The sequence below is a fragment of the Haemaphysalis longicornis genome, unplaced genomic scaffold (assembly GCF_048455015.1).
Source record: "Haemaphysalis longicornis isolate Haplotype H1 unplaced genomic scaffold, Haemaphysalis longicornis Haplotype H1 scaffold_9, whole genome shotgun sequence".
NCBI classification, from domain to species: Eukaryota; Metazoa; Arthropoda; class Arachnida; order Ixodida; family Ixodidae; genus Haemaphysalis; species Haemaphysalis longicornis.
Window position 1 is genome coordinate 80,159,969 of NW_027526460.1, and position 72,089 is coordinate 80,232,057.

At 48.0% G+C, this 72,089-nt stretch overlaps 1 protein-coding gene across 1 annotated transcript; it reads left to right on the forward strand.

Moving 5' to 3' along the window:
* The first annotated feature begins 5,013 nt into the window (after nucleotides 1-5,013).
* On the forward strand, nucleotides 5,014-20,245 carry LOC144153285 (acetylcholinesterase-1-like). The gene is made up of 2 exons (XM_077684936.1): nucleotides 5,014-5,186; nucleotides 18,718-20,245. Exons 1-2 carry the CDS (start codon nucleotides 5,014-5,016, stop codon nucleotides 20,243-20,245), a joined length of 1,701 nt encoding a protein of 566 aa, XP_077541062.1.
* The last annotated feature ends 51,844 nt before the right edge of the window (nucleotides 20,246-72,089 follow it).

A 72,089-nucleotide genomic window follows, 5' to 3' on the forward strand; every position in this document is an offset into this window, starting at 1 on the left:
AATCCTAGACAACCAGAAAACCTAAGAATAACCAGCCGAACCTTAGCTCACGCTACGTATATCGTGGCATAGCCGAGCTAAGCCACTCCTAATTTTTTCGCACACTAAGTGCAGTTAGCGCATCTACAAACGCTCTAAATGTATACCGATACGTGGTTTATAAGATAAAAGTATACTACTGTAGTACTGTACTCGTTCTTCAAGATCGATGCGTGTATTGTCTTATGTTGAACCGTTTCGTTTTCGCAATTTTTAAGTAAGCGTTTCGACACAAGGAAAGCCCGGTTTCACGCACGTGGCGCGTGTACAGAGATCTTATCAGAGCTTTTCGGTCGGCCAGCCGGTCTATGGAGAAAAGCATGAGTTTTTTTTGACAGGACGTCGTCGGTCCCACTAAGAAAGCTTTCGCTTTAATAAGCACATTTTTCTTGTCTTTTAGCGATATGCCTACTGTCGAGCACTATCTGGCAAACGGTTGAGAAGACGCGTTTGGCCGGTACCGAAGTTGGTGGTACGCACGAGTGCTACAAAGTCATCGTTGATTTTCTATAATACTTTCGATACTTTTTTATTATCGATAAATCAGTTGTGACTCAATCACCAATAGTATTGACAGTGCTTTCGTGTGACATCTTTCTTCTTCTTTTCGGCTTCCGTTACCTTTGCTCTTTGAACGTTCTCTCAAGGTTTTCATGACAGCGATGTCGTGTCCCCTATCTGCTTTTAAATCGAAGCTTTCTATGCCTGGCTGATGGCGTCCGATGTCGCGCCAAAACGCACTGCAGGGAAGCCGCCAAATTTACGCGATAGGTTTCACAAAACGATGACGAGGATGATAAGCGAAGGCACGTCAAGCGCTACAAGAAAAAAAAAATTAAAGCTGTCCCACTCAATGTAAAAGCTGTCGGAAGTGCAGAGCAATGATTCGCCTTAATGCGCTGTAGCGCACCAATGCAATTCAAATTTTCCGCCTTCGCAGTGTTAGCGCGCCCCCTGCTGAAACTGCGCCAGCGGGAGTTCTGTTCTTTTTGTGCTTCCTTCTCCTCCCGCATGTGCCGGCGTTGCAAGTGACGCTTTTTTTCGCTTACTATCCTAAAAACCAAACCAATGAGCGTTCCCAACTAGATGAACGTGGGAGCTGCCGGTTAGTTACGTATATTTTGCCTCAAATGCACCTACAGTTTTCTTTGCGCTAAACAACGGCGAAATGTATAACGAGTGCCAGTGGTTCGCGAGTTTCGAACGCTTAGGACTATATGAAACGCTTGGCTTTCGAAGCCTCTGGGTTACGCCGCGACGACAGTCGCAACAACGGAACGCTGTGTGGCTCTACTTGGGTCAGCGAACAAGCTACGACGACGAAGAGAGCCCCTGGAGTGCTCTGCACTTAAAACGCTTCCTGTGTACGGAATCGAACCTGTGTCCCTCGCGTCGTAAAGCCGACGCCTATCCGATTGGGCCAGTCCGACAGGGTTGAGGCAGCTTCGCGGTTTAATCACCTGTATCTTAAGACGCGGGTTTGGTTTTTGCATTACGGTAGCGGTCCGGTTATGCTACTGGCTGTTTGATTGAGAAGTGATGTGTCACACTACCTCTTAACATATCTGATATAGCGTTTTTTTGTTTCTTCTTGTAAAGTCCCTTTAGGAGTTCTTTGCCAGTTTCTTGGGTGAATCATCAGCGTGAGTAGGTGCAATTTTTTTGGTCACCGGTGAACCCACCAATTAAAAAAATAAAGTTATTTTAAGGAGGCTGAACTCACATCCATACCCCCAATCTTACGCCATTAAGTGTTTATTACTACGACTATAACCAGGAGGCCACAAATAACGGCGCCATCTCATCGACCAGCTGTTTACTTCGGGCGTCATGCCTTATACTGGAAGTTATAGATTTTTTCTTACCCTGTGAAAAGCTAGGAAACTAAATTTTAGTTTCCCTCGCTGTAGCGGCGTCAATCAGCTGTCATTGTTAGCACTAGTCGGTTGGTCATCCCGAAAAATCCTGCAGGACAATGAAATATACAGATGCCGGAAGGAATCGAAATCTCGCTCTCATAGGATATTTTCTTGCCAACTGCACTTCGAGCATTTCATCACCGCAGCGTCTCACCGGAAATTATAGTGCTCACTAAACACCAAATGAGAACCCTCGTACATTTCCAGCCCAGGGTCGAAGCCCCTATTTCGCTGGCCAATCGTCCACAATGTCCGAGCAACAACAAAACGAAGACGAAGTTGACCGTATATTGCTAACTGGTGTGCATTTTCGCGGATGAGTTATGAAACGAAGTACGCGGCCAATACCGGTATATCTGCCCACGCCTGGACACCGGAGCCCCAGAAAGCCCGCCATACCGCCCGTGGCCACCGTGGTCCTCAACCCGACGACCGGATGCTTCGAGCTGGGCTCGCTGTCGCCCTTTCCTCCCGGTACCAACTTCAGCCCAACTCCGGTGGTGGCCAGAACATCCCGCGCTACAACACCGCCTAAAGGATCACGTATTGCCACCGCTGGCGGAAAAGCAACTACAGCGCAAAGCGCAAAGCCAAAACCCTGTTCTGTTCCATCACAGAGGGCCACCGCACCAGGCATCGAGTCGACCAACCGCGCACAAACCGAGAGCGGAGTAAAGCCACACTCTCTTGCTCCCACCGAGTCTAACCTGGTGACGCCCAAGCCGTCCGAGCTACGGGTAACCTACAGGCCAGTGCCGAAAGATGGTCCCCCTTCCATTTGTAGTAGGGCTTCGTCGGTTACTCCTCAAGTGTCGTTGCCCCGGGACGTCGAGTCGAGCATCACTAGCACTACTCCTTCTCGACGCCAGATGCTGGTCAATCCTGGCAGCACCACCGCCCGTCACGGCAGCCAGAACTACCCAATGTCGTCGGCCTGCGCCTTTTTCACTTGCTGTTCGCTTGTCATAGTCGTGGCTCTCGCCGTGAGCCTGTATATGTTCGCTCAGAGTAAGGAGGGACAGGAACTGGTCACGAAGGCCGTGAGGTTGTTCCAGGTGCGCGAGACAACTACAAAGTCCCGCTCAACTGAGTCTCTCTCTACAGAGGCCGGTGTCAGAGTGAAAGTCGAAGTTCTCACGCGTGTCGCGAACGCGGTGGTAACCGAAGTGCCGGTTGAGACAGCGCCCGTCGCCCTGAGTACCACTCTGCCGTGCAAACGAATCTTGTGCGCCTACCAGACGTCGAGGTGGGCGCTAAACCAGGCGGTGCGCCCGTGTGACGACTTTTACGCGTTCGTTTGCGGGAACTGGTCGCAGGCCCGCACCAACGACACGTCTTCGTTCGGCGCAGACCAGCACAAAGAGACGGAAGTCCTGTTGCACACGCTTCTCGAAGGGCAGAGGGCATCGCATCCGATACAGGGCCTAGCGGCTTCGCTGTACGACACGTGTCAAGAGCCAGTGTCGTTCGCAGACTCGAAACTCTTCGCTGGCTCCCTGCTTCAGAGAGTGGGCCTTAACAAGTGGCCTTACAAGGACAACGTCATGAGCAAGAACGAAATGTGGAGCATTCACTCCAGGATATTCAGGACGCTGGGGGTGTCACCCTTGGTGACCGTCGCGCGCGTCCGCGACCCCAGAAATTATTCGAGATCCGCGATAAGCCTCGGAATTCCGCCTTTGTATGCGAAGACCGCCAGCGATGTCCGTTTGCCTCCCTGGTACCTGCCGGCGCTTTATAGGGCTACGAGCATGTTTGACCCTGACTTTTACGAAGATGTCTCTCTGAGAGTGCTTGAGTTCGTCGGAAATCTAGCCCAACTTCACGTCCAGTTCACTGAAAGATCGCGGTCAAGCATGGTGCGGTCGGAGCCCTTTTATACGCCCTTGGTGAAATACACGTTTGAACGTTTAATGGCAGTGAATCTGGACACTCCACTTTTACTGTCGAACCCTGCTTTCTTCAAGGCTCTGAAATCTCTCATAAGTCGGACAAAGAGTTCTACCGTCTACAACTATCTAGGATTCTGCGTGCTCGTGCACGTGTCGCCACTACTGTCCGACGAATTCACGACCATGGCGCGAGCTCAAATGGCTTGGATGTCGGAGCGTTGGGAGACGTCGTGGGCGCTGTGGCAGCGGTGCCTCTGGTTTATGGACGACATGGACCCCACCCTCCTGTCGGGCGTCTTCGCCAAATACGCCAGGTCCCACATGACGTTAGTCAACGTGAGCTTGGTTACCGAAGAGATGCGGTCGGTCTTCCGGTCCAGGCTGTCCGACCTCCAATGGTGCGCGGATGACAGAGAAGCGAGCTGCCTCGATTTCATCAACCGCACTTCCATCAAGATCGCACAGCTGACCGCCATGCAGTTCGCGCCATCTTTGGTGAACCTGACAGCTGGTTTTTTCCTCGAAGAGTATGTCCACTTCAAGCGGCGTCAAGTGGAGACTTCTCTCTCCCAAACACCCGAGCACTGGAAGACCGTAGTGTCAACGTTCAGCTCTGCCCCAGGATTTGACTCAAAAAACAACACTCTATACGTGCCGTTCGTCCCGTTTTTCGACCTGTTCCACAACAAGGATCCCGACCTCTTGATCAAGCATCCTTACTTAGTGCACCGCGTCTACAAAGCCCTTCTAGAGCAGCTTCGGCGTCGCCTGTTCGTGCCTGTAGCGCCGCCACCCAGCTTACCGCCGCACTGCGGTAACCACGGACGAGTAAAAACGTACAGCGAAAGGTCTATCGAAGAAGTGGCTCTGGACGCCACAGCGTGGCAGCTTGCCTCCGATCACTTCGCCAGTAGCAGATGGAAAGGATTCGCCCTGCCCGGCAACCAAAGTAGAGAGCGAAGTTTCTTCATCTTCGCCGCGATGGGGCGATGCCACAACGAGGCCCCGACTGCGTCGTCAGCGCAATTCGTTGGTCCTATCGGGAACGATAACAGGTACGCGGTCAACGAGGCGTTTTCCAACACCAAGATCTTCGGCGGCCTCTGGAGCTGCTCCAACAACACAGTCATGAACCCTTCGACCAGATGCAACTTCTTGAAGCCATGACGCTCCGATGGGTGGAAGATACGGGCCGCGTGCCCGTGTACCCTTCCTGGAAGCCGCGCACTCAGGCTGCTGGAGCTGGAACACGCCCGCAGAGTTCGATCTCCATCAAGCTGACCTGTGAGGCTGAACTGCGAAGAAGGCCGGGCCGGGTGCCTTTGAAGATGTGCTGGCCCGTTTGAAGCTGTGGCTGAAGTGCAGCCTACTGAAATTGCAGCTTGAGCCCGATGATACCAACAGCCTCGTCAGTTCACTCGGGCCGCGCTGTTCGAGAGATGAGTGCGCGACCGTTTCGAGCCAATCGTGCTTTGATGTCGAGGATATCAATACATCATCCTCGCCGGAAGACCCCTTAGAGCGCTGTACAGAGAGATATGTGATACTCGGAGGGAAAGCTAAGAGGGAGGGGGAAACAAACAAATACGCTAATTGCAGTGCTGTGTTCGATTGAATGGACGTTGCCTGTACTGGGTGAAGTTCTGATTAATAAATGACTTGAAAGCTACAAAGGATAGAAAAGCGAGAATAATTTTTATTTTGTAGCTCACCCAGCGTGCTGAGTGATGTGTCCATGAGGCAGTTTTGAGCACGCTACATCTCAGCTATAAGACAAGAGAAATGATAAAAGTGGCCCGTTGCAAATTTGCAGATCTAACTCCGCGAAAATCACGCACTTCACGCCAGTTGCACGCCTCTCTTTTTTTGCTGTTTTCTTTTACAGTAGAATTTTGGAAAAATTTAGCTGTTCCGATTTACCTAGTACTAATATTTTGTGAAGGAACCACCTAGTCTTGTGTTGTGAGAGTTTGTTGGTATTGGTTTTTGTATCGCTACTCCTGCGATGTCTCAAGTGGTGATGCATTAGAATAAATAAATAAATAAATAAATAAATAAATAAATAAGTAAGTAAGTAAGTAAGTAAGTAAGTAAGTAAGTAAGTAAGTAAGTAAGTAAGTAAATAAGTAAATAAATAAATAAATAAATAAATAAATAAATAAATAAATAAATCTGTATTACGGTACACCGTTTGGATAGTTGAGCAGAAGACATCTATAATACTGATAAGGCTGTGGATAGTGTAAGCGCTCTCAAGAAACGAACTTGATCGAACGAATTCATCAGGCAGGCACAACGGTGCTCCATTCCTCTCGCGGCGCCACAACGATGATGATCTGTGTGCGCTATAATAAAATGCACAGCAGATCACTTTGGAGGAGTGGCGAGACGATCCGGCTATGATGATGAAAGTGAAGTTTATCTTCTTCGAAGGATGTACATCCTTCGTCAAAATTTTGTGGGCCAACCCTAAGCCTTCTCAAACACAAAGAATTCAAGGAATCGGCTTTACCTTTAAATGTGACAAAAATATTTTAATGCATTAAGAAAGAAAGGCGTTTTCTCTAGCTTTCCTGCATAAAAGGTTTCAGCCTCGCTCGGGACGTAAGCTTGTACATTGAATTTTTTGCAGCCTGCGCGTTTCCGGCTTGGCCCACAAAATTTCGACAAAGACTGTCCATACCCATTTGGTCAAACGGCCAGCAGTCAATGTTTGCGAATAGGCCGTCAGCTTGAGTGCCGTCGGGTGGCACTCTAGACATGGCGTTGCGAATATCGATTCTCAGCCAGCCACTGTGGACCACTCAAAGCTAAAATTTAATTGTCGTGTACCACGAGAGAGGGCGGAGTGAGCGTAGACATGGCCGATGCCGGACGCACAGCGGCAAACCTTTGAGGCACCTTTATTATCCACGTGAGATTTTACTGTTCTTGAAAATGCCCTGGTGCCCACTGGTAACTAATCTACTCGAAATGCGTACACAGGTAATGACACTTATAAGCTCGACGTTTAAATCGTTTCTCAATATTGAGAATGGTGCATATTGGTAACTTATCTACTCAAAGTGGACATATAAGTAATGAGAGGTGGTAGGCTTGACGTCCAAGTCAATGTTTTAAGACTGTGTCAAGAGGGCTGTCCGGCGGTACTTTAAGCAGTCCACTAAAGCGACGTCCATCGGCATTTCGATGAAGAAATACCGCGTTTGGCAGTACTTAGCCTCCATTAAGGCAACTTAACGTAAACTAACCTAACCGAACATAACCAAACGAAGTGACAAAAAATCAATGAAAACACCAAAAACAAATCTAAGCCATAAAATTTGAATAAAATGGAAGAATGTAAAAAAAAGTAAAGGCAGGGAGAAAGGGCTCGAGCCACCGCCTTCAGGAACAGAAACCTAAGACGGAACCTTTACACCACAACAGCTTTTTTTGTTTGCTTTCCACATGGTATTTAGTGCACTACACATCAATCTAGGAAAGAATATTTACAACATATTTGCAACTATGTACACATACTAATGAGTTGGAATGTCCTCCAAAGAACTCCTAAGAAGGACGTTGAATTGAATCCGCATGGTATACCGTATCTAGTATCACCCGCAGACGGTGATGTGCCATATGGTTGTTTTTTCATAATCGCTGTGCATAGTTTATGGAAAACGCGAATGCTGGATAGGCATGCTGAGACTATGATTTCTTCCAGAGCACACTTCTGCCAAATGATCATTAATCTTAAAGACGTCCATGACCGAAATGGTTCTCGCTCTGATTGGTATCGCCTCCTTATTAGTTGTTCACTGTCGCCCCGCTTTATACTAGGTGTACGCAATTGTTCATTGTGTTTAGTTTTGTTTTTCAGCGTGTACTCATTTGTATGCAGACGCTGTAGCCTGTATCAGCCGAGTCTTAAATATTCGAATGTCGTCGGAAGACACACTAGACACTGCGGCGTTTTAAATGGAGTGAGACTTTGACGGTGAACCTCATGCTAATAGCGCACACACTGGGACGGTCGTTTTCCAGCGCCTCGCCGCGCCCCATAGAAAGCCTCGCGCTTGAAAGCCACGTCTCATGTTTTGTTCGCAGACATGAAAAATACATCGAACCCTTGAAAACGTATTGACGTGGCAGCTGGTGACATTTACATCGTTAGGATCAGAGCTATCTCGCACGCATCACGAATCGCGTTAGCCTTTCGGCGTGGCTGGAGTTTATTGTTTCACCGCTCCCGCGTAGGCAAAGCCCAAGCGTCGCCCCTGGCAGGATTGCCCTTTCATGGTGCATTTCAACGCCACCCCAACAGCCGCGCACACTGTTCCCTCAAAAGCTATGCCCACCGGTTGGAGGACAACAACCCGGCAGCAGCGGGTCTCCTGAAGTTCAACCGCATTGTGTCCGGCGGCATTAATTGAAAACGGGAGAGTATTTGAGTGCAACGCCACGGCGCCTTTTTCAAAAGTCGCGGGCCACGTGTCACCACCAGGCGTCCTTCTACGAAACAATGGGACGTTCAGCATATAATACCGCCTGATCGAAAAAAAAAACGCAGGTACGTTATAAAAACGAGGCTTGTCGTTGAAAGAGTTACAAGTTATATGCTTTACTTTTCTATAACCCCGCAATCACTCAGGCACTAGCGATATCCCTAAACATGATTACTCCCTGCTTCGCGGTTCTTGATCTGTTTGTTTTTGTCGGGCACGCTGCTTTAGCTTACCTCGCAGTACGTTTGAGCACTGCGGTGGAAGAAAGGAATTCACGTCGGTAGAAGAAAGGAATTCGGTAGCTTATGAAGTGGCGTTCCAACGAGGACTTACGCAACGGTCAAGGGCGCGTGCTGCATTGTACGTTGCTCCTAATGGTGTCTAATGAAGCGGGGGCTATACTAATTGCTCGAATGAAGCATGCGTAGGTTGAAGGTTTGGTCGCGGGATTACTTTCATCGGTCGTAAGAAGCACCAGGTTGCAATAACAAGGAGAGTACTTCAAATGTGAGCGGATGAAGGCCCTCAGAGGCGGAAGAACCACGAGAGAGTGCGATGAAAATACAACGTTAGTGGCTGACTATCGACTGCGAGTTCAGTATAAAAAAGAATACTTAGGTTCTTTGCCATGTTTTGCGATAAACTCTTTCTTAATACTGCGCCTTTTTGTCAGGAAATTTTACGACTTTTTACGCACTTTCGGTTTTTCGGACCGCACTCTGGTAGTACGGAATGCGAAAACCCGACATTGCTGTCGTTTTGCGCTTTTCTAGTAATGCTGCCGAACCATTCAAACAGTACGAAAAATACAATGAGATAACAATTACAATTATCGCGAAGAGCCGCGTGTTCAAATAATAGTCAAAGTAAAGCGCTCGAAGTGGAACAAACGCAGCGAGGCATGGTTTCAGATGTATTTATCGTAAAGGCTTCTGCATCGGCAGGGGCAGGAAATGGGATTGGGACATTGAATTTACTTGTTGATTGAACGATTGTTTTAGGGGCGAAAACTCTTAGGGATTCGGGCTGTCGGCGTCTTATGTCGTCGCCGTCATCGTCGTCTCATGAAGTCACTGTACTAAAACACCGGGAAACTCGTTTACGCCTCGCGCTACAACGTAACGCGTACTAAAAAAAATCACGCCATATCCACGGAATGAATGATAATAAGTGGGGCGAAGCTCGAGAGGGGGAGATCATCGGTAACCGTAACTCTCCCGTGAAAGTTCGCCCATTACATCATTAAGAAAGACGTAAGACTGTGTGCGTACATTGTACAAATCAACTTTTAGTTTGTTCTTTTATTTTGTTCTTGTTCGTTTGTTGTTTCGTTTCTTCGTTTGTTCTTTTCATTTCGTCGTTGTCATGACTGGATTGCGAGGTACCTTCATTACGACGGCTTTATGATCTGTGAATTGAAGCGAGAGAGGTTCTTGTACTGGCTGCAATGGGAAGTTTGCAAACACTAAGTCTATACACGTTCCTCGGATCGTGGTAGGGTTCACATGGATACATCTGAGTGCGTATTTGGAAAGCCCGATCAACTTCCCCTCTGTTACCACTGTGGCGAGGCAGGACACATGTACCGTCGGTGTCCCTACAGGGAACTCGGGCTACCGGGCTTCGGAGTCAATGCTCCCAGGCCCAGACCTGGTGAAAGACCCCGCGCCATCGAGGACTACCCCGCACCTCCACCACAATTTGTCACGTAGGATGGGACACAACGGTAAAGAAAGAACTTTTATTTAGGGCGAACTTGTGCCCGAACAAGACGAGAGGAAACGAGCAAAGGTCCTTGCGTCTCGTTCGATCTCCCAGAACGACTGCCTGCGTTCGTGGCGTGATCTCTTGCGTGAGACCTATACCTAAAAACATGCATCCTGATTACAACCAGGGGAGACGAGAAGCCCGCGCCCGTGCTCTCCAAATCAAATTTCAAAAATCCAAAGACATGCGGTACACTGACGCAGCCAGCTACCCAGGGAGGCCAGCTATGGTCATCAGCGTTATTGATGAGGACATGCGAGAACGAACGACCGCGACAGTGCGTACACCACGCCCTTTAGAAGCAGAGGAAACGGTAATAGCACTAGCCATCACGTCAGCCCTGCGAACCAAACACTTAACAGTAGTATCCGACTCGCAAGCAGCCTGTCGCAGCTTTAGCAAAGGCCGAATATCTAAAATCGCCCATCAAATCCTGACTAAACATTCGCCCAGTCAACTACCCACAACTTCAGTAATCTGGACACCAGGACACAGCGCCCTGGGCGGGAACGAACGAGCGCATGCATCAGCCCGAGCTATGATTATCCGGGCCCCGCCACCTCAGGACGACCAGTCCACAGTTCCAGTGCCAATCCCTTTGACATATCATGATATCCTGCAACATCAGCGTTTAAGTCGCCGCTCTCTTCCTCCGCCGCACAAACACCTAACCAAAGAGGAGACAGTAGAATGGCGCCTGTTGCAGACGAACACCAACCCACATCTCAGCCTCCTCCACTCGATGTACCCCGCTGTCCATCCGTCAAATCAATGCCCACTGTGCGGGCGAGAAACAGCTACTCTTTACCACGTCACATGGGCCTGTCCCGAAACTAAGACAGTGCCTGTGAATGACAATCCAACGAGTGAACAGTGGGAAGCCGTGCTGTCCAGCTCGACCCTGGAAGATCAGCGCAGACTGGTCGAGAGGGCCCGGGCGACAGCCAAAGCTACAGGGGCTCTAGAATGAGGGCTCCTCTCACTTGGGAAGACGAAAATCTACTTTTTGCCACCAATAAAGTTTTTTCTCCTCCTCCTCCTCCCCCTCGCAGTGCACGTGCGCTCGCGCCTCCGATGGCGAACACAGACAAGCTCGCGCTCCCGGTGCCGAGTTTGCGCTGCCGGTTGCAGCCGGTTCTTGCGCGTGCAACGCAGCCCACTTTGCGACATCTCCGAAAGCATGCGGCGGTCATGTACCACGAGACACAAGGGATGGACAGACCCATGGCTTTAGGAGCTTCGCCCCTAAAACACCGGGACACTCATTTATGCCTCGCGCTGGAACGTTTCTTAAAGCGTACTAAAAGAACACCGGGACATTCGTTTGCGCCTCGCGCTAGTACGCTTAAGTGCTTCAAATACACGAGACTTTTACAGTAAAGCTCTGTACCTCTAATTTCATCTCCGTTGGCAAAAACACCAAGGCGCCAAGAATACACTTATACACTGCACGGCCCATCCCCAGGATTCATGTTAGTGGAGATGGCCTGGGATTTTTTTTATTCAATCAGGAGGCTCCTAGCCCAAGAGGGGGGTAGAGTGGCACGTCCTCGTGCCTTTAGTCTTGGATGCCATCTTGGGGGGTTCATCAGGCTCGCCTCAGACGGCTTTATAGACCTTTTTATTTCCTTCGTCCTGGGAGCTTCCATTTTATCATTGGGCTGTGCTAGCGGCTGTACAATTGCCGCAGTCGACGGGAAGATGAAACTTCGCATGCGCAACACAATCCAGAACATGCTCTGATCTTATTAAAGATTAACGGATGAAAAGGTTTATAGAAACCACTTTTCAGCGTGTAGCGGCCAATTTCCCTGAGAAAAGATGGTTCACTGCGGAATAATCAGAGGTGGTTTGCCATTTCTCGAGTAAGATAGCCTCACCTATCCTGTAGCTTGTGCACTGCCGGATTAAATGATCAACTTCGCTCACTCTCTTAGGAATTTAACATCAAACTAACAGAGGACTAGTTGAAGGAGTAGAACACTGAATGTAAGAACAAGTGAAAAAAGAAAAAAAGCGAAAGATGGCGGGAAGGAGGTGAATAAGGATCGGAGGATGGGTGAGGAGGTAAAAAATAGGGAATGGTGCATGCCTATTCACAGGAGCGAAACTTCTATGCACTTCGTCACCGAAGGCGTTCCGTAAGGCGCTGTTCTTAGTACTACCCTTTTTAATGTGCCCATACCTCAAATATTTATCTAACCGTATTCCTCAGCCATTCAGATATCAGGTGGGCGGCGACAATATAGGTCTGCGCCTCCGGGAGCGTAGCTTCGGTATCATTCAGGTATCTAATCAAACTGACTTGGATTGAATAGACCGCTTTCCGAAAGGTCGTATCACTTAATATTCATCCCGTTATTCCGTGCACTCTACTTTGTAGAAATCCAGAAGAGGTTCTTCGAAGGTGAGAAGAGAATTTATTAAGGTTGCCTAATAGATCATGCATTAATTAACTCTTAGGGCTCTTTAAGGCCTAATTCTCAAGTCTCCCTTAGCGGTACCTTAAGGCTGAATCACATAGTGGTTACTCGCCTTGAGAAATGGTTATCTGCTTTTTTCGAATGAAGAGTTTGTATAATTGACTACCAGTATTTATTTACGGGGACCTCCCGAGTACCAGTTAATCTCGGAGCATACATCATCATAAAGTAAGCTCAATACGCATACAAAACTTATACAATCAACTACCCAATACTACCGGGGAAATGCAGGAACACTGCATTATGGACAAGTAGCCATCGGGAAACAAGAACAAAGAATAGTATGCAGATTGCAACAAATGAATCTCATTAATCGTGCCGCCTTTAAATATTGCCACAAACCATAGTTTGGGTTTGTTTGTGTAGCGCATGTTCTATTCTTTGAAGCACATGTTCTATTCTTTGAAGCGCATGTTCTATTCTTTGTGCCGCACGCGTTATCTCCTTTGATAGAGAGAGTGTCGCGAACTAACGTCACCAGCCTAGAATAATGTTCTATGATCTACAGTGTTTTGGATGCAATTCGACTGTTCGAGAAGCTCTCGCGTCGAGAGATAAATGACCGCAGAACAGACGCCGCGGCATTCGAATTTCCGACGCTCGCCTGCGCAAGTCACTTGTTTGACTGCTGCATCGCCGCCTGTGTATTATTCGAGTGGTTAGGGGAGCACAAGTTCGCTCCAATAAACTTGTTTTCCTTGACGACAACTGCGTCGTCTTTGGCTTCGTGACAATATCGTCAGTGGCAATGATTTGAAATCCATCGGTAAACGATTCGAAAGTGAAATTGAGGTCGTTTTCTCGCATAGCTAGTGCGAGAAATTGGGAGCACATAATTGAGCCTTTCACTGCATAAAATATTACGGTCAGTGCGATCGTACGATAGCCGATGAGTCATTTGAGAAATGAGATCCCCAAGCTGATGTGAAATGGCATTGGTCGATGGCAGTAGGGCAACTGCAAAGGAGCGATGGGAAATACGTGTTGCTATGTGGATAGATCGATTTTGCATGTATTGAAACGATGAAGCAGAACACGAGTACACGTCGCCTGATGAAATTTATGAATGACTAAAGTGTAAGCCAACAAAAGCGAATCATAAAGCCATAGAGAATGATAAAAACAAAATGCCGTCTCTTTGATAACCCTCGTATGCCGAAAGTGGTTTTAATGCGATTTGATTGGTGAGCAGAAAATAAGGCGTCCTGCGTAAACCAGAGATGACACCACAATGTGGACGAGAGTGTAAAGAGATAGAGCGAAGCAATTTAGTTCCAAAAGAAAAGGAAGTAAATTTGGGTGCGTATGGTATGCGGTATGCGAGACGGGCACGCATACTCAAACATGATCACAGCACGATGTCGTCCGCGACTTATGAATGTGTGTTAGTAACATGCACTGATGCCTGCGTGAGTAGTTTTGGTATGTTAAAGGGGCCCTGCAACACTTTCGATAAGCGCTTTCACTCTTTCCTTCGCGTATGGAGCCACTGCGAAAGCTACAGTTATCGCCAGCACGGAGCGAAACTGCGTGATTTGCTCGTCGCACCAGGTACGCCTTCCATTTCTGCTTTGTTTTTGTGGCTTTTTACAAAATTTGCTATCAAAAAGCGCTCATTGCTGCAACTGAAGGAGAACAGGCCAATAGCCGCTACATGGCCTTAGTGACGCAATTCGTGCCGTTGAAGAACGTCAAGACCGGCAAAGAGAGAAAAATCTTTTGAGCGAGTTTACAAGTTATCTGTGGGCATAGAGCAGTAATTTTTGGCCGAGACACTTCGCAACCCCTTAATCGAAGCACTGGGTATGTTGGGTGACTACGTTCTGCGAGCATTTAAGATTTCAAATAAAGTTGAAAAAAGTATTACAGGGTCCCTTTAACTACAGATGTAGCAATAAGGCGAGTAGCTGAGTATGTTGCCGATAATTGTTCTCTTCGATCGGCGACGCGAACGCGGACACGTTCCGAGTCATACTAAGGGACAGATGACAAAAAATAGGAAACGATGATGGTAATGAACGGGCAGGTTCGGCAGTTGAGCATTGATGCATTCATATTTACTGCTTCATAGCTACTGCTTAGGTGTATTTGCGGAAGAATATGAAAGAGAAAAGCTATACCCTAAATTGCGCCATAAAAAGTTGGACGTACGAAAAGAAAACAAACATGATTAACCTATTTTTCCGGGTTTGGCTGAACGAGAAGCAAATAGTTTGCTTCTTGCGACAATTTGCCGATGCAGCCTACAGCGCTTCTGGAGTGACATTGAAGCCCACGTATATAATACTGCTTTGAAGGAGCATTGCGATAGGTACACCGCCGAGAAATAAGGGGTACACCACCGAGAAATAAGTTTCGGGGTAGTGCGCAAAACACATTTATCAAATTTAGTATCAGCAAAGGGTGATGATTGTAGGGTTTAACGCGCCGACGCAACGCAGGCGATGAGGCGCGCCGTAGTGCAGGGCTACGGATTAATTTTGACCACCTGCGGACCTTTAACGTGCGCCGAAATCTCTTACACAAGGGCGTTTTTGCTTTTCGCCTCCAACACAAAAGCGGCCACCGCGGCCGGGAATCGAACCCGCGACCTCGTATCAGCAAAATAGTCTTAAATTAACCACAACCAATGCGCATTCTTGGGACTAAGCAAGCCGCTGGACCATTTGCAAAGGGAACGAAACAACAAAAAGTTATAATTATCATCATCATTAGCAGAAATAGCAGTATTTTCTTCATCATCGTTATTGCCGTCATCATCATCAGCAGCAGCAGCACGCGCACACGACAGCAACACCCCGAGGCGGGATCCAAAGAAGAGGAGGTTTCACCAAAATTAGCAGGTCTCGTCGTTCGCCTTAGCCATGGACGCCGACGCCGACGCAGAGAGTGTTGAGACGTCGTGTAGCATCGCGTAAGTACCGGGGTTACCATCCCACGCTTTAGGAAGGTGTGGGCTGAGCCGCAATTGATGGGCTACGCAGGAAGTGACTTTCATTTCGTCTACCGTCAGAAGCGTCTCTTCCTGCATGGCGAAAATCATCAGTTAAACACGGTGAAATGCTGCACTCTACCTAACCCAGTCTGAAACATACCGAAACCCTGTTACTTACGAGATAAAAGTGTACAGGTATTGATTTAGAACACTTTTAGACAAAAATGTATTCTCAAAAGTTAAAAAAAAAAGAAGACACCGCAGGAGTTCAGATGTTCGGACCCATGCTGATACGATAGGAACATAGGACTTTACCTCAAAGCCACTAAGGGCGAAAGGCAGTTGGTCAAAGCGAACGAGTAGATGGCGCGTTCACTTTTGCATCGCATACGATAATAGGAAACGAAATGACGTGCCCAGACATGATGCTTGGTCTGAGTCATGCATGACACGTTTTGTTGTCGTGGTACCCACGCTGGTTTTGTTTGTGTGTTAACCGCGATTGGTGCCCAACTCCGACAGAAAAACGGTGAGAAAACGTCTACGTGACGATATGCCGATGCAGCCTGCTGCGCTTTTCTGGAGCAACATTGGAGCCTACGCATATAATACTGCTTTGAAAAAGTATTAGGATAGGTATTGATGGTAGAGTGATAGCACGTGTTTGTGCCCTCATAATAAGCTTGAAGCGGCTTTAGTTTAACCCAGCTGCTTATACAATGCATGCTTCGCCCCTCCCCACGTTTCACGTCAGTGCAGATGGCCCGTGATTTTTTTTTCATTTGTTTACTAGCTTCCACTGAGTTCTAGTATATGACCGGATAGTGCTGGAGTTGCTTAAACGTATAGACGGAGTGATGGAAGGAGGCCTCGTTTCAACTTCTTTCCCGCAGTAGTCTTGACCGTGAAGGACAACCGAGCGAAGACGACAGCGAGGGACCCTACCAAAAATGGTAAGGGATACTAGTAAATATCGCGTCAACCTCTCTTTCAAAGGAATTGGCAATAACGCAAGCAAAAGTGGGATGCCAAAAGTGTTCATGGTCTCACAGTGCTTGCGATGGCAGGAACTCCCCCAATTTAAAGGGACCCAGCAACACTTTTTTTCATCCATTATCGAAATTCAATGCTTGCAGAGCGTAGTCAATCAACATATGCGCACTTTCAGTAATTATATTAGGCGGTCGCAAAGGCTTACAGGTGTTTCCTAGTCAGCACAGCCAAGGGACGCAAGGCGCCACCTAGGGGCATGTTTGAAGCTATGTCCACGTGCTTGTGGCCCTCAATTTAATCGCTCAGAACCGCTGGGCCTCGTAGTGAGTAGGTCCGCTCCTGCGAAGCAAACATCCTAACCCGTGTTCAAATCCCGTTACCGTTTTTTTTCAAGGGCTTGTCATATTTGGATATTGACACTTGTTATCACACAGATAATCTATTTATGACATCTTTATGCATTATAAATGGGACTTCTGGTACTTTGTTGCCTTTTGGTCAGTTTTAGCTATACGGCTTCTTGTATGGTTTGCCCCTTTTAGATCCGTTTCGGCTATTTCTGTTGAATATTTTTCAACAGCGTGGTTTTTAACCATTGTAGGTCTGTTTTCGTTATCATTTGTTTCAGTTCGGGCGGTTTGTATGCATTAGGTACATTTATGCTGTGATATAACCCCCCATAGCAAGCTCAAATAACGGCTTGCTGTACTGACTAGGAAGCGTATATACGCGTCGCAAAGTACCTCAGCCAAAAGTTACTGCTGTATGCATGCCCATCAGATAACTTAGAAGTTTGCTCAATAGATTTTTCTCTCTTTCCAAGTATTGGCCTTCTTCGACGCTAGATTTACGTCATTGCAGCGGTGTCGCGACTATTGGCCGGTTTTCCTCCAGGTGCAGCAATGAAAGCATTCGATAGCCACTTTGAAAAGACAGCCAGAAAAGCAAAACAGGACAGGAAGAGGCATCTAGTGCGACGAGCAAATCACGCAGTGCCGCTCAGTGCTGGCGATAATTATAGCTTTCGCTGTGGTTCCAGACGCGGAGGAAAGAGTGAAAGCGTTTATCGGGAATGTTGCAGAGTCCATTTAAAAGCGATATCCTGATCCTCAACTTGATTCTAGCCCTCAATCTGTGCTTAAACTTTGCAAGGGTTATCGTGCGATGAAGATGCGTCGTTTCATGCGTGCATGTTGACGTCTGCACAAACTTCATATTGCAGAGGGACTATCCATTGGGCAAGTTGGTAGTGACTGTTAATGCAAGCAGCGCAAAGACGACGGACTAAGAAAAGGTGGGAGACACGACACGCGCTGTCCTGTGTACTACCTTCTGTTTAGTCCGTCGTCATTACGCTGTTTGCATTATGGGAGCCAGGCATGCGCCACTTTTTGTGTAATTGTCCTCAAACCGTACATAAAAGACACCTGGAACAGTCGAGCGAAGGCTTCCGTTTTAGAGCGAAGCTCTAAAGCGCCCGCCTCTGTGGTTTCGCGTCGCCATCGGCTTCGTTGTAACCGAGCGAGCGAAGAGTACACCGAAGATAGACGAGATAGAGCTATAAGAAAAGCGGAAGAGCAAAGCATGGCGAAAGTGTGAGAGGAAGGGTGGTATGTCGAGGCCGCGCGTGACATGCCCCCCGGCGGCGATGCGCTGAGAGATCCCCGAGATACCGAAGACGCCACCAAGTATAAAGCGAGCAGGAAAGCAGAGGATGAAAAAAAAGTATGGCGAAAGTGTGAAGGGGAGGGCAGTATGCCGAGGCGCTGCGAGACATGCTCCACAGCGGCGGCGCGTTACGGTAGAACGCCTGTGTATAGCGCGTGCCGTCGTGCACCCGCTGATGACGCGAAACCCTTCCTGAGACGCAGCAGCTATGTGCCGTCACCGAGTCGCGCTGCGCTCATATTTCACATCAGGTCGTATCGTAATCGTCAGGGAATTTTTTAAAATCTATTGCTCAGCCGCAATTTTATTGCATAGCCGCAAGGTAAGAAAAGCGGTGGCGATGAAGCCAAGCAGTTGTTTGATGTGGCCGACTATCTTCGGTTGGAGAGACGTAGGTAGGTCGAGATTTGTCGTAAAGGAGCGACAACAAATTACTAACGGGCCAGCTGGTACACGTCGCAAACAACGGTAGCATCGCGAAGAGCGGTACCAGCCGAACGGATCTTCTCTGCTGCGCCTTATTGAACGCAGGTTCTTCTTCGTTCTTCTGGCGGGCTCCGCGCTGCTCCTGTTCGTCTTCCTAATTGCCAAGCGCGCCGGCAGCCACCACGTAGGAGCGCCTGCGAGCGCCAACGACCACCGCACGTATCGGGTACCGCCTTCGCCAGAGGAGATCCCGCACGTCGAGCTGCACGTCTCCGGTCGCATCTACAGCGGCCGCGCCATCGCCGTGGGTAGACGCCGGCTGCACGGCTTCTTCGGCATCGCGTACGCCAAACAGCCCGTAGGAAGCCGTCGCTTCCACTACCCCGTCCCTCTAGGGACTCCTCCTCGCACCGCCCCCGGAACTCTGGGTCCTCTGATCATGGCTCGCCGCAAGCGGTTCCCGTGTCCGCAGAACTTGCCCTGGAACTCGGAAAGGGAACCGACCCTGGACGTGAACGTAAGCGAGAGCTGCCTTCACCTCAACGTGTGGGCTCCCGCCGACGGCAACCGAGACCGTACGGTCATGGTGTTCCTTCACGGCGGTGGCTTTCAAAGCGGAAGCAACGACCAGCCAGTTAACGACGGCCGCCTACTGTGCGCCGAAGGGGACGTGGTCGTGGTCGTTCCCAACTACCGCCTGAACGCCTTCGGTTTCCTCAACGGCCAAGTCCCCGACGCCCCGGGAAACATGGGCCTGCACGACGTGATCCTGGCGCTGCGCTGGGTTAAGCACAACATCGCACACTTCGGCGGCAACCCCAACAGGATAACGCTGGTCGGTCGAGAAGCCGGCGCAGTGCTCGCCGGCTACGTCATGGTTTCGCCGCTCGCTCGCGGACTCGTACGGCGGTACATCCTACTGAGCGGATCTCCTTTCAGGAGGCTTCCGGACAATCGCGGACCCAGAAGCGTCGAGAACCTCAGGACACTAGCGAACCGGCTCAAGTGTAGCCGAAGCGAAACCGTACTCGACTCGGTGCAGTGCCTCGCCAAAGTCGACCTCTACAACTACGTCGACCTGCAGGACTTGGCGAGCTTCCGCATGTACCCTAGCGACAAAGACTACGCCTTGCCCTTCGCCGTGCCGGCCGGCCTCGCGGACGCGGCGACGTACTCCGCCGAAGAAGTCCTTCTTGCGAACGAGCTCGGCGTCGGCGAGTCGCTGGTAGCGCCTCTTAAAGCAACGCCTCTGAGCGACGTCCTCAAGCGAAGCATCCGCATGTTCGGCTCGATGTTGCTCAAGAGGTTCGGCTTCGACGACACCGGAGAGGCCATGAAGGCGTTCGACGTGTACAGCGCCTCGAGTCGGAGTTCGGCTTTTTCGGAGCTGGTCGGGGACATCGTGGTACGCTGTCCGTTGCAGTTCCTCGCGGACGAACTGGCCAGAAGGAGCCGCAGGGTGTTCTACACGTTACTGCGTCGAGACCCAAGCTGGCCCGAAGTCGAGGATGCGCCGTTCGACCAGAGCCTCGTGTTCGGCCTGCCTCTGGAGCTGCCCTCGGTGCCGCCCGATCTTTCGACGCTCACCAAGAGGGTGATCTACACGTTTACCACTTTCGCCAAGACAGGGTGAGGCTCACGCAGGCGACGTAGTGTCTTAAAAAAGGACTACTTGCTTCTGCGCACGGAGTCCAGGGTCTGATTCCCTAGAGTATTTTTCATAAAGGCGAGATGCAAAAACGCCCGCGTGTGCGGTTATTTAGCGAATGGTTAAGAACTCCGGTTGCCACGTGTACGGGGGCCGTGCGAGAAACACCTTGTTGCAGACTTCTAAACAGGAACAAGACGTTCGTATTGGGCTGAGCATAAAACAAGTTAGGGAGAGGGGCGAGATGCTAACGCAGGTTAAAGGTTTTACGAACGGATCAATTGTTTTTTGGCCGCGGGCTTGCGGGCACCTGTCCCTTCCTTGCTGGTTGAATCAGTGGAGGGCTAATATCGGCAAGACAAAGGCGTATGTCGTATGTTTTCTCTTCGCACGCCACTTGTGATGAGGGGGTTGACGGCGGCTGACTTTCTGCGATGTTCAGGAATCTGTTGTGAATTCGGTTCTTTACTATAGTGGCGGCTGCCTTGTTGATTAAGAGCGGAACAGAGCTAACTCCTGTGCACATGACACTCCGTACGTGGCGACAAAATCTCGGAGTTTTCTTGCGATCCCCCGAACTGGTTTACAAGGTACTGCTCATAGATCGATGCAGGCTTGTTTGTACAGGGTAAATGTTGTTAACGAGATAAAAAAAAAAAAACACAGGCGTCACCCTTATGCAACAATATCTATAGGTTTTCTTCTTTGCGCAAAGCAGGACCCGAAATGTTTTGACACTGAGTTGTCACTTAGTACCTACCTCACTAGTCTCAAAAGTTATTGGACTTCAGCTTGGCGGGCTGTCGAGAAGCTGTCTATCAAAGGGGAGTGCGGCTTAGTAAGGCGACGCAAAGTTGCTTTGATCTTAAGAGTGAATGAAGGTCATTCCCGGGTGATTCAGTCAGTGTCGTTAATTAAAAATTGCTCTAATCATTCTGCGTGGAACCAACTACAGATCATCCTGATAAAAAATTAGCTGGAGATTACGATGATTCCTAATACGACATTTTGGCGCAGCTGCTCATTGTTCGGCACTCACTCGGGGTTCTGGCGTCAGCCGTGCTGAGCCTCCGCTCTGGCAGCTCCTTTAGCTGCAGCGGCTGACGAAGCGCACGACCGGTTGCCTCACTCGCAGTTCAGCACTCACTCGTGATGGCTGCAGTGCGCTGAGGCAGCACTCACTCGTGGGTTCTCTCGACGGCAGCCATGGTGGGCCTCTGCGTCGGCTGCGAGAAGTGCGTCGCAGGAAGGGACCACGAACTGCGTCTTAGAAAGCGAGCGCACATCATCGCCATGCGCACGCCCCCCTCATTTTTTCGCCAAGCGTCGCGCAGTCGAGCGCCTCGTGCGGGCACAGCATACTGCCCCCTCCTCTCCCCCACCGCACACTTTCGGAGAGCGCTGGCTCGTGCCTCCACGGTGAACCGCCCTCCCCTCCCAATTTCGCGTCACTCGCCTCCTGTGCTCTCTTTCAGTCGTCGGTCTTCCCATCGTTCACCGGTCATGACGACGCCGACGCGGCTGTGCCGAGGGACGGGCGCCAAAGGGCTGCGCCTTGAAACAGACCAATCGTGTAGACATCATTTGTTTAGCTTAAGGTGCTTTGTATACTACGCTATGAATGATCGGGTCCACTGCCGAGCGTTTTATATATGCTGAAAAAAAAAACCCACAAAAAAAGTACGATTTCAGCGCTTGACGTTTTTCTTTCTGGCATCATCTTCTTGCAGGTACTTGGAACTATCTGACAAGAAACCCTGGCCTCCATACACCTCTACTAATCACTCGTTTGTGCTGCTTGCTCACGATACGGAGACGATATTACGCTCTTATCGGGAACATTTTTGCGACCTTTGGAAGACATCCTCGAGCCCTCCTTCCGGCGGCTGATGAAAGATGGCTCGTACTTTAGCGTGATGTTTTTATTTTGTAGATTTTGTAGTTGATAGTTAACAATTTATTTTTGGTTGTATTTAAATAAATTTTATTTTTTGTTAACCGCCTGATTGTGTCCGCGTGGCAGAACTAAGATCAACATGTCCCTAGCCTGTTACGATCGATATTCAAAGAACAATCTGTTCGTTTAACAGAAGGATAAAAAAATTAAGGAAGGTCGCACTAACGAGTAAGACTTGAAGGTAGCGAAGCTGTCAGCAACCTTCATCATCATGACAAGCAAGTCCACAATTGCAGCCGATTTGCTTCTTCTTCGCTGCCGCAACGACCTTTACTCCATCATTGTTGCTATAAGTGTGTGTGATAATCACTGGACACCACATTTAGAGGGGTGTACGCTCTGGCATGTCTTTCTCGTTCCGGGTAAGTGTTGCCACGATTACGACGAACGCTGGAGATCTTCTTTTTGGCCGATCTTGGCAAATCTTCCTAAGCTGGTATCCTTGGTTTGGCCAACCTTGGCCAGTTGGCCAACCTGGCCAATTAGTTGTGACAATACAGAGTAGTGGGCCCGTCAAAGCCGATTAGGCTTGAGGGACTGGGCCCGGCAAGTCAACAAAGCGAAACAAATGAAATGCAAAGAGGTACATGTACTCGCCGAAAACTCAGAAGGAGCGCATCAAATAAAGATAAGCATGTATACAAGAAAAACACTTGTTAGGTTCAATACTTACAGTGAATTAATAAGTAGATTGTACAGCATACAGATTCAACGCTTCCTCAAGTTGCATTTTAGAGCGTGCAACAGAAATATCATCTGGCAATTCATTAAACATTTTCGGGACATAAACACATCTTCGTGCCATACCATATCGAGTACAAGAACGAGGGACAACAAAACGAGGGTGATCTCGTACAACTCGAAAGGACTTCAGTTCAACCTTGAAATCAGGAACACAAAAATGATTAGTAATGACCGTACGAATAAAGCGAGCATCAAGAGGGCAAACACAAATTTTTGAAGATGCCGGTGGAGTTATACATGGGAGAACCGTAGGCTATAGATATTAGTATGTTTTTCAATATAGCATCAACTCTCGTTTCCCACAGCTAGCAAAAACGGTGATCCCATACCTTAACACAATGTGTGCGAGTGCATGAGCTACACTTTTCTTTATATGCATGGGGACAAATGTTTTCATATGAAACAGCACACAAGCCACTTTACGAAGTTTGTCACAAACAAACGCTAAATGTTGTTGCCATGGTAATGCACAGTCCAACAGAATTTCTAGGTACTTGACATACTCAACGTATTCAACAGGGTTACAATGCAAGTACACAGGAATATTAATAAATGTAGTTTTTAAGGGGTTCCGGAAGCAGATCAATTTAGTTTTATTGGCATTTATAGTAATTCTTTTTTGTGAAAACCATCCTACCATATTACCAAATTGCTTATGTCACATTGTATTATTAGTAATTGCACCTCTTTTTTAAAACCAATTTTTAACCAGATAATAAGACATTATATAAATATTATTATTAATATTGTTATTATTATTATTATTATTATTAATAGTAGTAGTAGTAGTAGTATTCCTCGGGGCACGTAAACAGACCTAAGTGCCCCGAGGAATTTTTAGAAATGCAATGCGCCGTCTGTTGGGAAGGACTATTAGCCTGCCTCGGCAAATTTCACAGATGTCAAATCTGGCGAAGCCTCCATATATTCCCCATTATAAGGCGCTTGCGCAAGGATTGATGCGCAGTACAGAAGTTGACGACATCAGTGTGCAAAAGCCAGACGTTAGGGCTAACGTCACACTTTGAGGTCTAACGTCGTCAACCGGCACCCGCCGCTCGACACACAAAGCACCGTTGCTCGACACGTAGTAAGGCTCAACTCGCAAGCTACCAAGCGTTAGGCCTTAGAGCACGTTAGGCCTAACGGCATGCTTGTAGGTCTATCATCATCAACTGCCGTCAACTGCACAGGCACTCGTGCCGGTCGTCAAATATGCATTGAAAGGCCCTCACTCGCACTCACATTCGCACTCACATTGGAGTATCTGTTGTCAGAACGTAAAACTCAATGTTACCCACCCTTTCCTCCAGTCGACGTAGAGAGAGAGAGAGAGAAAATTTTTTATGGTTGCCTGGTAAGGGTTGGGGGGTAGGAGAGGTGGGAGTCCCCGCCCATTCCCCGTCAGTCATCATCCAGGAGTCCTTGGTTCCTGGCGGCGTCTTCGGCCATCCGGACTACTTGTAGCTGGACTTCAACGCCATAACCGCATTGCGCGTAGTTGTGGGCTGTCTGCGTGCTCTTATGTGGCCATTTTCTTGACAGCAACGGGGCACAGTCATTGGAAAACTCTACTTCGACATCTTTTCACGACTCTCTGTACACCAAAAACGAAAACGTTTCTACCCTTTCTCGATCACGCATTGGTGGCCGAAGAAAGCCGTTTCTGTAGTTTCGGACGCAATGTCTCTAGCCGGCTAACGACTTCTGGAGGAACAGAAAAGATTTTTTAAAAATATGAAAGGAACCCCTGTAGTCTTCCTTACGCTGCCACCACGCACGTATCTTGCCTCGTCTTCCACAAGAAAGTTTTGGAAGCGCGTGGAGACACCGAAGGAAGTAAGCGAAGCAGGGAGACAAGAATGACGGAAGTGTGGGAAGCCCCGCGAGCCTGCGCGTAGAAATGAGACCTTTTAAAACGCCCGCCCAGACGTCACAGCAATCTCGACTGCACGTTCTGGCTTGGGTAATCAGGTTGCAGCGGGTGGTTGGCATGGTGCGCCTTTTCTAGGGAAGCCCTTTCGATGCAAACTAATAACGAAGCTTTTGCTCAGGTTTCAATGGTGCTGGGAGAGGGCAATTAGACGTAGTGCCGCGGCGTACGCTCTCTAGCGAGCCGGAACTATATGGAAGCGATGCCCCGTTCAATACTTCAGAAGGCTTAGCAGTAAGCGATCCTCGAGGTGACGAACTTCAAAGCCCTTCAAGTTTCCCGTTGAAAGCGGGCTAGTTGGTGCAGTGGGAATTTGGTCTCGGTCCATCTGTGCGTCCCTCCTGTATTACACGAGGGAGATCAGGGGCGGTTTTGGTCCTGAAAGGGGCGTGGGAAGTGATGATGAAACCATTCGTGTTTCGCGGAATGGTGAAGACTTGAACTATTGTTTAAGTCTTGTTTTTTTATTGTTTAAGGCTGGGGACATTACTTACAGGACTAACTTAGGTATGAAAACTGCCTTGCAGTTATGACCTCTAAGTTACTAGAGGCGAAGTTGAAAAGGCACTGAAGGAAATGCAAGGTGGAAAAGTCGCTGGAGACGATGGAATAACTGCAGACCAACTATAGAGTGCACCATAAAAAAGAGAACAAGATAGCGGGCTAGCGTGTGGGAACAGTAATTACTAAAAATCTCATCGTCAAGAGAAGGCTTACAAGGCGTCGATGACGCGTGTGTGTTAGCAGAAGTTATCGAAAAAAGTGGGACATTGCTAGAAATCTTCGCTCACTGACGCATAAACGGGGTGATGACGCGTTAACGCAGCCACTGGAAGTGAGTCGGAAAACGTAGCCCCGCAGTTTGGAGCTTTCTGCTAATCGTTAAAAAGTGACATACGGCTGAGGTGTTTTTAAGCACCTAAGCTCTTCATTGTGCGAGTTTATTATAGTGGCTGCCGAGAGACTGGACCAAAAGTGGAGGATGGATAGTCAAAAGAATCCGGAGACAAAGAGTGAACTAGGAATGGCTGGGGGTTCATAGGAGAGGCCTGCGTTCTACGGTGGACACAAGGGAGATGATAGTTATCATGATTTGCTACGTTCAAAACGCGCTTCAGGGGCCGTTGAATAGGACAACGGCGGGATCATACGTTATTTTATCTGGTCTCTCACCGACATTAGCCGGCGCCATTTTTATTTACGAATGTTCCCCTTTCGAGGTTACCCTTAGTATCTCCCTTTTATGTAAGGATCGGGACAGGTTCCAGGCAAATATTCTGTCACGAAAGGAGAGAGAGAAACATCTTTAATGGGCAAGTGAGGTCAGCCAAGCTGGGCGCCCGACTTGCTACACCAAATGGGGGTGAAGGGGGGATGAAAAAAAGCTTTATAAAACATCCCCCTCGCGAGGGGCACGATCAAATGCAGAGCATTTCCGCGGGGGGCGTGCCTGCAAGTCTTATGGATTACGTATTGGTTGTTGTTGTAATTGTTGTCTTCCAGCGTAGACATTGTCGATGAAGTCGATGGTGAAACGTGCCGTGAACCCCCTGCCGCGGCTATTACGCAACGTGGAGAGGCTACGACGCAACGTGGCGCGGCTATGACGCAACACAATCCAACACAATCCACTTTAATCCAACCCAATCCAAATCCAATCCAAGCCAAGCCAATCCAATCCAATCGAATCGAATCCAATCCAATGCCCTTCGCGAGAGAGTGTTATAGCGCCGAAATCGCGCCACCACATGAACGCGAACCGAACGCGGCGAGAGAGGGTGTTGCGAGCGGAGAGAAGGCGAGGAGGACGCGGGGGAGAGGGCGCACCTGTGGCCGACGGTTGAATGAGTCAAGGATATAAGGCGCGTGCGTAACCTTCCATTCTGTGTCGGCTCCGTGGAGCAGTCGGTAAAGTGCCGTGTACCTTGCGTTCCGCCCGCAGAGTCGTGGGATCGAAACCTGGCGCCGGAAGGTATTATTTCTTTATATAGTGTAGGGTGCGGACTACGTAGTGATGCGGACTACGGACGCCAACGCGGGTGACATCGTGAGTTACTAAAATGCTCTGCATTTAATATATGAAAAGGACTGGGCGCTGCCACGACTGCTACGATAATTAGCAGAACGTTCCACTGCTCGCTTGCACTAATACTATAGTGGGTTTCGGTAACGTCGTACAGCGCTCGAGAATCAGCAAAGCCTGAAGAGCCGCAGCCAACAGTGCGCAGAAGAAAACATTCCCCAAGGCGCGTCGTCTGCTCTGTGGTAGCAGACGCCGTGGACGTGGATTTTGCGGAGGAACATTGTTGTCGGTGCATTTGTGGTCCTAGGTGACATGACGCGGCAGTGCCCTCTCTCCCTACTGGTTGATTCTTGCGCAGAAGAAAACATTGCCCAAGGCGCGTCGTCTGCTCTGTGGTAGCAGACGCCGTGGACGTGGATTTTGCGGAGGAACATTGTTGTCGGCGCATTCGTGGTCCTAGGTGACATGACGCGGCAGTGCCCTCTCTCCTTACTGGTTGATTCTTGCGGCTTCTTTTACAGTGCTGCGTGAATTTCTGGAAGCGGAGTAGTGTAATGTACGAGGACTAGAGAGTATGGCTATTAGCACACTCTACACTCAGAACAATGGAGGGTTTACGTAGGGAGAAGATCAATGGGAGCGAGCAATGGTCAGCACTCTCCCCACGCACAGAGTGTACAAATAGGTGAGTGCAATTACAGGCCATCAACTTTTATATGGATGTTCATCCGTCTTCCCTAGTGGGAACATCACGTGTCCTCCGCTGATCACGTTGGGGAGGAGTGGGTTGTCGAGGAGGGTACTCGTACTGCTACCGCTCTGGGACGGACGCCATTCGCAGCCTGTAAATAAATAAGGTCTTTCTTCATACCCCCGATGTTTGGCCGATCCCCCGTTTGGGTATGTGCCCTTCACCAAGGAACAACAACAACAACAACAACAACAACAAAAACGAAAACAACAACAACAACAACAACTTCAACAACAACAAGTGAATACTATTTTACGACGCGTTCGGCCATTGGACGCTGATGCTTTCGGAGTCACTACATGGAGTGCTCCGTCACCCCCGTGTGGAACAGACCTCCCCAGTGGACTCGCTCGCTGGGATAAGGTGTTGCTGCGTATACTTCGAGGTGGGGTGGCCCTCTCTTCTTCGGTAACTTGAGCGTGGTCACCGCGATACCATGCCCCATTTACCAACAACTTATGGAAGTGCCCTTCTCTGAAGGCAGCGAGAACTCGACACCTCCGCGGCACAGGCCTTCATCCTGGAGGACCCGCCGATCTCCAGCGATGGCTCTGGGGGTCCCACCAGCGCTCTTTTTATGCCTTCGTGTGAGAAACAGGAGCGAACTTGTATCTGTAGTACTGTTAAGTTATGCCAAAGGGCACACTATCGCAATGAAAAAAAGTGCTAAAGTGTCTTAGTAATTTTTATGAAGTGGTAGATATTGTGACAACGCAGAGATAGGTTGTAGGAAGAAGGTGTATGTACAAAAGGCACCGTAGTCACCGGCACAGAGGCTGGTTGATGGCGCAAACCCAGTCCAGGCGAAACTCCACTTCGTCTCTCTTCTATTCCTTTTTGTCGGTCCTTCAAACCCCAGCACATACCCAGATAAAAAGAGATTGGACGTAGCTTGATATGCACATATGATTAGGGTCAGCTCCTGGCGATGCTGGCCAAGGTCTGCGACAATATTAACTATTCCTGGTCACTGGAAGAAACAAATGGTTTTACTGTTACCCAATACGTTACGGAGGAAGGTTAAATAGCTACTGCAGCATTGGCAAAATTGATGGCAACCTGTTTTTAAACAAGGGAACTTTATTATATTTTTTTAGGATTCAGTTCGCAGTACCATCAGGCGCGGCAGTAAATGCAAAAAAAAAAGGAGGCGTTCAATTTTAGTACGAGAAATTTGGTATTTATAATTCCATCGCACTACAAAACAACGGTTTCGCTTTACTGCCCTGCAAGGCGCTGCTTCAAATGCCTCGAAGCATCGAAACAAAATGTTGTTTCCTAGTTTGCCTGCCTGTTTTCGAAGCCCGTAAAACCCGCGAGTGCGGATAAAACACTCCACGAGGAAAACGGCCAGTTCTGGGGCCTTCCGCGCGAGAGTTTTCAGTCGATATATATGTTAATTATACAGCAAACAAGGCGCCTCAGGCGTCTGGACCACGTTCCCGCAGCCACCGAAAATTAGATATAATCTTAAACGCTTTTCGGTTTGTTGCGCCAGAAACAACATTCCACAGCCGGTTGCCTACAGGCAGTGAATTCAGCCAAACTAAAAGCAAAAAAAAAAATTCTAATGTAACACACACAACATTGAAAATAGTAGAAAATCGGAGAATAATAATAAAAATAAAAAGGCGAAAAAGACCGTCGGACATTCGCCGGGAATGTAGCGGCAGAAACATCGCCTCCGCAGTGCTTTTCCAGGGCTGCCATAATTGAACGGGCACAAGAGACCAGCGAAGAACCCCCTGAAAAAACAATTTGCGCGGGCTCCCTGCTAATTAGGCCTAGCTTGTCCGCCGCCTACTGCAGTCGTGCCGGGGGGACTTCGTTAAATAAGGCGTAAGGATTCCGCTGGTCTCGCGAGAAATTGGCGCTACAATGTTACTTTTATTTACTCATCCTTGTTTCTAACTGTTCTGCTTTTAGGTTTAAAATTTTCTTGCTCTCCACTCGCCCGAACCAAACGGTGCCCCAAATGGCCCTCAGGGGCGACTTGCGAATGAGACACGAGTGTATTTTTGCCTCGGCCACTGGTTTTCTTGATCAGCACGCTTAAGGACAATGTAACGAAAACGTCTATGCTCTTTAAGGCGAAGAGGAGCTAACAGCACGAACGTAAACATCTCGGCAGTCGTTATTTTGGATGTCCCCTTACTTCGTTGACCTGTAATCCCCACCCCCCTCTCATCTCCTCGTTCCTTTTTTCCCTTTATTTCTAGCGCTCATCAAGTCGTCGTCAGAGCAGTCTTCTCCTCTTATCCCGTCATGCATCACGGTTAATCTGGGGCTAATCCCGAACAGGAGAAAAGACGAGGGATCGAGAACTCAATTGAACTCCGGTTTCGCCGCCACCGAGTGTTACTAATTAATCCGGCTCGTGCGACTTAACTTGAGGCAACAGCCGATATCGAGTGCTTCCCTCCCTTTTTAAAGTTTCTCATTCTCGTTTTTCCCCCCTATTGTTTTTGTGTGAAAAAAAAATGGCTTTGCTAAAATATCCATGCAGTCCTGTCCAGTGGTCGGTTCAGCCGACGGGCTCAAATGAATAAGTGAGAATACAAATGGACTTCCTGTTTTCCACGCGCCCAATCTCGCATGAATGAACAGGCTGTTTTTACTTTTATTGTTGTCAGTATGTGATTAGTCGGTTTATAGCCTCCGTCTCCACTTTATCTTCACTCGCTATAGCAATGTACAGCCTATCATTGCGCATTCATGATCGGTGGAACGAGCACCTATAATGAGCTGCCTTGTTGTTAGCGCGGCGTGGAAGCTGGTAACGGGGACTTGTTCTCATTCGCTCTTTTCTTCATGTCTCGTGCTATCCTTCTATCGGAGATTTGACAGCTATCTCTTGTTCTACAGTAATATTTTAGAAAACATCACTCTTTCGGCGCCTCCAGGCTATCGCTTTCTCATCATCCGTTCCGCGTCTCGTTTGCATAACGTGGTCCCTAATTCACATATGATAGATAGATAGATAGATAGATAGATAGATAGATAGATAGATAGATAGATAGATAGATAGACAGACAGACAGACAGACAGACAGACAGACAGACAGATAGATAGATAGACAGACAGACAGACAGACAGACAGACAGACAGACAGACAGACAGACAGATAGATAAATAGATAGATAGATAGATAGATAGATAGATAGATAGATAGATAGATAGATAGATAGATAGATAGATAGACAGACAGACAGACAGACAGACAGACAGACAGACAGACAGATAGATAGACAGACAGACAGACAGACAGATGGACAGACAGACAGACAGACAAACAGACAGACAGACAGACAGATAGATAGATAGATAGATAGATAGATAGATAGATAGATATATATATATATATATATATATATATATATATATATATATATATATATATATATATATATATATATATATATATATATATATATATATATATAGAGAGAGAGAGAGAGAGAGAGAGAGAGAGAGAGAGAGAGAGAGAGAGAACTTTAATGACATAGAGAAGTCAAGTCTGCTTTCGACGTGGCCGCTTCGACGACGTGGTCATCGAAGCGGCGTCATTTTCCTCTGGGCGTATGCGGGCGGCTTAGCGGTATTGGACTCGCTGTACTGGAATATAGATTTCGGATCGCTTCACAGCGACCGGCAATGAGTCGACACCCACGCGCGTTCGTGTTAGGGCTTGTAGTGCTTTCATGCGTCTTTACGCAACGGAGTACTCAGAATAAACCAACTTTCATTCTCGAGACTCTTTTGAAAACCCCGGTTACCCACTTTTCCAGCGCAGCGAGGCAATAGCTGAAATCCACCACTTACTGTGGTCCTGTCTCGCCTTGCGTCCGACGAGGATGCGACAAGTTGCGGCGACGGGCCGCCGCGTAGACGATGCGACAGCGTACACTGCGTGGATACATGGGCCTCATCATCATCCCCTCTTGGGCTTCATCCGTAAAGCGGACATTGTCATGTTCATTTGATTAACGTTCCTCATCATCACCCCATACTGTTTCATCTATGCCCTGTGACAAAATAAACGCTAAAAAATGCAGTAAAGCCCCGCCACAACGAAATAGCTTTATCCGAAACCCCACTTCATTTGAAGTGTTTCCTATAGTTCATCTCACAACCTAGCTGCAGCACTGTGGAGGCTACATTGTTGTCCCCCTCAGGGCGCCTAACTCACCGCGAAGGAAGCGACAAAAGGCGCCGGGGCCGTGCGGTGCCACTTGCCGAGAGGGGAGAAGGGAGTGTCCTTTCAGGACCCCCATCACGGCGGATTAGGCGCCCTCAGTGGGCGCACTATTGATAACAATGTAGCCTCCACAGTGCTGCAGCTAGCTTGTGAGATGAACTATAGTCTCCACTGCAGTGCAGAGAAAGCACGTAATCCCCGCTTATAACGAAGCATCGCTTATAACGATAACAGTTTACTGCATCAAGGAATATGTTAGGAGGAGAGTTTATTGTACACGCCTTCTGACCCCCTCCTCGTGCACCCTTGAACGTTAACGCACAAAATGGCAAACCCCCTTCTTAAACCCCCAACTGGATGCGACATCGCGCTAAATTTCAAAAAGAAAAGTTCCCGCAACCTCTAGTAGCTGCAAGGAGCGGGAATCCTATCTCAGCAGTGATCAGGTAAAACGGCTTTTGCTCAACCCATAGGCTTTCATACTAAGTATGAAACTCTGTGGCTCAACCCGCTCCTTAGTTTACTGACCAGCGAAGGGGGGAGTGGAATGTCGGACACTGTCCGCGATCGCCGAGAAAGACAGTGCAGAATTTATTCCGGAGGAATGAACAGAAATATTTGCGTCATCCCGCTTTTCGCTTGAGTCAAAACTCGACCGATTAGATAGCCGGATCATTATCTTGCACAACACAGCGATCAACGTCGCATGAACAGAAGGGCAGCTAGCATTTTTTTTCAAGAGAGCCAGAACATTTCCAGCTATAAAATTACCCACGTTCGCATTTAGTGTTCTAAAACCCTCAAAGAAGAAAAAAATTCACCCCACCTCCCCGAAGGGAATCGTGAGGAAATGCGAATGCACATGTCGAACACGTATTTCGGGGTCTTCGGCTCGGCGTTGGCGTTTCGCAGCGGCTTCCCGAGCACGGAGTTCGGCGTCGGCAGCTCGCTTCAAGCGCTTGCGTTCGGCATCACGCGCTCTTCGCTTCGCAGCCTTGTCTTCCGCTTCTTCTTCTCCTCCGGTTGAAGATGACGTTGAAGCCACTACAGTGACGTCACCTCCAGCGAGAGGTGTAATGCTCGAACTGGATTGTATTACACTTCTTGCTCGAGGTACCGTTGCCGGCAGACATTCCATTTATATATACTTGCGACCGAGCGAACGGGAGAGTGGGGCGGGCGTCAAGAGGAGAAGCACCGAAGCACCGCGCCTACCCTCGCCTACACTCTCCCACACACGCGGGAGCTCCTGCGAGCTCCCGCGATGCGAGCGCCCTCACACGCCCGAGCGCGCTCCTCCTCTCCACTCACTCGCCGCTGATCCGCCCGCACCACCTGCTCCGTTTGCTAGGGGAGAGGAGGAGCGCTCGCGCTCGCAGCTGCTGCTATGGGAGGGGGGTTGAGAGCGGAGAGATAACACCTGCGGGCGCGCGGACGCCGCACGCCGCCTGACATGGCTCGACTAAGAAATGCATTCGCATTTAAAAAAAGAACCCGCACAAGGACACACTACTCGCTTTCCCCCCCCCCCCCCCCCCGTCACCGAGATGTAGGAACACGTCCCGAGAGGGCACACAACGCGGCCAGTGCTCAGCCACCCCGAAGCCTCCGTTTTGGCTTTAACACAGACGCTTATTGTTTTTCTCCTTCTTTCTACGTGACGCTCGACAGCGCAATACACTTCTCCACTGAACCACTACTGAGCCACCTCTAACTACATATTCATAGTTTTGGGAGTGTTCAGGCGTCTATTGACGCCTGAATTGACAAGAAAAGCCACAGACGTTTGGTCTCAGTTTGCTCCTCTTTTTTAAGGCGAAATCTTCTTTACTGTTACCGATAGCGTCCTGTCAAAAAACTAACGCATTTACTCATAGACCCGTTGGTCGACCAAAAAGCTCCGATAAGATCTCCCGATATACGCCGCGTGCATTAAACTGGACTTCCATTGTGCCGAAAGGGTTGCTTGAAAATCGCGAAAAAGGAATGGTTCTAGATAAGAAAATACTCGAATCGATCATGAAGTGGGAGTACAAATGTATACCTTTGTCTCATTAACCACGTACCCGTATACATTGACATCTTTCGTAGATACATTTACGTAGTGTGCAAAAAATTGTCGCATGGGTTCCTTCTTCGTTGGCGATTTCGGTATTTGAAGGTTCGACGATCGATTGGACGCAGTTTCACTGAAGCTTGGAAGCACTTTTAGAAAAGTTTTTGGCGCACTTTTGGCTTAGTTTTGATGTGATAAAGCTTTTCCGTTTCTCTCAACTTTCTTTAGGAAAGGATTGCAAAGCTTTTTCTAAAGTTAGAACAACACGCCAGTACATTATTACTATTATTACATTATTAGAGCAGTAAAGTTCAACAGACGCGTCGTCGACACACCTTTAGAAGCGTACGTTTATACTTGCTACCTTAAGCTATAACTGGCTCTCGAAATGCACGAGTTTACGATTTGAGGCGTCTGAAATCACGACGAAGAACATGACTTACAGCGGCGACACCCTTTCACACCGTCTCTTGTGTCTTCAAGTTTACTAGAGTGCCCTGACATTCTACAGCGGCTGGCTACATGCCTGCGCTTTTCCACGAATACGAACTGCATCCTGTGCTTAGACATTTTTCAGGGAGCCTTATGGATTGCATTAAAATCAATCAGTTATAAATACGGCGAATACTTACGAACCTATGCGCCGAGGAATGCGTAATAAAATGGCCTTGGTTGCTTGATCGTCTGCGCTTTACGTGCTGCCCAAATTTATGTAGAGGTTTTTGAGCATTCGTTTTTCTCTGCGGGTGTGATATTGGCGTCTTACGCACGAGTACTAAGCATGGCTATTAATGAACCGCCTACAGCTGTAAAGTATCTTAAAACGAACGGTTACTAAACCCCCCGTGGCATTTTTATCCTCCTAGATTGCAGCTGCCTGTGTCCTCTCAAAAGGGCACACCGGCTTAGCCCTTTCCTGCCCAACATAAAGATTTTAGAAAAAATGGCCACAAGTAATTAAATTGTGTGTATTTACCCCTTCCCAATGATTCTTCGACAAGTTAAAATGGAAAGCCCAGAGTATTTCACACAGAAAACAAACCCACACATATGTGTGGGCTGGGCTTCTATTTGTTTGATCTGCGGGTAGTAAGAATACCTTAAAAACGGCATCAGGCGCACAAAAACTACATTTTTACGTATTATTTATAAGTTTTATATTGTTTTCAGGCGTACTTATATTATAAATAGGATTTTGTGAAAATAAATATTAATGAAGTTTTAATTAATGTGATTAATAATTATAATTAATATTATCATCACAAGTAATTACGCAACGAGTTGAAGGTTAAGGCGCAAGAAAACATTACCAATGAGCCAGCACAAAGCCGCGAATAAATGAGACACCAAGAAAGCAAGAACAAATTATTTATCGCTAGCGCTGCAGTGCACGAGCCCGCCACCCTGTGCCGCCCAGAAACATTTTCCTGACGACGAAAGCCCAGCCCACACATATGTGTGGGTGCATTTTTCAAGCGTGATGACGGAAAGCACACGAAAGGAACGGGTGTATTTTTTAGCCGATCGTGTTTCTCCAAGTCCTGTAAGTCGCGTCTTACGCTTGTTATTCAGAAAATACGAGAACAGCAAGAAGAAATATCAGTTTCCACCTTGAAGTCGGCTAGCGTGATTGCGCCGGCTTGGGCGGCGTTTTTAATGTGCGATTTCTCGCCCCCTGGTGGCGAAATGAGTGAACTACCGAAACCAATAAAATCTCTGAAGCAATCGCAGTCACTACCCAGGGCTGTGAAACCGAAACCGAAACAGGTGCCACTTAGTAAATGAATTTGTCGACCCACACGTTTGTGTGGGCTGGGCCGTGAAGGGTGTGAAGGGTTAGACCGACTCTCAACCGTCAGTGAAATACAGCTGTGTCCATTGCCGTGTCTGCACGCTCCTTTGATCTTCGGGCGGTAGAGTAGCACGTTGTACCAACCAATAAATAACTTTTCATCCCCATCTGCTCGGCAGAACCTCTCTGGCTAATTGGTAGTTGGCGACGCAACGACCTTCGTTATTGTCATTACCTCTGCACGCATTATTGAATCAGCTTCTTGCCGCGTTTAATTACGAACGTCTTCCCCATGTGGCTCCAGTTACGTAACCGCGGCAAAGGTTCGTTACTTGTTTTTGCATGATCTAGGGCATGCCGACGCACAAATTGAGAAGTTTCAGTGTTGAAGACGACGAAATGTCTCAGCAGAAGTTATTTTCTACCCACCTTCTTGCTAGTGTCAGAGCGTAAGTTGCGCACCTCGCGCAATGGCGTCTGTCGTGATGCCAGAGTGTGAAGCCTGCCAATCGAGGTCATAGGTCAAAATAATGCTGCGTGAGGAAATACCAGCGCTTCTAGGCAACGCCCAGGTATGTCCAGCGGGCGAGGCACAGCGGCTGTGGTATCTGCCAGTCGAGAGCGCGGAACCTGCACAGGGCGCACAGAGGAATACAGTGCGGAGAAGGTTGTAATGAGACTATAATGGTGCAGAACAAGGGGGGAAGGCGCGGGAACGTGAGACAACTTTCATTTCACGGCCTTATCTTTTCTGGAAATAAATTAGTATTTTCATGTCCTATCGAATTACAATCAGTGATTAGCCCTGGCCAATCCTCCCTTGGGAATAACTGCGAGTTGGGCTTCTTGTTACAAGTTCATGATGGGGACAGCGCAAAAGAAAGAAAACTTGGGCAAGAAAGACCCCGGGATTGAGAGATTTGCATTATCTGGAGGGCCATGCGGAGTTGCCACTCACGCTCAGTGATGGCAACCACAACCAGGAAAAATGCGCACACCGTCCCGATCTGCCACACACCATCGTTCTTGACAAACACCGAAAGCGGGCAACTAGGGAGATAATTGAAGCATTCTGCATCAAAAAAGTAGGAAACACCTATGTCAGCCAACCATCTGCCTTGTTATCAGACGCTGAGTTTGCTTTCTTGGAAAAAGGCTGATAAAGTGTGCCGTCTCGTCTTTCGGGGTTTGTACACGTGCGGTCTGATTGTATGCCGTGCTTTGGTTGTTGTTCCCCGCGACTGTGCAAGATGGTAGATTGTACTGTACATGTTGTGATGACAGTGACTTTGAGTGTGTGTATATATTAGTGTGGTTTTACGATTAAATGTTTCAGTTGCTAGTAGCGCTTCGTCCCGTGGTCTTTCTTGTCCAAGTTTTGTTTTGCGCTCTCCCCATCATGACCCCCTTGGGGGTGCGTGTCTTAAACATTGAGGGCAGCTTCATCATCATCGCCACCACCACCACCCCCACCATAATCATCATCATCATCATCAGCAGCAGCAGCAGCAAAAACAGCAGCAACACCGTGAATACTAAGTTCCAACAGGATATTTTAAAAAAATTCATTTTTATGCATGTCGGCACTTTCAACTTCAATACACTTCACATCTGCGGGCTTATAGTCGTCTTGGGAAACACGGTTGTTTTTGACAAAGGGGCACAGGAGTACTGAGGCAGCCTGGTTGCAACTTGTCTCTTTTCGCGGCTTCTACTATTTCGCGCGTCAATCTTCCCTTGTTCTTGTCGGTGATTATACATTCGTCCAAAAGTGGTTCACAGTCACATGGGGTACAACGATGTGGCAACCATCCATCACGCACACTCTTTACGTTCCCACCGTGTTCACACAGCGAATCATCAATACATCACCGGTCTTCCCACTATATCGTTTGCCGCAGGAAAGGAGAATTCCATGCACAACGTTTTTCGTGCATTTTACATGCTGCCTTTGGCGTTCTTTTGGTAGGAATAGGGCTGCTGGATTTGCACAGTCTGGTCATTTTTTCGATGGCGTTTATAATCCACATTCCAACGTTAGCTATCCCTATCGTTAAGCACAATTTTGCCCCCACGAGTTCGGTGCGTGTAAATGGTTTATAACATAATCACGGGGCGACTGTGTCCCCAAAACATGAGCTGAATGACCCGCAACCCCTGAGGTAGAGCATTGTAAAATCACGTAGGCGTAATGAAAAAATTAAGAGCGTACGAGTTTCTCGTTAGGAGTTCATATAAGAGAAATGCACACCGATTAATAGCACTGCCGCGTGGGCCAGCTTGGCCGTGGGCGTGTTTCCTTTCCACCTCGCTTTCTGCTCACATTCTGTTTGGAGGCAGGCTCAGCGCTATGGATCTCACTCGGATTTCATTAAGGACGATCTCGTCGTTGAGTGGCGACTATGGGCTCGGAAAAAACGGCTGCACCCGATGCTCATAATGCGTCGCGATGCATACCATAGCTTCGGGACGTCGTTCCCTAAACCCCGCTTAGAACAGCACTGGATCGGGAAGGCTTCGTAACGGCCGCGGCCGTAATTCGCCCCGGCGGAAATCCGTCACACTTGTGGTGGCCGCCCCGTCACGGAGTGGCCGTTCTAGGTTGATGCGCAGGCCTAACTGCTGCGGGCTGAAAGCAAGGGATGACGGTGAGTGGTAATTAAACATCGCAACACGCACTGCATTCAGCCAGCTTGAGGGAGGGTGCATTGAGAGGCGTCGAATACGCGACCAGGTTGATGAAATAGTCATGGACGAAATGAAACGCGATCGTGAAGCTGGACAGGCAAAATCAAGGAATATGGCTGGTGGAGGCAGTATAATGGAACGCATCTGGTGCATGCGGGCAGCCCTAGTTGAACTCTCTTTTTTGCCTGCCCTCTCTTTCATCCCCTGTACACCCCTTCCCAGTGTTGAGTAGCAACCCGGACTCTAAGCCTGGATAACCTCTCGGCCTTTCCGTTTGCTGCTCTCTCTCTCTCTCTCTCTCTCTCTCTCTCTCTCTCTCTCTCTCTCTCTCTCTCTCTCTCTCTCTCTCTCTCTCTCTCTCTCTCTCTCTCTCTCTCTCCCTCTCTCTCTTCGCCTAATCGCACTAACGCGCTGCGCAAAGCAGTCCCCGAGAGATAATTCGCTTATACGAGCGTAAATCCGAAGTGAGAGATTTGGAACGAGATCAAGGCATGTTTTCTTCAGTTCTTGAGTGTATATTTGCATCTATATATTGCTGCAGCTCAGAGTAACGTGGAATTTGGAATGCCCCGATGTTGGAGCAGTTTACTAGAGCAGTGCTCAACTAAATAAGGGCGCATGCTCGGCAGGGATTGCCATAGGGGACTGCGGATTACTAGAGGCGGTTAATCAAAATCGGCAGCTTCCCTATCTTCTGACTTGATTGCATGCATACATTTATGTGTCTGGGCCTAGCCGTAGCCTGACGTCTATTCCACACGGTAAACGAAGCCTGAACGAACTGACGGCTAACTCTCGTGTTACTTGTTTTGTTGCCTTCGAACATATATTACTACGTCTGCCGTAAAAGTATTGACATCTGCAGCGCTTCTTTGTATATCTATGTCCGACATTGTTCAATCTCATGTTGATCGGGCTTCAAAAAGCCATACCAACCACTGTACATCTCTCCATGTATGCTGATGATATTTGCATCTGGGCATCAGGAGTTTCACGTCCCCAGGTTCGGGCACGCCTTCAAAAAGCCGCGACCCACACATGCGCATTCTTGCGTTTACAAGGAGTTGAAACAGCACCAGATAAGTGTGCAGTGGTGGCATTTACTCGTAAAACAGTGTCGCAGTATGGCATCTATTTAAATGGACACCCCACTTCTTACGTGAAGAGTCACCGCTTTCTTGGAATCGTGATCGATCGGGACTTATCATGGACAGCACAAATCTCATCTCGGAAAAAAGGCTTACTGGAATTATCCAACTTTTCAAATTTCTGGCTGAAAAGACGTGGGGCATTTCTATTCGCTCAATGCTACATCTTTACAATGCACTATTTCTCTGTGTTCTACGTTACAGCCTGCCCGTTCTGCCCAATACAAGCAAAACCAACTTGCGTGCAGTTCAGGCGATGGAAGCCCGAGGTCTCCGAACGTTTCTTGGTCTACCGCGTTGCGCCTCTACAGTGACAACCATATGCACCGCAAGAGACCATCCGATAACGACCTACGTGGCAGTGGATGCACTCCGGGCTCACATTAGACATCTCGCTCGGCTGCCTCATCACCACCTTGCATCCTTGCCGTCAACTAGACCACAGGTATCCTTTTCTAAGATAGTCGCCGCTCACTGCGAGAGCCTCCCCTCAGGATACACACCTGCGGCACGACCATCATCGCCCCTTTGGTGCCTCTCGAAGCCAGAAGTGCACCTAACCATCCCGGGAATAACCAAGAAATCGGATGTTCCACCACAAGGTCTCCAACAGCTCTCTATGCACCTTTTACACGAAGCCTACAGAGACTGGATTCATGTATACACCGATGGCTCGGTAACGAACTCCAGTTCCGCGGGAGCTGTAATTGTGCCGGCCAGATCGGTAGACATTCAATTCAAACTGTCCAATTCAACAACCTCAACTGCATCCGAACTCACAGCTATTCGCGAGGCTCTTCTGTACCTAAAGCAAGAATTACCACAAAAATGGGCTCTGCTTTGCGACTCCAGGCCAGCTCTCCAGAGTCTGCACTCTGCTCTTCGCCGCGGCCCGTATGAACAGCTTGTGGCCGAGATTCGTCAAGCGTATAACTTCCTAACAAGGCATGGGCACAATATTATTTTTCAATGGCTCCCTAGCCCCTGCGGCATTTATGGGAATGAATGTGCAGACAAAGCGGCTCATCATGCCCATGAAAGTGCCCAATTGGCCGACATCCCGTTGTCACGCCATGATGCAGCAAGGTCACTGCGCTCCATCGCCCGCGAAATCACGCTGACCGTTTGGAATACGCCGCAGTTTTCAAACCCCCGCCTGTACTTGCACTACCCTGACCTGCAGCGCCACTTACCCACTAACATGCCACGTTCAGATGCCACCCTACTGTGCCGACTGTGGATAGGGGTTGCTTTCACTAAAGCTTACTCATTCACTATCGGCATGACTGACAGCCCTGCATGCGATGTGTGCGCCACGGACGAGACAATATAACACCTCTTGTGTCACTGTGTCCGGTTTGCAATGCAGAGACTGCACCTGTCAACCGCTTTCCGGAAACTCGACAACCAGCCATTGACTGCGCAAACTGTTCTGTGTCACAGACGTAGCCCATCACAGTCGGAAAAGGCCACAAAAGCACTACTTCGGTTCTTAAAGGACACAGGCCTGTCTGAACGATTGTAGAGACACTGTGCACCATTGTTCATTTGTTATTTGGTTAGTTTACCGTTTCAGTTTAGGCTTTATTAGCGCCTATTGTTTTGTTTTTGTAGTTCTTTTCTTGCTCCTCAAGCTCTATTCCTGTCTTTTCAATACTCTTTCTTTCTCTTTAAATCCCTCCTTCCCCACTTCCCATGTGTAGGGTAGCCAACCGGACTGTAACCTGGTTAACCTCCCTGCCTTTCATGTACTGTATTATCCTTCCTTCCTTCCTATGTTCGTGTGTTTGCTCGAGTGAGAAGGACAGAGAGAGAGAGAGAGAGAGAGAGAGAGAGAGAGAGAGAGAGAGAGAGAGAGAGAGAGAGAGAGAGAGAACTAGCCAGGTAAAAGGTTTTACGTCTGCCGGTTTTGACGCAGTTGCCAATTATAAAACCGATGAGGAAGCACACAGGTAGTTTCTTCAGCCACGACTCCCCTAGTCGCTGTCTGAATGGTTCCTGCGCCGGGGCGGCGCTGGGGTCTTTAAAAGGGCTTTGGTCTGAACTCTATCGAGCAGAGGCGAAAAAATACAAGATAAAGATTCGGAATAGATAAAAGAACAAAATTTTACCTCTCTAAAACCGCAGAAAAAGCTGGGATTGAGAAAAACTTGAAAAAACAAATTCGAAAAATGAAAAAGAAAATACTATTGTACTGAAGTTAACTGACAGAAGCGACAAGCCGCGCGTGCTACGGACGCTTTTTCAAGTCTGACTGCGTGCCATGTGCAGACGTGCTAGTAGTGCAACACGTCTGGTGCTACGAGTTTGCCAATTACATGCATAGTTTTGGCGTGTATGGTTAAGAGAAGCGCTTGAGGCTGCATGTTAGGTATATCCGCTAGTATGAAGACTTAAGGCAAAGTTTCGGATACTTGAGGAACGACCTGGAATCAAGGGCAAAATCGTATTAACCGATTTTGTGTTCATCAACACTGACAAGAGCGTGATTGGTTAAGAGAAGCGCTTCCTTGCAAACGCATCTGCAAGGAAGGGGACGGGACTCGGAAGTTTGGCTTTTCTGAAGGAACAGTGTGGAAGTCGTAATTAAGGTTATGCATGATGCTTGGACGTCCGCTGCTGGTACCAACTATCCCTTTCACGCGTCTAGACAGTTCTGGGCCCTCAACGAAACAAAAAAGCACTACAAAAATAATAATAAAGGCTTGTGGAAGCAGAAATATAGGTGTTCCTTGTTTTTTTATCTTTAAGTAAGCACTGACTTCGTTTTAGAGGCGAACATTCGAAACAAGTGTTACCACAATGTATAACCCCTCCGGTAAAACCACTTTTTCTGAGCGCGATGCGATTTGCCTGAAAACTTGTGAATACCATGTGGCGTAGTATTTTGCAATCGCTATATTTCTGTTGAGTTCCTTTAGGCTTTCGAGATCACCGTTGAGCCCGAGCTCTCTTCTACCGCCAGTTCAAAAAAAAAAAAAAAGAAATGCATCGGAAAGAGAAGGTAAACTTCCGGCGTCTGTTAAGCCTGCCCGAAGAAAGCGAGCTACAAATAGGAGCGGGAACTTTGAAGTGTTCAGAAAGGTGGTCGTAAAGCTTCGGTGTGGCGGTCGATTTTTTAAAGCGAAGCTTTCAGCCTTTCAGTGATGTCGTCTATCGTCCACCCAAAACGTACTGCAGGTAAGCCAATTTCTCTGATAATGACGATGATCGTGGCTGAAGCGAAAAGAAATCACTATGCTTCCCGTGGTCTGGATCTAAACCGGGTCCCTAGCTTTATGAAGCGTACGTCTATCCCACTGCGCCATTCCGGCACGATCGCAGCAGTTTGGATTTGGTGAGGGTTGCATGGACGTGCGAAATTAGACAGAAAAATCGTGCACCCCTCTGTCTAATGACGACGGTGGTTGCACGCTAGGGAAAGCCATGGCATTTCCGTATCAGTAAAGCACGACAGAGCGCAATCGCAGTGCAGTAAGCCACCCCGATAGAAAGGCTTCGCGTTCCCCTATCGTTGTCGTTTCGACAGAAGGGTAGTTGAATTATTGTACGTTTGGCTTACTGTTTTTTTAGGGGCGAAGCTCCTTAGGGCGCGGGTCTGTCCATCCTCGACGTATGTATGTAGCCACCCCTAGTTTAGTTCTTGGATTGTTTACTAGATGGCGTGGCTACCTCTAGTTTAGTTCTTGGATTGTTTACTAGATGGCGGTACTTGTATATGATGAAAAGATGCGCTTGGATTGTTTACTAGATGGCGTGGCTACGTTTAGTTCTTGGATTGTTTACTAGATGGCGGGGAGCGTTGTAATAAAATCCGTTCGCTGTTGGCGCGCGCTCGGAGTCGCCCGATGGATAAGGCTGCAGATGTGCGAGCCCGCGAGGCAGAAGCGCTCCATGAAGCTGCGCGACGCCGCCGCCAAGATCCTGCCGTACGAGAGCGGGAGGCCGAAGCGTGTCGTCTGGCTGCGCGACGACGCCGCCAAGATCCCAGCGTTCGAGAACGAGAGGCCCAAGCGTCACGGCAACGGCGCGAGGACCCTGCCGTACGCGAAGCGGCACGGCTGCGGCGCGAAGAGGATCTCCAAAACGTCAGAGAACGGGAAGCGGCGAGAAAGCGCGCGTATCGGCAGGCAGACCCCGATGCAGTGAGAGCTCGTGAGGCGTCTGCAAAACGCATCAGGCGAGCTCAGCCCCAAGGTGCCGACGCGCGGTTTAAGCGAGACTTTCTAGACGTTACGTTCGGACACAGATGTAGTGGGCGAACTTTCACTGAAGAGTCACGGTTTTACCGATGATTTCCCCTCAGGAGCTTCGCCCACTCATCATCATTCACCCCGTGGATATGCTGTGAATTTTTTTTATTGTAGGAAAGGGCAAGATTGGAATCAAGAAAAAAATACGCCTTATAGAATTCTATATACAAACCGCTTCTGCCATCAATCCGATTGATTTATATGAAGCGGACACATTGGATGTCTTGAGGAGCAGGCATCAAAAATGAAAGGTGCTGAAATTATGAAAATGAAAGGAAAAATTTAATAATTTAGTTGTAGAAATGTCGAATAACTGCATTGCTGCTCGACAGTAATAACACGTGGTCATACTAGGTCATTCAAAAGTTAAAAAAAAAAGCATAAGGACGCCTAGTGATGTAACGAATGCGAAAACTTGTGTTGAATTGCAGAATGCGTCGTCTCATTGTTAACATCCTCTTCCCCTTGCACCCTTCTTTTCTTCCCCATCTACAATTCTTGTTCCACTCTCTTTTTTTCCCAATTAGACCGTAGGACATCTTTCTGGTATTAACGTTTATTCAATTTAATTTTCCCGCGTTCGCACTTGTCGCGCGCCATCTGTTTGAGCAACGTGTTTTTATATGTTGTTTTTCTTTTCAGTGCTTGAAGTCTCTCTAACCGAGATTTTTTGTGTCTGTGTTTGCCTTTATCTGGCCTTTCTTGGACGCTGTTTTTACCCCTTTGTTTCTTTTTTTAGATGCGAAGCAGCTTATGGTCACGCCTGTTCCCTCCGCCGTTATGCGGCCACCGTTGTGCGGCGTCCACACCTCCACTGCGCATGCGCATCCACCTCCCCCTCCTCACCTCTCCTTGTCACATCTCTCCTCTCCTGCATTCCTCCTCTCCTCTCCGAAGCTCCTCCCCTCTCCGGGATTGCGCAACGAATGGCAACACCTGCGGCTCCGCGCGCGATAATGCGAAGCAGCTTAGGGTTAGAGACGCGACGGTAGTTGCTGCATACTGCGCTGGGGGCGCCACTGTAGACCCATGGCTGCTTCGCATACTACTCAGGGTTCCCCTACGAGAAGTTGGTGGAATTTTTTTGCATTTGCTACCGGAAAAAGCAATCCAACGTGTATTATCGGTTGCGTACCACGTTCTGGCCTAAAATATGCCTACGTTTTTCTTGGCGGTGCACAGCGGTGACATGAATGACCCGTTTCAGCAGTATGAGCTGTTTGAAATGGTCTTGCCTGTATAGACTATGTTCAAGCATCGTATGTCATAATTTTTACTCTTTGAGCCACCGGCCATTTTTTTGTACCATCTCTTGGTCACAACGCCTGATTTCCGACCTACCGAGCTAAATAAGGCCTTCGCATTAAAAGCAAGCAAGTTCAGTGGCTAACGCGTCACCTTACTGTGAATTCAACCGTTACCTGCCAATGCGGGGGACCTCCTTGTTTTCTAGAAGCCATGGTGCGGTAGCTGCAACTATATTGCTGGCAGAAAAAAGTACGTCTTTCCTACTTAATGCAGTCTGAACGGAATTACAAAGCAAGCGATAACAACTCAACCTGACACCACATTTAAGCTATAACGCAATAAGACGGCTGTATATTCAATGCGGCCGTTCCCTTTCAGGCCACTCGAAACAGTGTGCTAATTTGCGGTGTAAACGCATACTGCGCATATTGTTGTCGACCGACACCTCTCTGCAAACATTTCGTCAATGCCTCTCATTTTCTATGTGGCGTGGAATATTACGCTTCCTTTGCGAAATCAAGATTTCGTTTTGTAGCGTGAGCTACACTGGCCGAGGTTGAGCAGTTTCGCGTAGTTCCTGGAGAGCCGCGCTGCGCAATCGCGGCACGTGGCGGCCCCGGTCTACTTGATGATCATGCGAGGGGTGGCCGGGTGTGGAAGCGATGGCTCGCGCGTAGCAGCAGCACCGGCGTGCGCCTGTGGAACCAGCTTAGCTCTGGGGCGATTGGTGACGCTGCGCCGGAGCCGCTTGATGAATATACATGTGTCACATAATGCGTATACCGCGTGTATGTCATTGAAGCAGAAGTAAGCATGATAATCAAGCTAAACCTAGACAACCAGGAAAGCGAAGAATAACCAGCTGAACCTTAGCTCACGCTACGTATATCCTGGCATACCCGAGCTAAGCCACTGCTATTTTTTCAGTTTAACTGGAATGAGCCCCCGTTTACATTTTAGTCGGAAGCCTAGGAAGCGTCATTTGGAGCAGAAACATTTGATCCTTGCTCCGATCAGTTCAGAGGTCTAGAGGTTTGGAAAGGTGCCAGGAGCGGAAGGAGTGACAGGATATCTTCCTCTCCTCTCTTCTGCTAACTTCATAAATACGTCCCTCCAGGCTGCAACAAATCTCCTGTGCTCCTGCCCTGTCCTGCTGCTAGAAGCCCCACTGGCTGGTGGAATAGAGGACATGACACCTCTACTTGAAGGCCTGTCTTCAACCACCAACCGCTAGGGAGTGCAAAATATCAGCGCCTGCCCATTCGCTGCAGTAAACTGCCAACGCGATGCTTGAAAACGAAGGACAATGCAGATAACAGTAGCTTGTTCAGTGTTTGAAGCATCTACCCGACTCATTAAATCAGCAACGGCTTCACTACAACAATTGTGGCTATGAAGTCATGGCTCACGCATAGGTTGGTTTACGTTTCTTGGCATTTACGTAGCAAGACAATGGTGCGGCGTTTACTTTCGTTCTTCAGGATGTACTGGGATAACGCGTTTTCAACTGGAGCTGTGTATGGCTAGGGTACTGTAAAATTTTTGTGTTCGCCCACAAAAATTCCGGAGTCTTTTCGGCGTACTAATGCCGCCCTCTATGAGGAGGCGGAGAAAACAAGTAAGGCATGTGATGACACCTGGCGTAGCAAAAGGAATGCTTGAAAAACACCCATGCTACATAGCTATCCGCGCTCAGTGTGACGATGAATTGGGCTACTGGCCAGGTTAGAAGATAGAAAACTTTTCTAGCCACTATAATTCGGCTGCCTCGGAGAAAACGATGGTCGGTCTCGTCGATGCTCAGCTGCGGTTCCGCAAACCACAGTTTCTTACAATATACTCTAGAGAGGAATCTGGCGCTAGCGTCTATGCGGCTCACATCAAGGCCGTCTGCGTTGCATGGACCGCCATTGTACCGTGCGCTCGGCTTAGTTTCACCATTGGCTTGGATTGAAATGCAATTCCACAAGAACGTAAGGGGGGGTTTAATTACGGTATATACTTTTAAAGCAACAAACGCCGTTTTAAAGCTGAAGAAAAAGGAAGTCATGCGTATTCCTTTTAATGAGAGGCAGTGGAAACGGTTGTCTTGGCTTATTAATACATTGTGACGAAAGCAAACCCCAAAAAACGCTTAAGAATCCAATGTCATGCCAAGCCCAAGCCAGAACCTGTAGGTATGGTGCCACCATACCTCTGTAGTAGTCCCATAATCTCCCATGACGACATGGTCTCCTAGGTGCAGTTTCCTCTCTAGTGTGCTTACTAAGAAGCTCTATGCCGCAAATAACTTAGTTGGGAAATGTTGAATGGGAATTGTAGTGTGAAGTCCGCGTGGTTAGAACTCCCGAAGATCATCTCGCTCACGAAGCGCTACGGCGATGTCGAAAGGCCTGTGCCTACTTGCATTGCTTGGGGTTAGTTGCGGTGACACTTCCAACTGTGGTCACGATGCGGATGTGTCGTCAGGGAAAAGGGAGTGGCTGATGTGTTTCGAGTTAAAGGGACCCTGCAACACTGCTGATAAACGCTCTCACTCTTTCCTACGCGCCTGGAAGCACTGCGAAAGCTACAGTTATCACTAACCTGGAGCGGCACTGCGTGATTTGCTCGTCGCAGCAGAAATATCCGCCTTCCGTTTCTGCTGTGTCCTTGCGGCTTCCTTTTAAAAATGACTATCGGCTGAAGGAAAGCCGGCCGATAGCCGCTACCCCGCTGTAATGACGTCATTACAGCAGTCGAAGAGCGCCAAGACCGGGAAAGAAAGAAGGATATTTTGAGCCAGTTTCTAAGATATGTGATGGGCATAGAGCAGTAATTTTTGGCTGAGATACATTGCGACCCCCTAATCTAAGTACTGGGTGTCTTTTTTGACGACATTCTGAAAGCATTTAGGACATAAACAAAGTAAAAAAAAGTGTTCTAAGTACTGGGTGTCTTTTTTGACTACATTCTGAAAGCATTTAGGACATAAACAAAGTAAAAAAAAAGTGTTCTAAGTACTGGGTGTCTTTTTTGACTACATTCTGAAAGCATTTAGGACATAAAAAAAGTAAAAAAAAAGTGTTGCACGGTCCCTTTAAAGGTCCTTGCCTGGCGATGCGCCACCGGCCGGGCGTTACCGACCACTAATCGGCGCACGTGCATCGATTTGACATTTTTTCAAGAAATCAAGTGTCCGCAGTTATGTCTATGCCACCCAGTGTATATCACAGCGACAAAAAAAGCCATTCTGACTGTTGCTATTAAATGACAATGAGTGCCGCAATAAAATATTACAAGTTGTGGTAAAAACCACAATGTTTACAACTCCGCTGGTAATTCATCTTCGCAGGGCGGAATGTCCTTCAATTTTTCCCGTGTGATATTCATTTTCTGTTATCCCAGGGAAAGATAGCCTTGAAAGCTTTTTCTGTTCTCCCCGGGAAAGCTTTGAAACAATTATGCAAAGTATTGACGCGAAGCAGATGTTTACGGGCCTGGTCAATAACCGCGCCTGAAGAACATTTTCGAAACTACGACCCTGGTTCAGAACGCGTTTTGCCAAGATCGGGCGCGTCCACTCCAGATGCTTAGCGCATACGCGGCCACACTCACACCACAACGGGGAGGAAAGATGGAGTTGGAAAAATAAAAGAGAGACAGTGTTGTCAACTCAACAACACCTCCTCGACTAGAAGTCTAGAAGTACTGGCATCCAGAGCTTTCTTCAAGCCCAGTGGCTGACTGGTCACGATAAGTGTTTATTTCATCTACACGGACGATGTTTAGCTACAGCTTGGTCCCCCTTTTTAGGCAGTGTGGTATCTGGAAGTTTGAACCAGTTCTAAGGCTTTCTGTGCACCTAGGGGGTGTTGGAGCGACACCAGGCGGCCTCCAGTGGTCCTGCAGGGGGAAAGGCGACCCTCCGGACAGACGTGCCGCGCTCAGAGGCGACCGGGCGCGGAATGCCAAGCGAACGCGCACAGGAAATTAACCCCGAGCTCCCACACGGGGGGTCTCCGTCCGAGGGCTCGTCTTAGGTCCCCGCGTGGACGGCGAGTCGCATGGAGGACGTCGACGTGCCGCTGAGTTTCTGTCCGGTCAAGACGGCTGCAGTATATCTAAACGCTGGCGGGGGCGATGTCGTAACTCCGTTTTCATGGCTCAGTGGTTGCTCACCGGCGCTTCCATTGCGGCTTGTGAGGTGCGTTTTCCTTTTGTGCACGTACTGTGGCCGCAACAGCATAGGAGACAGGGAAAGTCCTTGGAGAACTCCCGAAGAAAGCTATTGATGTAGCAACCTAGTGACACGATGGGAGGTCAGTCCTGCTGTAACCTTGACGTCGCCGTTCAAAAAAAAAAAAAACGAATATAATAGCAGGCTGTTGTGTTTTTTCCTTCGGTAGCAAACTGCAGCCGTCTTCAGATATAGCATGAACACGAAGAAGGGACGTTTTCAATTTGTTGCTGAAATGCCGCAGCTTGATCGGTACAGATATATTTGCGACTCATGAAATGCTTGGCTTTTGCTTGACAGTAACAACAGTATTTCTGAAACTTAATTGAGCCACATTATCTTCAAAAAAAGGTAAGCTGACCTATGTTAGAATAAAGCTGTGGAGCAGCCTGAAAGGGCGAAATCAATAATAATTGTCGAAATTATCGAACTGCTTTTTGATTTCCCTACTGGGGAAATAGATGCACACGTAAATGTATTGCAAAATGTGAGCGGGAATATTTTTCTCTGGCTCAATCCGACTTCGATAATTTCAGCTATGCCCTTTATGTTTTTAATCTATTTTGAGTTGGCGCGTCGGAAAGTTGTTTTCTTGTGTTGAATATAGCTTTATTATCTAACATACCACCACTGACGGCGCAAACGATTCAGTGGGCGCTACATTCTACAAGGCCCCTCATTCAGTTTCATTCATTTTGTTTAGCCACTCTTGCTTCCCCTATACCTTTCTCCCTTTTAGGAAAAAACAAATGCCGGCGAGCAGAGAAAGTGAAGCGGGAAGCAGCAGTAGTAGAGAGCGTTAGAACTTGTGCCAAATGACAGCGGCTATGCTGATAACTCAAACCACTGTATTTGTTGAGCCCGACCCTTGCGCCACGTTTCCTGAAATCCATTTCCTTAACTATAAAGTGTCGACGTTCGTTGTTGACAGCAGTGTTTAATGTCCGTTGCAGAGTTTAAAAAAAAATTAACAAATCATTTTCTTGCAGGGTGCTGACGACATACGCAAAGGCATGTGGAACGGATTTTCATTTCTGTGGTAGCTGATTGTGAATGAATGAATGAATGAATGAATGAGTTTATTCAGAAGGAAGAGGTCGAACTCCTCGTTGCAAAGGAGGAGCACGTAGATGAGGGGAAAAAACCAGTGGGCGGATCGGGTTCAACACTAAGCGTTTCTCTCCCGCACATGGACCACTCGATTCAGGCCATTTTCACTACACCGGTGCGCAGGGCAATTTTGCATGCAGCCAATAGGGGTACTTTCACATCACCCGTTGGCGTTTTCTATTCTTGAAAGTAGGTGACGTGAGGAGGTAGACACCTACGGCGTTCCTCGGAAAGACCGGCACAGTTTCAGAGAAGGTGGCGCATAGTGGGTCGGCCGCCAATGCACGGGGAGCAGGGAAGGGTAGGAGGGGAACAGGCACGGTGCCGTCCGGTCTCTATTTACTAAACGCCTGTAACAGGCCCTTCGGTCGCGGACGTCAAGAATGACCGCTGTACCGGAGTGGGCCTTTTGTAGCAGCACCTTCAGGCCTCGTGGGATGTCCTCGGGCACTGATGAGTATGGCCTTGGAATCGCTTCCTTGAGGTGACGGCGTCGCCGCATTTTTCTGCGCCCAGCGACCGTGTTGTTGAAGGCAGGTTCGGGAAGCGGGGCGAGCGCAGCATGAGAGTTCTGAGAAGTACGAAGAGACACAGACGCTGATTATGTAGGCACTACCCGATCCGAGTACCCCCCCCCCCCCCCTTCCTAGCGAGAACTGTGCACCACTCTGCATTTCCACAATAATGCAGATTTCGCGAACTTTCCACTTCTATGCCTTATAATAGCGTAAATGGCGATAATTGGCCGGACAGGATTTAGAAAAACCAAAACGTTTGGCTGGAAAAAACGCACTCAAGACAAGCGGCATTAGAATGCTAAGCATTAGTCAATAATTCTTTCAGATTCTGCAGATTTTTTTTTCTGTTTTTCTGCTTTCTTTGTTACATGCCCCGAAATGCCGCCTGCTTTGGCATCTTTCTAAATTTTGCTAAAAAAATTGGCGTGCGCAGACAAAATGATATCGAAGAATCGGGTTTGTCAAATAGAAAAGAAAAATTAAAGCTGGAACATTTCCATAATTAGCCAGTCAGCGCCACTCGCGTATTTTTATACGTGTTACATGTCCAGTTACGTTGTTGCGCTGTTAGTCCTTTCTAATCATAAATGGTTACCCACTTAGCCTTCTTTCCAGAGCTTGATGACGACTTTATGCAAATATTGTGTTACTGTCTGGGTTAATTGTAGATGCTTTATGCCCTCAGTACTCCGTTCGGATCGTTCATTCGCTATATTAACTGCTCTTCTTGCATGCGCGGCTGTTCTTTTGATGTACGTAAACATTACTTCTCTGCCTCCACGTTAATTATAGTCCCCTTTCGTTCCACCCTCCTGCCGTTCATCCCGCAGCCACTCATCACAGCTGCTTGTTACGAGAAAAGAAATAGGAGAATAAACAAAAATTCCTGCGCAGTGTCCTGGGGGCCCGCTGGCTCGCATCTATCCTTGCGGCAGTCATCAAGGATGCCAGTGTTTGCCTGATCGCCCGTGGCGCGTTCATGCGGCCTCACATCGACGCCACAAACGAAACGAAGGCTTAGCTTCCCTGGCGTAATGAACGCCCTCGTTGAACGTGCTCACGTTGTTGTTGTTGTTGATAAGCGCTTATTGGATCGAAGGTGGTGTTGTGGGCGGCATTAATAGTCCGGAAAGCCGCGAGCCACGGCGGCCGCTCTTGCGTTGTAATCAAAGTTGACCTGAGTATTTTGCAGAGAGCTGGTCAGTTGGCACTCCGATATCTTCAGGAAGGGGGAAGGGCTGGCGTTTCGGCAAACACAGACTAGGTGGTATGTGATGTTGGGTGTGTTGCAGTATGGGCATTCGTAGGTGTACATGGTTCGTGATATGTTGTAACGTGTGGTGTAGCGGAATTGTGTTGTAACATGCCTCGGTTTGCAGGTGGCGACAAAGAGGTACGTCACTGGTTTTGAGAGAGGGATGAGGGGAGGGGTAGTTGAAGCTTACTGGTCCGTGTAACAGCTTGTGACTGGAAGCTGGGTTAAGTAATCCGGCGGGTATTTTCTGCTTTGTCGGAATATTCGGGTAGCTAGTTCTGGCAGCGGCGTGTGCCTTAAGTTCAAATTGATGAACTCCCCTCCCCCCCCCCCCCTCTCTCTCTCTCTCTCTCTCTCTCTCTCTCTCTCTCTCTCTCTCTCTCTCTCTCTCTCTCTCTCTCTTTCTCATTACCTGGTAGTTTAGCGTGGCCCCAGGTACCCAGATGATGTTGATGGTGGGTAGCTTCTGTATGAGTCGCAGTATGCTGAGTTTTTGAGGAAACGTATAATACTTTTTAACACTGGCGACGTGCTTGCTGGGTATCCGTTATGGTGACAACGAAATCTGTTGTTGCTGTGTTTGGAGCTAGCGTTACGGCAGTTTCTTTTGCTATCGTGGAGGTGGCATCGGTGAATGTGGCGGTCATCAGGAAAGTTTCTTGGGTGTTGCGTGCACCAGGGTGTGAACATCTCGTTTGTGTTATGCTACTGCGTTGGCGTGTCTGGCGTCGGGGTTGTTCGAGTAGTGTCTTTAGAGGTAAGAGATTCGCGTGGCTCGGCGGCCTATGTTGTGAATGGGTTGCACATGGAGTGGAATGGTTGCAATGGGGCTGCTTTCACGATAGGATTGGGTACGGATTTTGAGGGGAATTCGAGCTGGTGCCCCTGCTTCGGTTATGACAACACGACCGAAACCCGCGAGAAGAGCGCGGGCTGTATGTGTTGGAGACAATCGGCTGAGTTGACTGGCTTGGCCTTCCAAAATTTCTCACAGTTCGTTATGAAGGCCATGTTTGAGGAGGTGCCTAGTCAGGGTGAAGTCGCGGAGTCCGAAGGATATGCTGTAAACCTTTCAAATTAGAGTGGTCTTTAGGTGTCAGCTGAATCTTGGGTACGGCGCATGAAAGATATAACACAATGCAAAAGCGCAGGCAGAAAGTTTACAAAACTTTCACATGCCAGGCTGTTGAGCTGCGTATAAAAAGAGTGAATTCATGAATGTCGCAGGGAATTCAATGCACACAACATGGCGAAGAAGGCGGTTCCATTTTTCAGATGTCTTCGGAAGAACTGTATCTGAGAATGCCTTCGTGCAGCCATATGATTGATTGATTATGAGGTTTAGTACACCGACGCTACACAGGCGATGCGGCGCGCCGTAGTGGAGGACTCTTGATTAATTTTGATCTTGAACGTGCGCCAAAATCTCGAACAGACGCGCGTTTTTGCTCTTCGCCTCGATCAGAAAAGCGGCCGCCGCGCCCGGGAATCGAACCCGCATCCTTGTGCTCAGAAGCCCAATGCCGTAGCCACTGAGCCACCGCGGCGGGTATACGGCCAAACGGAATGACAGCACTCAACTGATGGTTGATGCTGGTTAAGACGTACGTGAGCAGCGAACATTGAAACAATGGCCGATGCAGGATAAGACGTACGTGGGTCGCGAGAGAACGTCGTGTTTTATTGATAAATTGTGAAAATCATGATTTTATTCGTTTAGGTGTTGATTAGAAAACCTTCAAATTATTAAAACTTGTTGAGCAAAGAAATTAGAGTATATGGGACAGGTATTCCTTCTTTATAAGTAAGGATAAATCATGACTCCAAGAAAGAACCTTACCGATCAAAACGCATTGATGAACGACATAAATGTATACTTGTAGGCGGTTTACGAGTTAAAGGTATACTATTGCACTTCTTCTGCATGCTCGATGCGGGTATTGTCTTATCTAGAATCGTTGTTTTTTCGCGATTTAAAAGTAACAGTTTTGACATGATGGATGCCCGGTTTCACGCACTCGCCGTGTGTCCAGATAAACCGTTCAAAGGAGAATTGCAATAGCTTTTTGGCGGGTCGTCATCGTCCCACTAAGAAAGCTTTCGCTTTAAAAACGAGCATTCCGGTTTTTGTTTAGCGCGTCATGATGCAGTTTAACTGCTCTGTTTCGATGGGGAGAGGGGGTCCCAGGAGTCAACTTAGAATGCTCCTCGGGCGCGGAATGTCAGCCGTGTTCCAACTACCGCGTTGACAGCATGGCCTGATCAATGACTTTATACCTTTTTTGGGGTAAGTGGGACAAAGACATAGGCGCAAACTGCGGCGCTCAGCCGCTGGAATCGTTTGTCTTTATTGCCGGTTGAGATTTGGCAGCTACAAGAAAATAAAGGCAAATGTTAAAAATTCCTGCTTTAAGTTCGCATCTGCCCGTCGCGTAGAATCGAACGGTGCAAAGTGGATGTTTCGAGAGCCCGCTTTTAGCAGGCTCCTTTTTGCGTTTTGTTCTGGTTCTTACTGATTTTTATTTTTGTTTCTTCTAGCAACCAATGTTTGTGCAGGTAAAAGGGCATGAAAGGTGGAGTCGAGTCGTTCCTTTCCTCACAAAAAACAGCCCACGCTTCATCGACTGTTCGGTGGTACTTCTCATATTGTTACATTTATACATAATCCCACCTTTCGACACTAACGTGGGCCGTTCTGCGTTTGCTATATTGGCTGAAACGTTGAGATCGTTTACGTTTACGCCAGGTTGAAGGGGAAAGATTTCCGACGGCTGCGTCTATTTGTAGAAAAATCAAGAGAAGTCCAGAAGCTATAGTTGCCGTTCTTTATTTGGAACTCTAACTCTATCGCTTTCTTCTCCACCGCAACACGGTTTCTCATTTCGCCTTCCTCGGTACCCGAGTTGCAACCACTTCAGAGTGCGAAGGTCAGCTAAACCGGAAGTTTCCTCTCTAGAAAACAGTGGTCAGCGGAAGCCTCACACGCCATCCCCTGCAGGGCACCCATTTTTGTCCTTATTGAAGTGGCACGAAGGCGTTTAATTTTGAGTTTGGTGTGTACGGGGAATCGCACGCTACGCGTACTTTTGCTGGCATTGCGTAAAAATGTTCCCTTTATTTTTAATGTTCCCTCACCAAACTCGCAAACAAGAAGGAGCGCATACCCTCGCAAGACAGAATTTAATACCCGTGGTTCATAGTGTATCTAGGTGGACGTATTCAGGGTTGCTGTGTTCGCACTAGATACAGGGCAAAGGAGGCAAAACGCAGAGGTAGCTGACGCCGACCCAATTCCGGCAGGGTGCCCCACATTGATCATCATTTCATTACTCGTTACATTGATTGATTGATTGATTGATTGATTGATTGGTTAATTGATTGATTGATTGATTGATTGATTGATTGATTGATTGATTGATTGATTGATTGATTGATTGATTGATTGTAGGGTTTACCGCGCCGACGCAACGCAGGCGATGAGGCGCACCGTAGTGGAGGGCTCCGGATTAATTTTGACCACTTGGGGATCTTCAACGTGCGCCGAAATCTCAAACTCACGGGGTTTTTTGCTTCTCGCCTCCATCAGAAAAGCGACCGCCGCGACCGGAAATCAAACCCGCGTCCTTATTACTCGTTAGATCGCACTCGTATGCACGACAACCGGCCCCTTCTTCGACCGAGATGTGCTGTTTGTGGGACATAGATTACAATTATGCGTGTGAATGACTCCGTATTTGCCGAGTACCGATGGCATAACATTAAAACGAAGTCCACGGAACAGGATGATGACTTAGTTGGAAGTGATACTACGTTAAAAGCGAAGATAATTTGCTTTCAATGCAATTCAGTTGGGACCGCGGAAAACTTGAATTAATCGAGTGTTCAAATAAATCAATTCCGTTTTAACGGGGTTTACTGTAGTTCAGCTCATGTGATCCTTCGTATCACTTTTTAGCAACAGCCTAAAGCCTTAGCTTCCTCCTAAAGCTCGCTTCCGGGTACACCCGAAATCCTTCACGGCCACTTCACGAGATATCACATAGAAGCCCTGATACATCATCATCATCATCATCAGAGACCATCAGAAGCAACCATCGCCACCAGCAATTGCTTGCTAGAATAAAACCGGCTTGCCGAGTCGTTCCTGGCTTATGCTCTCAATTCTATTCGCTCTGGGCGACATAGCATGCTCAAGTAATTTACGAGGTTTACGCTCCGTGAGTCTCCAAAAATATCAACGTTGTGTTAGTCGGCATTGCATTGGTTCAGGCACAGATACATGATAGGCTGAGCGCCTTCGTAATCAGTTGAAGGAAAACTGCAGACGCAGCAAGGTGTCGTCTCGGCGGACGTTGTCAACTGGACGAGAAGGGTGGCTTAATTGGGGATTGGTCCATTGAACTCCCTTGGTTTTCCTAAGAAAAAAATTACTCCCACCTCCCCTCGCGGGAACCCTGGTGTGATGCGACGCTGAAGGGGGTTCCATTGTGCGTTTCCGTTTGGTCGATTACTCGAATTGCGTGAGCAATCGTCGGGTAATGCGAGAGAGAGAGAGAGAGAGAGAGAGAGAGAGAGAGAGAGAGAGAGAGAGAGAGAGAGAGAGACAGAGAGAGAGAGAGACAGAGAGAGAGAGAGAGAGAGAGAGAGACAGAGAGAGAGAGAGAGACAGAGAGAGAGAGAGAGCAAGCGTAGCGCTGACGACCGCCGACTGAGAGACCGGCCGGAGCGCGGCACTCCGCTTAATGCGCAGCGCGCCCGAAGGAGAGGAGACCGCGGAGATAGAGGGCGCTGCACATGCGCACAGCGCGCTTGCGCCGCGCGCAGCGCCGCCCACCGGCGGAATAAAAGTATCTGTGGCGCGCGCCGCACTGCGCGCGCCACAGATGTTGGGGGAGAGGGCGTGCTATCACGGCGAGAGGAGAGGGGGTGAGCGGAGGAGAGACGCAGCTGTGCGGACGCGGACGCGGACTCCGACGACGACGGACGCAGGACAGGGCCGCCGGCAAGAGATGCTCCTCTCAGCGTCGCATCTAAAAGTGCGAAAGAATTTCACGAGAAATGTTAAGACGCAGGCTAAAAACTTTAATCTTTAAACTCATAAAGTAATACGTAAATGTTCACAATTGCTTTCATTGTACGTCCCTTCAAACGACAGTTATGCCGTGAGTGTTGAATGGTTTCCTCGGTAAAACATAACGAACACTATAGTCTCTTGCCGTGTTGACCCAGCAGGTGCAAATTGCGACGCAAAACCGAGTAGTAGACTTTCGACCGTCACTGTAAAATGAGCGGCCTAAGAAAGTATGCGCCGGTTATGAAGACCCATTGTAAGCGTACGTTCTATTTTCTTGCGTCGACAACTGTTGTCATTACGGAATCATTACGGACGCCTCTAAAGAAAGTAATATGAGTTTGTCACCTTTTATTTATTGCAAGTGGCCGACCATTTCAACATGCCCCATAAATTCGGTGCAAAATTTGAAAAAAAAAACCTATAAGAGAATTCTTTAAACGCACCATGTCCGCTTGAAACAAAAAGGGAAGTACTTCAGCCGTCTCTTGTTTGCCTGTGAGGAACTTTCATGAACGAAATTGCAAGCATGCGCGGAGTCCATAAGTAGCCAAAACTCCTAGGACACCTAAGCACTCTATATGAGTTTTGAACGCAAAACACTGATGCCCATTTAAAAGTATCCAAGCGCTCCTTTCAGATTTGCGGTGCGAGTAATGATGGCCATTGCGCGGCTGGTTGAGGTAAGCGGGTTGACCCAACGCCACACTCACAGCCAAGGCTCTGCTCTCCGCTTTCCACGTGGTTCTGCGCAGGCCCTGGCATCGCCTAGGGAGCTGTGTCCATTACTTGCGTTTCGACTAATGTGAACCTCATGCTATAGAACGCTTTGCACTCGCGTGGAAGCAGTTGTTGGCTTCCGACGACGACGCCGCATTTTAGAGCGCAGCCCTTAAGCGCCCGTGTCTCTGGTTTCACGGCGTCTCTCGCCGTTCTCCCTTGATGTAACCGCGAGAATAAGGAGGGCACGAATATAGAGCGAGGAGAAAAGCGGAGGAGGAGAGTATGGCGAAAGTGCGAAAGAGCGGGTGGTCTGGCGCGGGTGCCGCGCGCCAGACATGCTCCGCGGCGGCGACGCGGGACGAGAGAACGCCAGAGTAGTGGGAGCAATCGTGCGTTCGCAGATCACGCGATCATTTCCTGAAGCCCGTTCTATGTGGTGCGAATTTACCTGCGAATTCACAGCTGCGGAGCCACTCGTGCGGCAAAACTACCTTTTTCCGTAGTTTCGGCTGCGACCTTTGAAATAGATCGTTTCACCGCACGAGCGGCTCTGCAACTGCGAAATCGCAGGCGAATTCGCACCATCTAGAACGGGCTTGAGACGAAGGAATTGCTGCCCGCGTAGAGGAACAACAGCGCCGACTCCAGAATCTGGAAGTGCGCGCCGCCCAAGCAGAGAAGACTGCTATTCGTGCTGCGCTAAAATTTCGCGTTAGGGAGTATTGTAATCGTCAGCCAATTTTTTTTCGCTCAACGGACCCTTTAATGCTCCCGCATTACAACAACACGATTGCGAGGAAGCCCCCTTGCAACAACTGCATAACAACACATAGCCGATGCACTTATTGAAAGTTCCACCCACGCTTCGGGCTCGTGCGGGATCGGTGATATGGGGGATCTTTTAAGGGGATACGGAAGAGCAGCTGTTCAAATAGCAAAGACTATGTGAAACAGAAGGGGGCGGAAAGACGCCTTATGAAGGCTGGTGGACAACCTGGCGAAGAGGCAAGAAAGGCTGCGGTAGATGGGAACGAAAAACAAAATAGTTGGATCTGGTGGAGGAAACGAAGCGAGTAAAAATGCAGAAAAAAAAGTCCAACCTAATACCGCCCCTTATCGAAGAGCACCACGTCGTCCTCACCAGAATAGCCTCACAGGAAGCCCGAACAATCCCTGCACGAGAGTGAGTGCCTACAGCGCGCAACTCAAATGCAAACAATAAAGTAAACGCGAAAAAACGCGTTTCCCTACTTTGCGGAACTCTTTCTGAGGTCTTCCTCACCGCGTTTATCAGCGCTTTGTCGCCTCGGGTTAGTTTGCAGATTTGCATAACTGGCGCCCGCCGGCTGAGGCGCCCCCGTCGCTTCTGGCTCAATTATACTTATTAGCCCCTCATCTCGCTGGTGTCGCTTTCTATTTTTGGCTTCACTTTGGCTGCTTCTGCTTGTATCGAAACACTGTTCGTGAAGCGTTTGATTATATCGCCTATAGTTTTATAGGCTTATAGTGCTATAGCTATTTGCCAGTTTTCCGTCTGTGCGTTGTACCTTAGGCTTAGAAAAGCGGTTTGACTAACTCTGACAGGTTTGCATGTGTAGACTTTATCAGTGCGGATTGACTTATCGATGTAGGGAACTGCTTTTACTCATCATAGTTTGTCTTCTCAAGAACTTGGCAAACATTCGCCGCGAATAAATAAATAAATAAATAAATAAATAAATAAATAAATAAATAAATAAATAAATAAATAAATAAATAAATAAATAAAGAGAAGGACAGTTGGATATTGGACACGTATTATTTTTTTCCCGCTGACCAACAAATATATCTAAATGTGGACGAAATTATGTGTCAGTTTTTCGGTTTAAGTTTTTCGTTTATTATTTTCTGAGTAGATATTCTGTCAGGGTGGACCAATGGTGAACCAAGGGGAACCAATGTAGGCCTACGTGACATTGATCGCGTTCCCTGGTTTTTAGGTTTTGAGCGTAAATGATCATGTCCTTAACGCTGTAGTTCGAGAATGCGTTTACATGCTAGTATGCGGCAATGCAATCGATATTCCGGAATTATTCTTTCACTCCAATCGTTGGGTTTATGATAATGTATTGGTCGATGTACTGTGTAGGTGGATGTACTGTGTAGTTCTCCGCCAGGAGTGAGACTTCAAATAAAATACAAATCAATCAGTCAATAAATCAACAAATCAATCAATCAATCAATCAATCAATCAATCAATCAATCAATCAATCAATCAATCAATCAATCAATCAATCAATCAATCAATCAATCAATCAATCAATAAATCAACAAATCAACAAATCAATCATCAATAAATCAATCAATCAATCAACCAATCAATCAATCAATCGATCAATCAATCAATCAATCAATCAATCAATCAATCAATCAATCAATCAATCAATCAATCAATCAATCAATCAATCAATCATACTGTGAGTTTCGGTGTGCTGTTGCACAGTCATCGTCTGCCAATAGGTGCTGGCTACACGTGAAAACGTTATTTTTCTTCTAATCTATCGCTCCCTTCATCGTTATCCTTTAACTAAGGCCAAGTTAAACTTGTGTCTACGCAAGCACATCGTTTCCGGCTACGTGAATTTCTAGCCTGCAACTCCACGGTGTACTAAGTGTCCCTTTTCGTATACCCTGCGTCTTTACGCGGCCCCTCGCTTTCGGACAAGAGCAGTAGTGTTTACGTTCGCAAGCGATCGTTTGCTTTTCTGCGCCGCCCCTCACCGCTCTCCTCGCTTCTCACAGGCTCGTATAGGAAGTGTCTTTCATTGTAGCTGGGCCGGGATGTTTTTCCAGCTCTCTAACGAGGTTGTACGGAAATAAGCGCTTCTCCCTTGAGCCAAAACATTTCAGGCCATTCGCTCCAAAGTGTCGGTGGGCTCGCGTAGACCTTAGCCAAGGCGGCTGGCAGTTATCCGGTGTTTGCATTCGCCCTGTCGACCAGCGGTAAGCTTGAAAACGTTTTAGACTTGCCGGTCACAGTTGGCCTTAAGTGGTGTCTGAGCTTAAAACCATGTTTTAGGCAAAACAACATTTTTGTTGGCTCTGCCATTGCGTGAATTAAATGGTCCGTACGTGTTCGCACAATGTTACTGCGAATTCAGCTTGTATAATGGCGTAGGGGAAAAAAAATTCCCCGCATTTCCCCGAGGGGAAGAATGGGAAAGTGCGAATGCACGAGTTGAATTTGCGCGGTTCGGTAATGTTCGCGAAAGAGAGATCACACACACACACACACAACTACAAAGAAAGAAAGATGCATTTATTCACAGACACCTATTTGTGTTGTCGTTGTACTTGATTGCTAGAGCGGATCTCAGCTTTGAAATTTCGTGTCAGTACTCCTTTAAGCGGGTGCATTAGCCCTTCTCACGTCCGATTCCTGGCCAATCCCCCACGTGGGTATGTGCCATGTCAGCGGCCAGGCAGCGCGCGCCCATCTCCCCCCGTTGCTAAGGAAGACGAGGAGCGCGCGCACCCACAGCTGTTGCTATGCGGACTACGGCGGCGGACGATTCAGGCTCGCTTAAGAAGTGCATTCGCACTTAAAACGCAACCCTACTAAAAAGTACACAAGACATTGGGCAAAGGTTGAAAATTAAAGTAATGGCGACTTTTCAACGCAGCGTGGTTGACTGGCTAGGTTAGATTGGCTAGCATTCCAAATATGTTTGTAAATGTGTCAGAATGTTTGCGCCATCATCGGGGTCTCAAAAAACAACAACAAAGAAACAAGCAGAAGCAAGCTGACGATGATTATGATCCTTGCAGAATGACATATACCTGATCATGGGATCGTCGAATCGTCAGCGGTTACAGGGAAAAGGTTCTTATGTAACAACGAGGCACTACATAAGATAATTTAAACGGGGTGGAAATGATTTTAAAGATAGATGTAAATTATAAAGGAAATGATTCAGAAGAATTCAATAACTGGTAAGAAATTTATTAAGTTGCAAAAGAAACGACATCAATTACAGTGGGAACATGTATTTTCTATAGGTAGCTATGGTGACCAAAGCAGGCTTTGCGGCGCGAGAAGTCCGCCTTGGAAGTCACGAATGAAAGAAGAGGCGGTGCTGATACTGAAGTTGCACTACTCATCTTCGTCCTGATGAAAGTGGCGAGCGGGCATTGGCCACACCGAGGAACATCATTCCTCGGTATGTCACTGGTACGTGACAGAACTAGCGATTGTTGCTTAAATTTTTTATCGCCAAGCTATGGAGACTTCTGTACTGGTCGCTTCGTGTTGGCTGCAGCCGTGGGAAGTAACGGCACGAAATAGGACAAGCCAAGAAGAAATGAGTGGGCTGTCAGTTAACTGCAAAACGTGCAGTTAGCCTTCGAAAAGTTTTGTAGCAAGCGTGCTTCCCCCAACCCCCTTTTTTATCCTTCTCTTCATGCTGTCCACGCGGTCGCAAAGACGCGGGCGTAAGCTGTTCATGAGCGTGAATAAGACGCATACCTGAAGGAATTCGGTGCGGTCCTGTTTCAGGAATCCGCAGGAATAATTCTGCATCGGCGACGTTAACGTCTAAGACGTCACAGGCATCTAAACCAAAGCGGAATGTATAATCGCCCTTCACCACTAGTATGTGAAGCCATGCATAAGGGCAATGCAACGTTTTTGTCCCTCTTTGTCCTCCACGTATACTTCTTCCAAGCATTCATCGCTAACACGAACAAAAGTATGCCGTAGTTCGCCAAATACGCTTCGCATATAAAACTTCTTTGCGACAGACAAAAGGAGAAAATTCGTCAGTAACAAAGTTCTCCATTGGGTATTCTTTTTGCCCCGCAGAAGTTGTCTTCTTCTGTTGCGTTGGAGTTGTGCAGGCAAAGCACGCTTTACAAGCAGCTGGGTCCGCGATGCGCAATCAGTTTTGGACTTAGTTTGTGTGGACGCTATTGTGGGACAGCTCGCATCACCTCCTCTCTCCCAGTTCTGCGCAAAATGAAGTTATTATCATCATAATCCTACTCATTACGCACACGGCTGATCTATGCGTAGAAAGTGAAACTTTTTTACACTGCAGCGATATTGTGACGAGACACGGCGCACACCGCCAAGCCGAACTTTCTGAGGACGCCAGAGCGAGCCCTCGGTTCGTGTGTCATGGAAACCCATGAAATCATCGACTCATCTATCATGGTTCGTGCCAGTTTTCCTGCCGCCGCGTAATACTAAACAATAACTTTGCGGCGTAATGGAGAAAAGAAAATTACTGGGGCCCCCTAAACCTTTTTGGGCGCTATTACTTCGAAAGCATGAAGGCAGTGTGAATTTGTGAATGGACCGTGAGCAGCCTAAGCTACCTGTCATCTTCACTGGCCAATCTACCTGAGCGGGTATGGGGAAGTCATGGCTGGGTACGACGGCGTCGCCGCCAAAGTGAAAATGTGTGAATCCGACAGCAGCTGTTATTGTCAATTCCTAATCACCTTAAATGGGTGTAACTGGGCGGCTACGAATCGGTACTAAGGTAGCGCCATGAAACCAACGTGACACAATCACGATGTAGCAGTAACGTATCGCCTGAGGACACCATAATGAGTTTGCATTTAAAGCCCTTAAACAGACATACGTGGGACCCAAAAGTCGTGCTGTGTGTGGCGAAGGCCTAGATCAGTGGGGAAGTCACTTGCCAACCTCCGCACACCTCTGGGTTCGATTTTCATTCCTGGATTTTTTTTTGTTAGTTTGACTGACTGACTGACGGACTGACTGAGTGACTGACTGACCGACGGACCGACTGACCGACCGACCGACTGACTGACTGACTGATTGACTGAATGAAATGATTGAGTTATTACCTATTTTGCAAAGCGTTGTCAAATCCACTTCTGCGGCTGTGCGCCTGGGAATCAATGCTCGGCATTGTCCGTGGTGTTTGGCGCGACGAAATCACTTCAGACATTTACGATGAAAATGCCGATTCCCTTTCCATGTCTATCTCTCACCTACTCACGCGAGCATTGTTTCGCAAAAGGCGATGGTGCAGCGTCTGTAGCAACCAGCGCTGCGTGTTCATCACGTCTAACGCTTTCCTTCTAGAGGGCCGCCAGCCGGCGTGGCATAGTCGGTAGGGCATGGACTTCTTACCTGAGAGAGTGCCCCGGCCCGACAACGGCAGAATGTTTTTCTTCTAACTAGCTTACAGGAGAAGCCAGACACACAAATAAGAAATCTGGTTTGCTGGGCTAGTTGCACTTTCCAAGTAAAAAAAATGACTGAGAGTCGAGAGTGAGCGCCATCCCACTAATGCACTTTCGATTCCACAGTGATTCCGCGTCAAAACGGCATAAATTTTAATCCTGCTTTATCCAAGGGTTTCAAAGGTTACACAAGAGTACCAATTTTCAACGCGAGGTACTTTTCTGCGCTGTTAAAACTGGTATGACTGCAAATGTCAACATGAAAAACTTCCGCCCAATTTTAACTAATGAAGAGATATGAATTGAGTCATGGAGGGGCCGTGGCATTCGAAACATCGATCTGCCGGCGCTCTCTGCCGACGCTTTTTCCAATCGTTTGTCTGAGCAAAGTCATTTTATCCAATTGATCTTTGTTAGCATGGTTTAAGGGTGACTAAGAGTGGGCGAATTTCGTAACTATAGGTTACCAGACGGAAAATCGTCGCTCCACTGAACATTACTCGGTTATCCCAACACGTTCGCCGCCCAAATATTAAGGAGGTAACACGCAAAAAAAAAGCAGAAAAAAGTCGCAGGAATTTAGAGAATCGTCTACTAATGCATACCAGTCTTATGCCGCTTGTCTAGAATGTGAGTTCCTTACAGCCAAATATGGCCATGAGTAGTGAAGTACGTTGGATTGTTTTATTCTTTTGAAGTTTTCTTTTGTTTCTTTTCGCCAATGATGGAAATAGATGCCATTATAGCGATGAAGTGTCTTTACTCCCCGAATTCTTATTTTTTTATTTTTCAATAATTTGTCGACAAGTTATTTCCATTTAGGTCATTATGACGATCATAGGTGTTACTGTCGTAAATTCTACACTTTTGTGGAAATGCAGGGTGTTACACGGTCCTGGGGGGGGGGGGGTACTGGGCAAAGAAGGCTACGCGTTAAAACTACGTTATTATGCGCGCTGGGTGAAATTTTTATTAGTCCTGAAATTCGCCATAAGCAAGAATAAACGGGGAGGACTGAAAAAAGTGTGACGCAAGCTCGTTGTCTCTACGGAAAATGTGTAACTTTATTTTTTTCGCCCACAGGCGCGTGTGCAGGCCTTATTAAGGGAGCTCGAAAAATACAAGGAACCCATCATGCGGCGACATTTTGAGGGATTAGTGTCGTAGTGGTCACGTCTAGTAAGGGGTCGGCGAGACGAAATCCGTGTAGTAAGGTTGCTCTAGCCGGGAGAAGAAAAGGAAACCACCCGTCTTTGCTATGCAGCAGCATTTTATACACGTTACTTTGACTCAACTCGGATAAGATGACGTTCATTGTGCGTCCGCCCACGTCAGGGAATACACTAGGCTGTCAAAAGTGAAATATACGAGTTCTTTTGTACGGAAATAGGCTCTACGTGTCATACGCGCTGAATTACGCAGTGGGATATGGTACATCTATATGACGCGTCCGTCGAGGGAGCGAAAATTTATGCGGTGTTTTTGTTCTCGTAGCCTCTACGATGCCGTTGTCTTCGAGTGTATTCGGTGCATTTACGAACGTCGTTGTGATAGCAAAAAGTAGCCCTACGTGAAATTTATATCGGTGACGTGCCTCAACTGTTCGGTGCAGTATGAACAGCCAGGACTGCAGCTTCCAGTTATTCAAAATGGGGTGAGTCGGGCTGCTGTGAAGTGATATCTATCTCTTCAAAAAACATTTGCAGCTCGGTGCGGGTGCATGTACATAGATAAGAATGAAAATACCTAGTTAAAATCATGACACGTCTGTTGTTAAATTGTGAATAGAACTACTCGATAGCAGTGAAGGGTGTAATAAATTAGAAGGTTACTTTAAGTAGGCGGTGACGTAGATAATAAAGTTAAAAGCATTATCTTCTGAAATAAAATGATGCCCACGATTTGAGAATAAAAAAATCAGAAGGAAAATTTCATGCCTCTTCGTTGGACAAACTGAATGAAAACAGAGTGATGTGGCTCTATTTAGAACTGCGTTTATCTTGAGCGACAGCTTGCAGCTTCCAGGAGGGCCAGAGCGCGGAGAAGGTGACCTTTCTTTGAGCCTAATTAAGCTATTGGACTCTCTGGTGGCCCCTTCAGTGGGACGTAATGGTGAAATTGCTCAACCCCAAGATGCGACGCGTTAAAATCTCTCAAATTTGTTAATGGATGCCTAAATGCGGTGTGATATTTAGAACACAGCCATTTCTTCACTGCTATGCCCAAGCCGAAGGCACCATTAGTCTCTGATAGGCTGGTGCTTCGGCCAGGATTAATGAGAAATTTTTTGGTTAAGACAGAAAAACGTTGGACGCAGTATAGACGCACATGATGTTCTCCCCAGCACCCCTACAACGAAGTGCGTCGGGACCGTGCACAACAGTCCACCTACAACGTGGAGGTGATCGAAATGGCGTGGAAGAACGAACAGAAGAACAAAACACCGTTGGTAAGGAAAAAGGCAGTTAACACTTCTTCTGGAATAATGCATCACCAGCACCACCACCACCAGCACCACCACCACCACCAGCACCACCACCACCACCACCACCACCATCATCATCATCATCATCATCATCATCATCATCATCATCATCATCATCATCATCAACAACAACAACAACAACAGCAGCCTTCTTAGGTCCACTGAAGGACGAAGGTCTCTCCCATCGTCTTGCAACTGCTCCTGTCATGCGCTTCTCGAGTCCACAATTTACCTCCGAATTTCATTATTTCGTCCTTCTATCGGAGTAATGGCTTTCCCCTTCTTTTAGACCCATCTCTTGGTACCCACTCTGTTACCATAATTCTCCACCGGTTGACATTACGCCTAACTTCTACGGACTTTATAAAACAACTTTCATCTCACGTCACCCAAACCATCGGGTTATTTAAACGTATTGCTGCCCGAAACAACGGCGTTAAAGAAGCTGATCGACTACGTTTAAAGGGACACTGAAGTGAATTTGTCAAGCTCCCGTTTTTGCTTGCACTGCGTAGACTGGCTCAAATTAGCACACTTTTCATCGTTTATCCGGTTGACAAATCGGTAATTATTTTACAAAGCGCAAAAGAAGAAAAACTACCATGCGCGGTTTGCGGCGGCCGCACCAACTAAGGCTGTGACGTTGAGAGGAGGGGCGCCGTGATTGGACGATGCCCAAGGTTAGCAATCAAACAAGTTTCGGTTTCGGTTTCGGTTCTGTAAAACATAACCAATGGCGTTGTTGGATGGGCATTCTCAATATCTCAGTAATCATCGTACCGCGCTTCTGCCATGTTTTCGGCTGTAAAATGCACAAGATAAGCCTCTCAGGACGGCTTGTAGTCGTAGCATTCACTAGCCGAGACCTACGCAGTGCATGAACGCCCTCCGCGTACCCGCAGACGCCCAAATGTCGTGCGCTTTTCCCCCATATTTGGAGCTTGCCTCCCTCATGCCTGTATCGTAAAAAGTGTGTTCGCACCAGGCCAAGGGTTTGTTCATTCTGGCATGTGCCCACTGCCTGCAAGCAGTCGGTGCTTATGGCAACAGCACGCCAACGAGAACTCGCTAGCGCGGCAGTGCCAGCCTGCGCGCGTTTTGTGAACTAGTTCGTGTAGCCATGAACGTTGCGGCCGAAAAAAAGGTGAACTCAATATAGAAAACATCGGCGGCAAACAAAAAAGTTAACTTACAAAAAAAAAAGGCACGTACCCGCGGGGATTTGAACTCGTGACTTGCAAAACACTTACGGTGACATACCCAGCACCTCAGACAACTGAGCCACGGAGCGGGATGCGATGGCTCCGCTAATATTGGGTATATATTGTACAACCGGTTTAGACTTTTATTTAGTTTTGGCATTTCAAGCAGCTTAGGTGACTATTTGTTGTACTGCGCTCGTGCAGTAAGCGTCGCCCGAGTTTCCACAGTAGCTCACGTCTAGCAATTGCATTTCGTAGACGGAAAAGCGTTCGCAGATGCGTAGTCGTGCTGCTGACCGCTGTGCTTGTTCGCCCAGCGCAAAAAAGTGCTTCCCGCGCCCTAGTTTTACGCTGTACGGTAAAAATATCAGTTGATTTTATTTCCTTAGTACCTATATTGACTTCGCTGACTCTTCTCCCGCCTTCAAGAGGCCTTATGTTTTCCTACTGGCGTACCAGTCAGCGAAGCGTCGCATGTGCGCTTGTGCAGCGCTTGTGTGATTGACTTGGAGCTAGATACAGTGTACAAACAAACCAAGTAAAGAAAGGCACATTCTTCCATTCACAAACGTGTCCTGGCTTCGTTTCAACTAAGCGAACGAATTGCGACCAAGCAATTTTTTTTAACCTCCTGGACTGCGACGACCCGCCGGCGGCCGGCGGACGAAACGCTGGGCCGACTGACTCTGTTGGCCGGGGAGCCGTGCAGTAGCGCCGCAGCCAATTGCCAGCTCATCCCCTCCTGACGTCACACGAAAACGCCACAGAAAATGGGCGAGCGTAAAGAGAGGAGGACAGTATTTTCGAATTAGTTTTTCTACTAAATAAAATCGCGTAAACGCGTCTAGAGTGGTCGAAACATGGCCTGGGGACTCCGGACTACAATTTGCGCTAGTAATCCCGCAATGTTTACATATCCCTTCAGTGTCCCTTTAATCCAAGCATTGTCATCAGCCGTAATGCTTACTCCCTTCTGTACCTCCTCCTATCTGACGCGGACCTAGCGAAAATAAATTGTCTGCTACGGAAAATCTACAAAGTTGCCTTACAACTCCCAACTTGCACTTCCACTGCCAGCCTTGAGGCCACCGGTACCTACAACATGGCACACGAGCTCATAGAAGCGCACCGAAGTGGACAACTGAATCGACTAACCAAAACACTTCCCGGACAGCATCTGCCTCAACGCCTCCAACTCAAAGCGGCCATCATCACAACTTCTAAGTCTTCTATCCCACAGGAAATTCACGCTGACATAAAAATCCACCCCCCGCCCTCGAAATATGCACCCTAATGCATACTGGGGCCGCAGGGTGCAGAGAGCCAAAAAGCTTGCAAAAAAGTACCCGATACGCCCAGACACAGAGTATGTCGACGCAGCTGAATATCGACACCGCAATGCATTCGCTATAACAGTCATCAACGCCCCAAACAATCTGCCACTCACTTCTTTCATGATCCGCACGGCAGAACCTGTCACGGCGGAAGAGGCGGCAATCGCAGTAGCCCTTGTAAGTCGGCCACCACCCTCAATCATGTTTTCTGATACGAAAACGGCCATTATAAATTATGCTGCGGGTGCCATCTCACCCCAGGCCCTAATACGTCTCCGTCAAAACGCACCTACTACCCAAGTTGAGCTGATTTGGACTCCTGCCCACACTGGGCTTGGGAGTAACGAGGTGGCACACACGACAGCCCGAGCACTCACCTCCCGGGCGTGCCCCACCTGTGTAGCCTGTCACGGAGCCAGATCATCCCGGGATAGCCTATTGAGCTACAACGAAATAACTACTCATTACCGCCTCTGTCGCCTCAAATACCCACCGGCGCACCCCGCAGTGATTTACACGGAAGAACGACTATGGAGGCTCGCACAGACCGGATCCCTTCCCAATAGGGCCCTCCTCCATCACATACACCCCTCAGTTTATCCCTCTCCCTTTTGCCCACTATGCGGAGACAAGGCCACGGTGCAACATCACATGTGGCCCTGTCCATATGATCCCCTCCCTCAAATCAATTCCTGGGAGCTCTGGGAGGCAGGGCTGAGCTGCTCTGACACGGAGAGACAGAAGATCATCATAGCCCGCGCTACGAAGGTCACCGCACAGCTCTGGCTGCCGGCCACCTTCCTCGCTTAGAGGCCTTCTTTAACAAAGTGCTTCTCTCTCTCTCTCTCTCTAGGTCAGCCCAATTCCATTTATTTTTCTCTATTTGAGCTATGATATCATCTACACTAGTCTGTTCTCTGATCGAGGTAGCTCATTTCCTGTCCCTGTGGGTTAGCCCTAACATTTTTGTTCCAAGGGCCCTTGAGCAGATCTAAGTTTGCTTTCTAGTTGTTCAGTAAGGCGGCAAGTCCCATCTCCGCATGTCATCACCGGCAGTATGCATCGGTTGTGTATTTTTTTTTTAGTGATAGAGGTAGCTTACTTCTCTTTATTTGGGAGTGCTTGCCCAGTGCTCCCCAGACCATACCTATTCTGCGCCGGATTTCTCTCTCGTGGTTGGGGTCAGCACTAACCATCTGTACGAGGTAGTCATATTCTTTTACTTCTTCTAGCGTTTAGCTGAAGAATGCGCTTCCGGCATGTTTAATCCTCCTTACTTTAGATTTACTCATATTTATTTTTAGCTCCACGGCCGTGCTTTCTCATTGTAGTTAATCAAGCATTGTTTGCAGGTGTTCTGCAGTCTCACTCAGCGATTCTATGTCGTCCGCAAACCTGAAATGGCTCAAGTATTCCCCGTTTATCCTTAATCCTGTGTTTTCTTGGTCAAGCTTTCTGAATACCCCCTCCGGACATGCTGTGAACACTTTTGGCGAGATGGTATCTCTCTGTGTTAGTACCTTTCGGATCGGGAATTTGTCGCCTTGCTTGTGAAGGATTAACTTGTAAGGATATATGTCCTCTAGAAGTCGCATGTCGGTCTCTCCTATTTTCTTATCTTTTAAAGCTTCTAGCACGGGTGAGGTGTGTATTAAGTCAAACGCTTTCTCGTGGTTTATTAACGCCATGTAAAAGGTTTCAGTGTACTCTGCGGATTTTTCTATTACTTCATTGACGACATGGATACGATCCTTGGTTGAATACCTTTTTCTAAACCCAGCATGCTCTCCGGGTTGTTGGGAATCTTGGATGCCACCTATGCGGTTAGCTTTTACTTTGGTAAACAGCTCGTCAACAACAGAGAGTAGGCTGATGCATCTGTAATTCTTAATGTCTTTGGTATCTTCCTTCTTATGAATCAGAATAATGTTGGCCTCTTTCCAGGCTGTGGGCCTTTTTTGAGTGCTTGCGCATTCTGAACACAGTGCAGCAAGACTTTCCCGTACAATATCTCTTCCTTCCTTTAAAAGATTGCGGTTATGCCATCATGACCTGCCCTTTAGAGCCCCATCTACTTCGTGTTTATATACTAGCGGGACATCGCAACCTATTCTTGTACGCTCAGCGGTTTCCCCTGGTCTGACGTTGCTTGATTGATTGTGGGGTTTAACGCGCCGACGCCACGCAGGCGATGAGGCGCGCCGTAGTGGAGGGTTCCGGATTAATTTTGACCACCTGGGGATCTTTATCGTGCGCCGAAATCTCGTACACACGGGCGTTTTTGCTTTTCGCCTCCATCAGAAAAGCGGCCGCCGCGGCCGGGAATCGAACCCGCGACCTTGTGCTCAGCAGCGCAACGCCTTAGCCACTGAGCCACCGCGGCGGGTGGTCTGACGTTGCTGGCGTATCGGCTGGGGTAGGATCGTTCGGTTAAATTTAATATCTCATCTTTGCTGTTCGTAATGTAACAAAAATCTATAACAGATAGTGACAAAAATCGGTGATCTCTTGCCTACCAATATCCCTACGTACAGCGAATCTTTACTGTGTAGTTGTTATTCTTCATTGCCTTTCTTTTGTTTGGGTATAAAAACTGCACATTTCTGTTACCCTGCCCAGTTTGAGTGTGTGAATATAGTACATGATTGTATAATGCCCTAACCTTCTTCTCTATGTTCACGATGCTTTCGCATCTTGTATTCTGTCTCCTGTTTCAATGTCTCGTATCGAAACATTGGACGCTGTACTAACTGGCCTTTAGCTATGGGTCGAAGCAGTTTTTTTAACTATAACCTTGGAACGGGAAATAAAGTGAAATGAAATGAATGAATGAATCTTACCTTGCTCGTCTCTGAGTGCGTACATTCTGTATTTCTGATGGCTAAATTCTGCTTAGTTGCTTTTAAGCTTCCTCCTATTTGCAGCG

Coding starts and splice junctions, on each gene's coding strand:
- LOC144153285 (XM_077684936.1), top strand. CDS start 5,014: ATGACGCTCCGATGGGTGGAAGATACGGGCCGCGTGCCCGTGTACCCT. Junction 5,187..18,717: donor GTGCCTTTGAAGATGTGCTG/GCCCGTTTGAAG, acceptor TATTGAACGCAG/GTTCTTCTTCGTTCTTCTGG.